At 25.7% G+C, this 58,108-nt stretch overlaps 4 protein-coding genes across 4 annotated transcripts; all 4 read right to left on the bottom strand.

The window, feature by feature from the left end:
- Positions 1 to 12,482: 12,482 nt before the first annotated feature.
- LOC145838462 (porphobilinogen deaminase-like) lies at positions 12,483 to 21,566 on the bottom strand. Its single transcript, XM_082946061.1, has 4 exons — positions 21,307 to 21,566; positions 17,515 to 17,695; positions 14,260 to 14,647; positions 12,483 to 14,077 (listed from the first exon to the last, which is right to left on the bottom strand). Exons 1-4 carry the CDS (start codon positions 21,526 to 21,528, stop codon positions 13,759 to 13,761), a joined length of 1,110 nt encoding a protein of 369 aa, XP_082802187.1. The 5' UTR covers positions 21,529 to 21,566; the 3' UTR covers positions 12,483 to 13,758.
- Positions 21,567 to 22,577: 1,011 nt separating this feature from the next.
- LOC145838464 (serine racemase-like) lies at positions 22,578 to 25,837 on the bottom strand. The gene has a single exon (XM_082946062.1). It carries the CDS (start codon positions 23,785 to 23,787, stop codon positions 22,801 to 22,803), a length of 987 nt encoding a protein of 328 aa, XP_082802188.1. The 5' UTR covers positions 23,788 to 25,837; the 3' UTR covers positions 22,578 to 22,800.
- A 2,492-nt stretch (positions 25,838 to 28,329) lies between these two features.
- On the bottom strand, positions 28,330 to 29,555 carry LOC145838249 (SWI/SNF-related matrix-associated actin-dependent regulator of chromatin subfamily E member 1-like). The gene has a single exon (XM_082945813.1). The coding sequence runs from the start codon at positions 29,528 to 29,530 to the stop codon at positions 28,544 to 28,546; it is 987 nt and encodes a 328-aa protein (XP_082801939.1). The 5' UTR covers positions 29,531 to 29,555; the 3' UTR covers positions 28,330 to 28,543.
- Positions 29,556 to 43,011: 13,456 nt separating this feature from the next.
- On the bottom strand, positions 43,012 to 49,058 carry LOC145839546 (large ribosomal subunit protein eL20-like). Its single transcript, XM_082947146.1, has 5 exons — positions 48,973 to 49,058; positions 46,989 to 47,104; positions 46,534 to 46,683; positions 44,893 to 45,046; positions 43,012 to 43,153 (listed from the first exon to the last, which is right to left on the bottom strand). The coding sequence occupies exons 1-5, from the start codon at positions 48,988 to 48,990 to the stop codon at positions 43,055 to 43,057; spliced, it is 537 nt and encodes a 178-aa protein (XP_082803272.1). The 5' UTR covers positions 48,991 to 49,058; the 3' UTR covers positions 43,012 to 43,054.
- Between the last annotated feature and the right edge of the window lie 9,050 nt (positions 49,059 to 58,108).

The following is a 58,108-nucleotide window of genomic DNA, read 5'->3' as shown; positions in this document are numbered from 1 at the left end:
AAATTTAGAATACGTAAGAAATTAGTTTTGTAAAACAAATGCATATAAGCTATCGTTGCCTCTTATACAACAAGAGAGCTTATTACAAAAAAGGACCGAGCTATTTTTAAGTATCTTTTTTTTATTTCTAAAGAAACGGTTAATAATAAAACTCATAAGCACTTTTAGCAAAATCTTTCTTTTTTTTTATTTTGAGAAAAAGATAAGCAAATAAAAATATTAGTTTTATATAGAACTACAAAATTTTTTTAATGTTATGTAATAAAGCTTAAAAGCTGTTTATTATTGTTTTAGTTTTATACTTTAAACTTTCTGGTTTACTATGTTTTTATTAAAGTTCATTTCTAATACTCTGTTTAAAACTTTTATTAACAAAATAGTTAAAGTAAAGTGGCTAAAAACATTATTTTGATAATATTTGATAATTTTTGATTAAGGACTAACAAAGTATTATTTGTTTATTAAATACCGACATATGGATTGAAGTAGGTCTAATTAAACAAAAGGGTTTTTAAATAAGTAAAGTATTTTTTGGAAGTTTACAATTACTTTGTAAATAATTTTTTAACAAAATTACTTTAAAAATAATAAAGTGTTTTAACCAATTACATCATAAGGTTTTATGTTTTTTAAGTATTCAAATAACGTTATGAAAATAATTAAAACTAAAACTTTGTATCTGACGCAAACAAACTTAAATTAGTTTGAATCAGTTTTGTAGTTAAACTATATTTTGTCGAAATTAGAAGTATACTTGTTTTTTGGAATGTCTTACAATGTTATATAAACCTATTTTAAAGATATTTATAGAACTAATTAGCTTTTTTGATGAATTTTATATAAACTCAAATAATATTTTGATAAGTTCCGAAATATAACTTTTGTATGCTATCTTGTTATATTTATTTAGGTTAAGAAGTCCAACTATTTCGCTATTTTTTGTTTTAAACTAAAATCTTAATGTTTTTGTACTAACTATGAAATAAGGTTTAAAACTACAGAAGTTCTAAAAAATATTTCATAATTCTTAAACGCATTAATAAAAGTCATTATTTAACTATTATAAAAATGATTGATGTATATAACTAAAGCAAAGGTTTACTTCTAGAAAGACTAATAATGTAACTTTTATTTAGCTGTTTTACTATTGTTTGACTTGTATCAAAACTTAAAATTAAAAAAAAAAACTTTTTAGTAAACTTAAATGTAAATAGTATAGTCGAGTTATAAAAAACAAATACATTCGTAATTCAAGTTAAAAAATTATGACTTATAAAACTCTTTGTTTTCCTGAACCAAAATGTTACCATACCAAAACAAGAATTTAGCACAACGATAAAATTTAAATAAAATTTTGATACTTTTGTTACGCTTTAGCACATACCTTACAGCTAATAAAATACATGTTTTTAAATATACTAAAATTAACGTTTCTAACTGTAAGCTAGTATAATAATTGGCTTAGTATAAAAAATACTAAATTTATAACATGGCTTGACTTTTTTTTACTTAATAAAATTAGACAAAAAATGTTTCAAAAGATTTTAAAAAACTTCAATAACATTTTAACTAATTATAATTATTTGAACAAAATTTCGAACTGGTTTAAAGTAAATTATAATATGTAGTATACTTTTAAATAGCTGTAGTTTATGAAGTAAAAGTATTATCCCTTACTGTTTAGCTTCGACTGTAATTTTTCAGTTTAAACTTTTGACTATGATTAGCAAATGCAATATAGATAAAATCAATTACTTAAACGTATATTTATAGTATTTTACATTTTTTAACCTTTATTCATTCCGCTTAAAAAGACTTATCAGAAAATTGTTGTCAGTAAATACAAAAATTTGTATTAACAAAAATTTAAGTAGCTTACGACTCTAAAACGCTTCGATAAATTTGGCTATCTTTTAAAACTATAAAACTTAAATTATCGAAATTTGTTTTATATTCTTTTGAAATTTATGTTTACAACACAAACTTTTGTTTTTGTTCTAAAAATAAAACATTTTTATAAGTTGTCTACATGGAGTTGTATAATTTACACAAAGTAAATAATTTACTTTTTATATGTTTGAAACATAAATTAACTAAAAACAAATAAAGTATAACTTTTTCTTTAAACTAGTGGCCAGAACTTCACTAAAGTTTAAAAAAAACTGTTAAAATCGTCGCCTATCTTTTGTTTGTAATTTTCACTTAATTGAGTATTTTAAATATATAATATGTTATATACTAATATGATATAGTCATAAGACTCTTATTAAGAAAAAAGCTAGCAAAGCTTCAGTTGTGTTTTTTTGTTGTTGTGAACCATCTAACGATTAGTTTTGGTAAAATGTTCTACGAGTTCATAAACAAAATATTTCTATTCTACTAATCAACTTTTTTAAAACAAGTATTTTTGTTTTACTTGAAAAGTTTGTTACTACATTTTTTTTGCTTAATAAAAAAACTAGAAATAACCTTCATAAAAAAAAACATTAATTTTTTAAAGTTAAACAAAATAAAAAAATGTATTTTCTATCGTTTTAAAAGTTGACCAACATAATGTTTTTATGATTTTCAAACTACAGTTGATTTACTTGTTGTGTTTTTCTTTTCATTGTATTTTAAAAATTTTATTGCAAAAGACTGTAATAGTTTTTTATCTAAAAAATTAACATTTTTATACTAATAAAGGTTTTCGGAAGTTTAATTAAAGATATAAAACACTAACAAAAAAGCTATTAACATACTTTTGTATTTTTTACCAGTATATATGCATTATTTTTGTTCAATGTTCTACAATAATAATACTTTTTGAAAAACTACTAAAAAACTCTCAGCTAAAGTATTAAATGACTTTACACATAAAATGTTACAACATGATTTATTAAACATTGAATCTAAGTTTAAAACCAAAAAATAAAATCAATTAGTAATTTATTGAAGTTTAAAAAACAATTTAAAAAATTTGGTTCAAGTACCTAGTGTACGAAAAAACCTTTTGGTTATCAATCCATACACTTCTTGAGTACAGTTTAACATTTTGTCCAGTACAAAACTAAACATATAAAACACAACAGTATATTAGGTACAAACTATTTTTTGAAACGTAGAATACTGAAAAATAATGTTTTATTCAAAAAACTTAAAATTTCAGGGTTTCCTATTTTAAATAAATAAATGAGTATATTCTTTTTTACAGTCTTTAATTCCAAAAAGTTAGAAATCTTATAATAAAATTGATTAGGATTTCTTTAAATATTATTAAGTGTAGGTAAACTTAGCAGACACTTTTTAACATTCATACTGTAACAAAGTCTTAGTATTGCAAGTTGAAAACTTATTGAACTTTAACTTTAAGCACAACACCTACCAAAGGCTCGCATATGTCGTAGGGTCGATGAGTAACATAAACTACCTTATATACAGTAACTTTCATAGTTTACAACTATTTTTAAGCGTTAATTTAACTGCATATTTTTAAATAAAACAAAATTTTAGGTAGTTTAAATGCTTTTCGTCCCCGATTTAGTCGTCATGCGTCACCTCTACCACTTATCAGTAAAAAAACTTACTGAAATAAGAAATAAAACTTTTAAATTGTTTTTAAGAACTAAAACTAACAAGTACATCAATGATTCCCAACTTTATAAATATGTACGCAGCTGACTGCTAAAAAATGTACTGTACCTACTAGATAACATATACTGAACTATTTTTAGAATAAACTAGTCTTATTTAGGCTTACTAAATTTGAAAAACACTAATTATGTTGAAGAAACTAGTCACTGAAATTATATAATACACAAAGCATAACACCTATTTTTTCTACACTGAGTTTTTTTGTACATAGTTTTGGAAATACTAACATAGATTACTCCTATAATAGTACCAATGTACTAGAAACAAAAGTTTTAAATTTAGCCCATTAAGTTGAAATCTCATTATTTTGTTATATATACTTTTTTTAGTAATAATATTATACAATTATTACACTTTTAAAAAGTCTTAAACTGTTTATAATTCAAACATAAGTCCTGGACATGACGTTAAACTTTATCCAAGTGGTGTGCAACTCGATAAACGAAAGGTTGTTTTGTACACTAGGTCCTAGGACCAAGTTTTTTTTTTGTCGCTTAATAAGCAATGATATAAAGCAGTATTTTGTTTTGCTTATTTCTAGGTTTTTTTAAAATGGCTGTTAGAATTTTTAAGCTCAATTATACTTAATTAATTTACTCAAAGTTAATTATTAATATCAACTCAAATGTATTTAAGTAAAATCCTGATATTCAAAAAATTTAAGTACCTGTAAAAACGAAACCAGGGTCTCAGTCTACCAAAAGCTTGTGTTGTGATAATCGAATTGGTATGGTCAAAAACTTACGTAAACTTTAGCTTGTCTCACGGCATAACAGAATCAAGGCTTAGGCTCTGTAGACTTTTGCCGATGTTTTCTTTCAACGTTGATTAACTATCAAAATTTGTACAATTTAATTTCTTTACCTAACGAATTACTCCTAAAAAAGATTAAGTAAAAAGAAAGTACACCTTACTTTTTACTTCTAACTAGATTACATAGTGAACAAAGCAGACAGTAAAGTTATAATCTAAAAAAGGTTGACTTTTTTTAGAGCATGACCTGACAATGTTTAGTTTACTCTCAACAAAATCATAAACAGATTGAAAAACTATTAACATTATAGATTTATTTTTATATACAAATTTAATACTCAGCTCCCTAAAAAGGTAGCTAATATTTTTTAAAAATAACCAAGAAACAAGTATTTTTTTATTCAAAAAAAAAAATCTAGTTAGTAGATATTTGACATCTTTCGAAGGTGTTTCTTAATATGTATAAAAAAGTTTTGACAGTTTAACAAAACAAGAGTAAAAACATTTGAAATATAAAGTTATCAAAGTACTAAAAAATAATATATTAAAGATCTTTTTACTGAGATACAAGTTACCTTTGTAGTCAGTTTGTTAATATTCTAGGTAAAATTAAGACTAGTCTAAATAAATTTAAACAAAACAAATAATCCAAAGATGTCTGTAAAATCTATAAAATACACTTTAAAGATGCTTCTTGAAAGAAACATAAACAGTACAAAAACAAGGAAACGAATAATATTTTTAATAAAATCTGGTAGACATCAAAAAACTAAAGCCAACAACAAAGCAGACGACGTTTCTAGTAATAAATTTCCAATTGAGGAATCTGTTTGCAATTTGACTACTGAACTTTGATATAGTATTAGAAAATTAGTTAATAAAAATAAAGATTGTGTTTCACAGCTAAGTATGTTTAAATTATGTCTAGCTTAATTATTTATTACTTAATATTTGTCAAAATTTTAGAAAAATAGAAGCTGAAAACGACAGAAACCTTGATACTTAATCCTCTTAGACTTCTTAATTTTTTAAAATCTAAATAGAAACAATATAAGATTACATTTTACTTTGGCCTGTAAGGAAAAAATAGACTTTGAAAGAGTTAAACAACAAATGTGCAGTGATTTTTTTTTCAAAAATACAAACCTACTGTAAAAACCTATAACCAGTATCTATAATAAGTCTTTCTTGTTAATTTGTTGCTTAAGGTAGTTTAGAACTTAAATACTTTTTAGTAAACTTTTAATGAAACAGAAGAAGACTAGAATGACCTACAATCAAAAATGACAACTAAATAAAGTCAATTATATGTTTATGGTTTTTGTTTTATAAAACTTTGCAATTTTAAGATTACACAATTTTTTTGCTCAAGAAAAAGTTGTTATACTTACTGTTTATAGGTTTTTACAAAAACGGGAAAACGAAAGATCTAAAGCAAATGAATTTAGTTTAAAAACAGTTAAACACCAGTGTTATCATTTATACTATTTAAATTAAATTAGTTTTTTAGTTAGTTCACTCTTCAAGAATAAATATGCTGGAAAAATTTTTTTAATTAACTAAAAAATTATTTACAAAAGGTAAGATGTAAAAGTTAAAACACTTTTAGAATGTTTGCCTTAGATTTAACTTCGGCAGCATACTTATTTGATCTGGTGTTAGGGTAAAAAAAAACACTTTATTTGCCTATAGGTTTAACAAAATACAAGAAAAAGATAGTAAATTGTAATATTCAAAAATCTTGGGATAACACGGGCTAAATTTAAGCTATCATATATAAATATTCTGTAATTGTTTTACTTTAAACAAACTAATACTTTACCTAAAACTACTATTATAGGAAGGTTTTTGAACGTATTTATATACCATTTGCAACTTAATATGAATAAGTTATTCATTTTGTTTTTTATATTTTATTACACAAAGCTTTTCAAAATCATACAAGATTTCTTTGTCAAGTGATAAATTTTAAATGAAATTTGAAAAAATGTTTGTTAAGTGAGTAGCTTAAAAAATAACTTTAAATTATGACGTATTAATAAATTAAAATAAATACAAAAACTAGAGATTCAGTAATTAAAACTAAAGGTATGCTTATTAATAGATTGTTAATAATTTTGTTTTACCATTTAATGCTACTTGCGTATTTAAGTTAGGTCGCTCTTCCTCAATCAATATTGATTCCAGGCTGTAAAGTTCGCTTTTCTTACATCGTTTTAAAATTTTAAAATTTTGAACAATGTCAGAGTTTTGACAGGATTTGCAATTAAAAAGATGTTCAAATATTGCGCTGTTTTTATCTGTTCCGCAGTGGTCTGTAATTCGTCGGAATATTTGCCGTGATGTTTCTCCAATGTAAGAGATGCTCTGATCTGCAGAGCAGGTATATTTATAAATAACATTTGCGTCAAATACTTCCGAGCATTTACTTTTGTTGCTGAAGTAGTCAGAAACCTTTTTGCTGGTGTAGGCCGGTTTAATACTAATGTTGTGTTTTTGAAATATGGATGCTATTCGTTTTTGGAATCTTATTGAACAACTTCCAACGTAAACTGTTGTAAAATAAGCGTAGTTTTCGGTTTCTGTTTTCTTTTCATTTTTTGTGTTAATATTTTCATTTTGTTTAAATTTTGAATTGTCGATTTTGTGAGCTTCAAGAAATTTGTTGATTTTGGACTCTATAAGGTTTATTGGATATTGATTCTTGAGTAATAAGTTTTTAATTTTTGTAAGTTCATCTTTAAAAGCGGTAAAATTTGAGCATATATTAAGCGCTCTGTTTAGATAAAAGTTTATTAAACCGAGTTTCCAAGATTTAGGACAAATACTAGTATATTGCATAATTAGACCTGTGTCTGTTGGTTTTCTGTACACATTTGTGTGTAGTTGGTTTGATATTTGTTTTACTTCAGTGTCCAGAAAAGGTAGTTTTCCGTCAACGGATCTTTCTAAAGTGAATTCTAAGTTTGGGTGTAGAGTATTCATTTCATGATAGAAGTTTGTTAGTTCAGTTTGGTCTTGTGTGACTACGAATATATCATCTACATACCTTGTGTAGAATAGTGGTTTTGTTTTTGAATTTGTTTGTAATTGGTAATTTTCTTTTGATGCTACAAACCAATTGGCTAGGATTGGGGCTAATGGGCTGCCCATTGCAACACCGTCTATTTGTTTGTAGACTTTTTCACCATAAAGGAAAATACTTTGGGAGCACAACTGTAAAATTTTTCTTAATATATTTTTAGTAATTTTAGTTTCTTTGAAAATTGATTTGATATTTGTGTCATAAATTGTCGTTAATATGTCTTCAATTACTTCTTTTAGCGGAACGTGTGTATATAGGCTTTTGATGTTGTGTTTTTGAAATATGGATGCTATTCGTTTTTGGAATCTTATTGAACAACTTCCAACGTAAACTGTTGTTTGGAATCTTTTTTACCTGAAACTATTTGATGATTATAAGAAATTGCTATGCTATTGTTATGCCTTGTGTAAATAAAGTTGCTAAAACTCTTATCAAACAGACAGTTTCTTTTAAAATAGATAAATCCTAACTTTTAAAGTACACGGACATAGGCTCTAGAAGAATGGTCTTCGACTTTCTCAGAATCTTAGCACAGTAAACTACTGGAAAATAAATTCAGTGCACTAAATTAGGCTTTAAGAAAAACTATTATTAAAAAAACATTTTTTTTTACGATTTTATTGCCTTGATAAGTATCAAAAGTTGTTGATTTATATTATAATAAGCTTTTTCCGATAGTAAAAGATAAAACAATAATCATTTGAAAATATTTTTTTTACCTTACTAAGCTTCTTGTGCATTCTATAGGAATTTCTATGAACACTACTGTGCACAGGTGCACACCGTGAAGACTACAGCTCGAAAAAATAGTATATTGACAACGATACCAGTTTAGTATAAAAAGTTGATTAGGAACAAAGTGTTTAAAATGCATTAAAACACACAGCAAAAATTATCGAGTTTTCTAGGTTAATCTCGGTTTTAAAAACGTCACCTACTGAAAAGTTATTTGTTACCTCTGAAATTTTTATAAATATTAAAAGCATACCTATATGCTATTTTCAAATGCTTTCGAGAAGCTAAAGTATGAACTTTTCTAATTTTTTTTTTAGAATAATATTATGATGAACTAAATGATGTACTTTTTAAGCTTTAAAATAACTTTGAGTTCTTTATATTTGGATAAGAGTTTATCCGATTGGAACTGATCTGTTGGTTATGGATCGGATATTTAATTTAAAAAAACCTGCTTAGAACTTATCTAATTTGAATGAATCGGATTAGAAGGAGTTTTGATGAGCAATTAAACGGAGTTGAATAAACTTAAATTAAAATTAGATTTGATAAAACATTCTGTTCAGTTAGCAAAGTTGTAAAAAAAGACCTTTTAACAAACTTGTTTATGTTTATTTTGTTCATTTTTGTTCATAATTTTTATTAATGTTTATTTTGTTCAAAAATTGCTTTGGTCAAAATAGACTTTATTTGTTCTTTACATCAAAGTATCAATTTGTTTTTTTATCATTTTTATGATAAAAAATAAAACTTCATGGTAAAATATGATAAACTTTTTGTAGATTGCCGACTGCAAGTTTCTTGTATTGCGACGGACCGACCAATTTCAAAAAAGTATGTTAAAAACAAAATCCAGGTCTCAGTCTATTAAAGCTTGCTGTCTTATGATCCTATTGGTTAGATTAAAACCTATGTTAACTTAAGCTTGTCTCATAGCACTAGAAAGTCAAAAATTTGGCTCTGATGAAAACTTGTTATTTAAAGTTTATTTTTTGTTAAAGTTAAAAAATACAATCTTGTAACTAAATTAGAGAAGATTTATAAAACTAAGTATGTTTCAATACAAACTGCAATGTTACAAAGAAAAAAACTATAAGTATACAGGTTAATTTTTTTTTAGTAACATTTAGAATAATTAAAAGTTTTAAAAAAACTAAACTTTATTTTTTACTTTTGAAATTCTAAAACGAAAGCCAAAGTATTAAATTTTCTTTATAAATAAACCTGAATTTATTTTTACGACAAAGGTTGTATTTTACGTATTTAAGTGTACAAATAGTTGATATGATGGACTCTTTTATCATCAAAGTGTGATAAAAGTATAGTTGTGTTATTAATTAAAACTGTAATATCTTTGCATTTGGCTATAATCAATACAAGTCAGAATGTATTATAAAACATATACTTAAATAATTTAAGTTTGGCAAAGTTTTTATCAAATTGTTATGTTTTAAATATAAACAAAAATAAATATTGTCCAAATCAGTAACACTATCAAAAAGTTGTTCATAATTTAAAACATGTTAAATAATAAGATAAAAGTTAGAGTGTTAACTTTATAAAAGTTTTGCATTTAAGTAAGGCGAACAATAGAGCGATATAAATAAAAATATTTATAACTCAATTAAATTTAAAAAATATTTTCCCCGACTATCTTTAATAAAAAACTTAAAAAGTATCTTAAAACTTTTTACAACTTAACAAAGAATTTATTTCAAAAAAATACACAAGACTCAAGTTTTATAACAATATATATTTCGTGTTTAACTCATCAGTTGTTTACAAGCAATAAAAATAAAGTTCCAAGTCTAGCTTATATAGTGAAAATGTAATCAATGTAAAAGTAATAATAATAGAGTAGAGGGTAATTAACCATGAATAAATACTTCTAATCACAATGCAACTAAAAAAACATACGCAACAACTTATAAAACTATTTATTAAAACAAAGAAACAGTATAATCAAAGTATTTATGATTACACAGTTTAGGTTTTCTTATTAAAATACATATAGCCTCAAGTTTAATTAGTCCAAAAATTTTAAAACAATTCCTAGTTATTTTAAATCTTTTCAAGTTATAATTACTTGCACAATCAAGGTTGTTAACTAGGTGTTCTGCAGTAGTAGATCTTTTCGAAGCATTTACTACTCTTAAATATATGTTTTCCTTATTACTCGTTTTACAAAATTCATCAATATTTTTTGGAATACCCTCTTTTATCCTTTTGCCAAATTGCATTGAAGTCATTCTGACATAACTATCCTCACAGAAGCAGTTAAACTGGTAAACTACCATACTTATTTTATGTTCTGATATCGGATTTTTGCCCCAAGTTCGAATCATTGGTCTGGATAAGAAAGTAACTCTCGGTTTTGCTGAGTGAATAAGTTTTACTTATTAATTGGTTGATTTTTCTCTCTATAATTCTTGATTTCTTATTGACATAAGGTAATGATAAAGTAATCGAACATTTCTCCGGCCCTACTGGCTTTATTTTGTGTTTAAACTTTTAAGGTGTAAATTAATTATTTTATTTACAAGTTGTTGTAGATAGCCATTTTTATTTAGTATCAATTTTATCTGATTTATTTCGTCAGCAAATAATTCTCTTGAACAGATTTTATGTGCTCGATGGCAGAGCGTTCTTATCAAGTTTGTCTTTCTCTTCATACTGCAAAATGAATGAAAGTTTAAATAGCTTCCAGTAAAAGTTTTCTTTCTATAAACAGATGTCAAAAATTGGTTCTTGCGTCGTTTAACTAAAACATCAAGAAAAGCCAATTCATCGTTGTTTTCTTTTTCTGGTGTAAATATTATTGATGAATATGTTTGTTCAACACACTAAAGAGTTTATTAATCTCTTTCTCATCTTTTCCTAACACAATTCAATCATCAACATATCTGAAATTCACCTTGTACTTAATTTTGTAAAACGAATAATAAGGTAAACAAATTTATAAGAGTAGTAAATGCCTCGAAAAGATCTACTATTGCAGAACACCTAGTTAACAACCTTGATTGTGCAAGTAATTATAAATTGAAAAGATCTAAAATAATTAGGAATTGTATTAAAATTTTTGAACTAATAAAACATGAGGCTATATGTATCTTAATAAGAAAACCTAAACTGTGTAATCATAAAGACTTTGGTTATACTGTTTCTTTGTTTTCATAAATAGTTTTATAAGTTGTTGCGTATGTTTTTTTTTAATTGCATTGTGATTATAAGTACTTATGTATTGTTAATTACCCTTTGCTCTACTATTATTAGTTTTACATTGATTACATTTTCACTATATAAGCTAGATTTGAAACTTTATTTTTATTGGTTGTAAACATTTGATGAGTAAACCACGAAATATATTTTGTCATGAAATTTGAGTTTTGTGTATTTTTTGAAATAAATTATTGAAGTGTCAATAAATGTTTAATTTTAACAAAGAATATTAAAATCTTAGTTTACCTTTTCCTACTGCTACCTTAATGATTTAAAAGGAAATTGTACTGAAATCAAGCTCGTAATGATTTCATTTTACAAAACCTATAACTGATTATGAATTTAGCGTACAAAAGTGTTAATTGATAAGGTTTTTTAACTAATTTTTTATACTTAAAATGTATATGAAACTGTTCGTTTCTACAAACCTTAAAGTTTATAACTATCTTATCTAGAAACATTTTAAAAACTTAAGTTGCATAAGATGAAACAAATTTGTTATAGTTTTTCTTTACTATATGTATGTTTTTCAATTTATGAATTTTTTATGTAAACTAGGTATAAAAAATTCAACAAGTACAATGCCTGTTTAAGTTTATTAAAAATCACAAAAGAAAAAGTTCGATTAGAAGTTTATATAAAAATTTATAAACATAGAGTAAAAATCAATCTTTAATACTTAACTATTAAAAGCACTTGTACTTAAATTTAAACATTTTATTTGTCTAAAAAATGGTTATAAATAAATTAAGGATAAATACTTTTCTAAATTCAAAAAAAAATTGAAAATATACAGTTTTTATTTTTATATGTAAACAAAAATAAAAAACTTAATTAAAACCATACTTTTATTATCTATTTTAGATATTTTTAATATAGATCAAAAATGTAAAATCAAATTAAAAGAGCACATTTATAAGTAATGAACAAATCAAAATTTCACTAGCAATTAAAATTCTAATGTGCATAGAATTAAAAATAAGACTTGACCAAACTTTAAGTAACAAGGAAATGGCGAAATAAGCCTAAAAATTAAATCTTCTTCATGTTCGTTAAAATTTAAATTTTGATAAATGTATATTTGTACTAGCAAAAAAATTAAGTTGGTGTGTCTAAAATTATTTTTGTTCTTTTAAAGTTGTATATTTAATATGTTAAATCAAAAAATAAATAAATCACTTTATAAATCGTTGAAACAGTTTCATAAACTGTTGATAGTTGTTGAAAATTTTAAGTTTGAATACATTAAAACTTAAAAGTTATTAAAAAATATCATGTTTGTAGTAATAATTATTTCACAAAAAAATGCAATACTTTTGCAAGGTACCATTGTTTAAACACTTATAAAACGAAGCCTTCTTGTTGGTTTAAAATTAATCTGTTCTTTCAATTATAACTTTGAAAAATAATTAGATGATTTCCAAAAACCCAAAAAAGTTATTAGAATAATTTACTAAATTTTCACAACTTAAAAAGTAAAAACAAAGATAATTTTTTGATTTTTGCTTATGTATTCTAAGTAAATATAAAATTAGATAAAATAGTAAACTTTATAATTAATTTAAAACAAAAAAAGTAACAATGTTTAAGTTGTTTTCAATTTTATAAAACAAATCATTCGTCTAAGTCAGAGTTTTCGCTTCAAAAGCTTACAATTAAATAAAAGTTTTGAATTGTTTTCATAAAAAAATTTATCAATAAAGTTTCTTAAAATTATAAGTTGGGGGTACAACCTGTTTTTTTGTATTTTATTATCATTATTTATTTAAGAAACTTAAACAATCTTAAACTTTTTTTCATCTACAGATCTCAAGTTTAAAGAAAAAATGGTCTTTATTAATAGTATGGTTTTAAAATTAACTAATTATCCATTAAAGTTTAAAAAAGTTAATTTCCTAAAATTTCCTTTATTTGATGTTTGCAAAATATTTGTAAAAAACTTAAAAGTAATACAAACTTTAATTAAATATAGTTTGTACTTAAAGTAAGTTGAATGTCTAGTTTCTGATGTAATCGTTGTATTATTTTTAACTAAAAGTTGCTTATAAAAGAAATCCATGTACAACTATTTAGTAGTTTGTAAGTTTTTCAAAGACTTGCTCTTTTAAATAATTCAATAACAATAACAATAACAAACAAATAGTCTGGTAAAATACTGACATCAGGTCAAAATCATAGGTTTAAATAATTACTATATTTGTTAGTTATATTCTCCACGCAAAAACGAAATTGATTTGTTATTTTTCAACTGTAGATACTTAAAGACGTGTCTTAACAACCTGCACTGTAAAATAATCAACAACAAATCGTTTGAGCAGATCTCAACTAGTAAACTAAATTGTGTTGTCGACCGCTTTCTCGTTCACCTTCTTCGCCTCGTGCAAGATTTGCGCGGCTCCTTGCTGCAGCAGCTTGATGGCCACGTCCCTGCCAAGGTGACCGGCAATCATGAGTAGCAACGGGTGCATGAACGAGTGCGATGTGGTGATGGAGGAAGCCTCACAGCACTTCTCTTCCTCGTTGGGCCGCAAGAATTGCGCTTTCAGCGAAATGTTCAGCTCGGCCTTGCACGTCACCACCACCGCCTGGCTGCCGTCGTAGTTGTAAGCTCCACCGGTCAGGCACAGCTGATTCCCGTCCTCCGAAATCCAACTGGTATATGTGTATAGACTTGGTAAAGTGGTGTGGTTAAAAAAAGTGACGTGTTTAAGTAACACTGAAGGAATTTTAAAACCAGAAAAAAAAATTACTAGAAACAAACTGAGTTTAAATTTTAAAAAATAATTCTTTTTGTGCGTAATTTTTTTTTTATTATTCACACTTAGCATGCTAACCTGTGAACACCTTGCGGGACCGAACAGCCTCCCCCGAGTGTTTTCAAAAAGGCGCGTTCGGCCACCGTCCTCAAAACCGTCTTCTTGCAGTGCAAGCTGGAAACGAGCCGTATTGTGACGTCGTCGCTCGCCCTCGTCTCGACGGCAAGAGCTCCCTGGCCGATGGCGTACAAGCAGGTGTCCTGGTCGAGAACCTGAGAGATGCGGTCCTGCATGCCCAGCCTGGTGAGGCCGGCCACGGCCAGCACCATGCAGTCGAAGTTGCTGGCTTCGTCCAGCTTCCTGAAGCGCGTCTGCAGGTTGCCCCTGATGCTCCTGAACTTGAGAGTGGGATAGGCGCGCGTCAGTTGAGCCACCCTCCTCAGCGAGGAAGTTCCCACGACACTGCCTGTAAAATAGTTATATATAGAATTTACATGACTAAATAAAAATCCAAGTAATGTTCAAATGTATAAGTAAATGGATAAAAACACAAAAACAAAAGCACAACATTAAAAAACAACCATCTATGACAGGGGTCCGCAAACTGCAGCCCGCGGGCCAAATGCGGCCCTCAAAGCCAAAATCTGCGGCTCGCGAGGTACTTTTTAGTTATAGATATACTTTTTTTGGCAATAAGAATTAAACGCTATGGAATAAAAATTTCGAATTAGGCTCTTAATTTAATAAATACTCTTTACTAGTATTTTATTATTGCTTATTTCATCATATTTTTAATTTAAAGCAGTATTTTTATGTACTTGATACTTTAAAGATGGCAATCAAAGTTCTAAACTTAAATCAAAGGAGAATGATCAATTATAAATTTTAAATTTTATTAACAATACAATGTTTCACTCGCTTAAAACTAGTCAAACGAGATCTTCAGTTGTTTAAAATCTGTAAAAATTTATATAATAACATGTAGGAAGACATTAGGCTAAACTTGAAATAAAAGAAACTAAAAAAATTAAAACAGAAACTGAATAAAATCTAAGTAAAACTTATAGCTTAATATTACTAACAATGAAAATCATAATGTTATTAGGTTATATTTAGAAAAATGCAAGTTACTTAATAATTATATAATCTTAAAACTTAAACAAATTAAAAAATAATAATAATAAATAAAAATAATTATACTAACATTTAGTAGCCTTATGAAATTTGTAAATAACTAATTAAGAAAACAATTCTTCAACTAAAGCATTATGTTAAATTTACTCATTTAAAAAAGTTTGACTATCGTGTTGTGGCGTAATTATATATTGGTTTAAATAATTGGTTGTGCAAACTAAAATAGTGATTTGCTTATCAAATTGCTCTTAAGTTTTAAAATAAAGCTTTTTAAAATGTACACATGAACATATTAATTCGTTTTTTATTTAAAGAAGTTCCCCCGTCAGCGTTCGCTATTTCCATTTTTTCATAGGTGCAGGTCCTGCAGATTCTCTGCGGTTTCCTTATATGCCCGATGTGGTGTAAAATTTCCAATTTAATGTTGTAGTTAGTATTGATGCTTTATAGCTTCCAAATGTATTGAAACCGCAGAGAATCTGCAGGACCTGCACTTATGAAAAGATGGAAATAGCGAACGCTGACGGGGGAACTTCTTTAAATAAAAGGAACGAATTAATATGTTCGTGTGTACATTTTATAAAGTTTTAAAAAGCTTTATTTTAAAACTTAAGAGCATTTTGACAAGCAAATCACTATTTTAATTTGTACAACCAAATATTTAAACCAATATATAATTACGCCACAATACGATAGTCAAAATTTTTTAAACGAGTAATGCTTTAGTTGAAGGATTGTTTTCTTTATAAGTTATTTACAAATTTCATAAGGCCGCTAAATGTTAGTACATTTTTTTTAAGTTTTAAGATTATATAATTATTAAGTAACTTGCATTTTTCTAAATCTAACCTAATAACATTATGATTTTCATATATTAGTAACTTTAAACTATAAGTTTTACTTAGATTTTATTCAGTTTCTGTTTAATTTTTTTAGTTTCTTTTATTACAAGTTCAGCCTAATGTCTTCCTACATTTTATTATATAAATTTTTACAGATTTTAAACAACTGAAGATCTCGTTTGACTAGTTTCAAGCAAGTTAAACATTGTATTGTTAATAAAATTTATAATTGCAGTATTTTTATAATTATTATTACAACTATTTTGAAATAATTGTGGCCCCCAGAGACTTTTTTATAAATAGTGCAGCCCGCGAGCAATCTTTTATAGAAAAATTAGCCCACTAGTTACAAAAGGCTGCCGACCCCTGATCTATGAGAATGAAAAACTAACGGAAAGACGTATTAAACTATTAAATACTAAAATTTTAACCAAAATAGTACATAAAAATTAATATAAGTTTAGAAATAAATTTATTACATTGTTTGTTCTAATTTTATACAAATCAACAATTAAAATAAATTAAGCAAAGTAGTTTCAATTTGTTTTTGTTTAAACATCTTCTTTTTATTTTAATTTTATACATTTACTTTGTTTTAAATGACCCCAATCAATTTTTTTCGATAAGCCACCTTGATAGATGTATGACACTTAGTTGGAAAAACAGATTTTATATTAGATATTTATTAAAGTTTCAAAAGTAATTTATTGTCAACGTATAAAACGAACTATTATATTGATTTTTTTTTGTAAAAGAAACTCTTAGATAATAACCTATATACAATTTAAACACTAAAAAGCTGTTTCTTATGAACACTTGTTAATCTTACTTAGTGCTACATTTCTTTTCTTCCTTGAGATCATATTTGAGTATGTATAGAGAAAAATAAACTAACTATTTTATCTTGTTATCTAACTAAAACTTTTTGTTATAAAAAAATGCATCAGCTAAATTTGTAATTTTTGTTAGATTAATTACTTTGATACAGGGGTTGCAGAACTGCGGCCAGCGACGTGTTTTTAATTTCAAAGACGACATTCGCAAAACCAATAAGTTAAAGGTTTTTTACTGGAATAACTTTTAAATTTTCTTTTAAGTTTATTTTGGAGTTAATAGTAAGGCTTATTCAAATGAAATTTAAGTACGAATCTGCTTCTAAAGAGTATTCTTTACTCTTCTCTTGTATAAATTTCAAAATAAACGTGGCCCGCAAAGACTTTTTTTTCAATGTGACCCTTATAATATTTTTATTAGTAAATATAGTTTGTCTTTTGTAAAAAGCTGCTGACACATGTTCTTATGTTAAAGTTATATGTTTTATATAATAAAAAATAAAATGTAAAAGTTTATACTTTACCTGGTTTAAGATCGCAAAGTTTTTTTCCAACATTGTCTTTCCTCATGACAACACAGTCATAAGGATTTTCACGTTCAGAAACAGCCGAGATGGTTAGTCCGTCGGGAAGTGTTGACGGCATGTCCTTAAGTGAATTAACAACCATATCTACTCTGCCATCTAACAGTGCATCCTCAAGTTCCTAAGTAAAATAATACTGTCTTTATTGACTTTAACAAGTATGAAAAATATGTACTTAAAAAACATCTATCGAAGAAAAGTAGACACAATTTTTTTTTTTAATTTAAACATTTTATCTTAAAGATCAGTAATATATTTGTTTTCTTTCAAATGTGTTTAACTCAAAAGTTTGAAACATTGAAAAGATATAGTAACTATAATGTTAGAGTACTTGAACCAATTTAAACTAGGTTATGAGTCATGAAAAAATAAAAGTATTTAAAACAAAATCTAAAGTATCATCCACACCTTTATAAAACTTTAATCAAAGTTTAAAGCTTACAAATTTAACAGACATTAAAATAAGCTTACTCAAACTAATGACTTTTTAATACAAAACTGAACTGCTAACATTTTTTTTCTTTTTTAAGTGTTATTTTATTTAAGTACTTGAAAAGAAACAGATTGAATATATACTATATAATAATTATGACGTAAGAGAGGACCTAAGAGGAAAAAAATATTAATAACTTGTAATCATTAGTAGTAAATATTTTGGAAAAAATTTAGTTCTTTTGAGCATTGGGGGATGTTTTTATTATTTACAAACAACTTTTTAATTAAACAATTTTTTTCAAGTTTTTATCGAAAATTATCTACCCTCTTGCAATAAAATACATCATGTGCACATATGTGGTAAATTAATCGACAAAACCATTGTTCAGTAGAAAAAGGAATTTTGCTATTGGCTAATTGTGAAATCATATTTGCAATTTATTTTCTTCAAATTTTCTTTTAATGCATAGTTTATTAATAACAGTTTAAAATTAATCAAAGAACATCTCATGTGTTTTATTTACAATTTCAAAATGAGTTAAGAAAAATTATGGCTTGATTTCTTTTTAAAGCTTGAACTTTTAAATAGATTTAAAACTTTTATAAATGTTTGCTAAATTTTCGTGAAAAATGGTTTTGTTAAAAATTGTAAAGTAAGAAATTAAGAATGAGCTTATCAAACAAAAACAATTAAATATTCAAATTCTGAAGTAAAAAAGTAACTAAACTCTAGGTTATTTTTTTTCATATTGACGAATTTTATTGTATCGAATTAAAATAACATAGTTAAAAAGTTTTTGTACAATTATTTATTAGTATTAATTTTCTGATTCTTGACACTGTCAACGATTATTCAAACTACACTATTTTATAACTTAAACTTTTAACTTAACTTCAAATTTTAAACAATATACAAAAATCACTCAGTACAAAATCTAGATATATTTCACGCTATTTTCATCAGTGGATACATAGCAATAAATAAAGATAATTTTTACTTATATAAGTAACAGTAGTAAACATCATTAACAAAATTATAATTACAGTAACCTCTCGCATCATTACGTACTCGTGACGTTACGCACTCTCGTTTAGTTACGCATTTTAGAATTCTAAAAAATTCAAAAAAATTTTTTTTTAATATTGCACAAGTTAAGTTTATTGTATTTTTACATTGAAATATGTTTTTAAATGCTAAGTCACCTCTCTATATCTTTAGACTTTGTAAATTTATGTTTCTTGATTAATTGATAAACATTTAGTTATACCTCAGTACATCAGAAATTTCGTTAACAATTAGAAATTAAAGTAAAATTCTGAAGGAAATATGACTGTGTCAACTAATGAAAGTATAATAAAATAATAAGAGTTTAAAATACAACTAAATAATACACCAATGTATATAGACATCACACCATTTTTTAATTGTAAACAAATGCTTAATTATAAATTGAATTTGCTAAGTAGAATAGAATATAAATTTTAAGTATTAAATAAGTAACATATAATAAAGATAAAGATAAAATCTACTTATTATTAGAGTTAGTAAAATTAATCTACAAGTATTGTTATTTTATGTAAATTTAAATCCTTTTTTTAATAATGTACAGTTTTATCTTTTGTTTTCATATTTAGAAATAAAGTAAATATTTTTTTAAAAGTGGGAAAGTCCCCAGTCTGCTTTTAACTAGAAGCAATATCAAAAACAGCCATTATAGTAAGTATAATTGGTACCTCTCGTATCTTCACGATCTCTTGTATCTTTACGTACTTTTTCTGTGGACACAATGTGCGTAAATAAGCGAGAGGTTACTGTACTATATAAGTTTACTACTCGTACTACATAAGTTAAAATTATTTTTTATTTATTGCTATGTATACACTGATGAAAATAGCGTGAAACATATCTTGATTTTGTACTGAGTGATTTTTGTATATTGTTTAAAGAAAATTTCGATTTCAAATGTTTGCATTGTTAACTTCAAATGTTTATTTAAGCATTAAGTCACTTACTTAATCTTAGATTATCAAAATACTTTATAATTCAAAAAAATCTTATTATTACAATAACTATTTTGTCTTATTCTAGATTTTTAAGTAAGAAATAAATATTTTTTTAGATAGTATACTATCGTTATTTTAAATTATGTAATAAAAAAATACCACTTTAGTAATTAACAATTTACTTTTGCTTTTAAACTTCAACTTTAATTTTGTATTATATTGTAAAATTGCAGTTATAAAGTTAAAATTTTTTTAAATATAGTTTTGTACAGTTAAAATTCAGCAATACATAACTTAGTCAAAAACGTGATGTTGAAATATCGAGTTTTGTTATGAAACTTTTTTACATACTTTCAATGCCTCACACAAACTTCCTAAAAATTATTTCAACATAAAGGTTGTTTTATAAAATGCTAGTTCCGTATTTATGTATGTTTAATTATTAAAATATTTTTTGTTAAGTCGACAGCTATACTTGTTTTATTACAAAACTAGTTTTAAAATATATATTTAATTTATTTTCAAATTAAGTCAAATTCATTTTTAGACTTGAAATTCAATTATTTCGTTTTATCAGCGTATATGATTTTTTTACAGCTTTAGTCAAGCAGCTTAAACTTCTTATCAACAAAAAAACTTATAAATATTTGTAATGTGTACTATTATGATAAGTATCTAAAAATAAACTAAAACTTAATATTATGAAAAACTATTAAAAAATCAAACTTTTATCTTTATTTTTAAATGAAACTTCAGATGTAAATAATTTATTACACACTATTTTTAATAGTTTAAATTGTCATGGGAACTATTTATGATATATCTTATACTACAACTTCATTTCATTAATGTGAAACTACCATGACGCATATACAGGTTATTTTCGAAAATTTTAACGAATTACAACTAATTACAAACTTTACAAAATAGAATAATTAAGTGTTACAACCAGCCAAAAATTATGCACCCCCATCATAGTAGGGGTAAAAAACACCAAATAACAACTAGTTTACACAAATTGATGACCAGGCTTTTAAACTAATTTATGTTTAAAGAAAAAGTTATGTTAACTTGTAAATTTTATTTTAAGTGTAATAAAAGCTTTTGTCTATAAAAACAATAGTAAAAAAATTTTAGTTATTAGCTATGGTATTTTTTTAAACACGGTAGATTTAAAGCTTAAATCCTATTTATAACTATTATTATTTATTTTCTTTACATCAAGCCATTGAAAATCTACTTATGTCTTAACGAAAAAAAATACTTTTTGTAATTAAAGTATTACTAACAAACCTTTGTAAACAAATTTTTGTCGCCAGTTTTACTGAGAGCTTTATCGAGTATTTTATCACCCTTAGTTTTCATTGAAATAACTTCAACTTGCAGACAAGGATTTTTCTCCTTCAGTTTTGCTTTGACCCAGTTAGTTTGTGTCATAGCTAAAACTGAGTCTCTTGTACCTATTTTAAAGGTTTTATTTCTACATTTAACTTGTTCGCTGTCATTACTGCCCATTTCTTAACGTCAGGATTTTAGACAATTTTGTTTACTTTGATTCTAAATTAATTTTGATGAGTACATACTTTTATATACATAAACTAATTAAGAACAAACAATTAATTTAAAAAAAAAATATTTATTTCTTAAACTATGTTTAAAAAAAATCAACTTAATTTATATATACATATAGGTGTAACTTATTAAAACTTTATTTTTACCCTAAGTAACTTAATTTACAAAACTATTTAGTTATCAAAATACTTAAATTAGCACATAAAAACTATAAGTTTCCCTTCCATAATATGCTTTAGACAAAAATAACAATAAAGAAAACACAAAACCTCTATATAAACTTTGTTTACACACGAATAAATACCGTTAATAAACATGTGACTTTTATAGTTCTAATAAATACTTGAACAGAATTAAACAAATTCATTACTAAGTTCTTTAAATGTAAAAACATTTTATCTACATTTATATCAACTAACGGTTACAAAAATAAACATATTGTAATCAAGCTTACTAAACTAAATGTCAACATATTTTATTTTAAAGGCTAATAAAAATTTATTTATAAAGAAATATTTTTTAATCAACTACAAAACTTGCTAATTTTAAAACAAGAATTACTGTTTTTTTTTTGATAAAAAAGAATAGGAATTCAAAAACTTCCCACAAAAAAAAGGCTAATATAATATTTTATCATTTAATTTGTGCTTTATAAGCAATTTCTTTTTTCGGATATTAAATTTTTCATCATCAATTAGTAAAAAATTAAAAGTTTATTAAAATTGTATTTCTTTTTGAAGTTTAAAGAAGGATTAATTAATTTTTAGCTAAGGATTTTTGTTAACTTTTTTTAATTTACTAACAAACTTTAAACTAGTTGTAAAATTAATCATATCTAGTTAAAACTAAAATTATCTTAAGCATTTCAAAAACTAATATTTCACAATTTGACTAACAAAAAACTATTTTCTAGGATATTTCAAGGCTCATAATAAAAAAGTTAAGAAGATTTTAAAAATAACTTATATGAATAAAAAGCTTAAAACTAAATTTCACTACAAACTAAAAAAAGTATAATGTAAAAATTTTGATTTTACCTTAAATCAACTTCAATAAGATTGCTAGAAACAATTGATTATATAGTAAAAAAAAATTAATATGATACAATGCTATGATTTCGAAAACATTTAATTATAAGTAATTTAATGAATTAAAAAATGTCCAATAAAATATCAAATTAGTTTTAACTTAACTATAAAAACATTAAAATAACCACTAATTAAAAAATGATACAACTGATTCAATATCACAGTTTCCTCCACACAAAATAACAGCAACATTTTTTACAGATGAATCATTTCCCTTTAAATAATTAAAATTGTTTTTCATTACAGCAGCAACTGCAACGCCAGCTGTAGGCTCCACAACCAACTTTGCTTTTTCGTAAACAGCCTTAGTAGCTTCTTTTATTTCATCTTCACTTACTGTTATGACATCGTCAACAAGGTCGCTAATCACTGGCCAGGTATTTTCTCCTATGCTAACTTTTACACCATCAGCTATGGTAACTGGTGTTTTTGGATTGCTTGTCCTTGTTCCACTCTTTACAGAACGAAAACAGCTGCAAGCTTCTTCAGGCTCCGCTGCATAAATTTTTATGTTGGGATTGATTGTCTTTGCTGCCAGAGCAATGCCACTTATTAGCCCTCCTCCTCCAACTGCAACAACAATTGCGTCAATGTTTGGATTGTCTTCTAGTATTTCAAGCCCAACTGTACCCTGACCAGCAATCACATGAGGGTTTTGAGAAGCGTGTACGAACAACCCGCGTTTTTCTTTTTGTACTTTGTCTGCAGTTTCTTCCCTAGACTTTTCAGTGCTGAGACAATCAACTACGTTTCCTCCATAACCGATCACAGCAGACCTTTTTGCTTTCGGTGCAGTGTCAGGCATAACAATAAAGGCTTCTAGTTTACACAACTTGGCTGCCAGAGCAACAGCTTGGCCGTGGTTACCACTACTGTGGGTTACTACACAACCAGGGTTACCACCTTTCTTCAGTGAACATTTTACTGCATTTAAAGCACCTCTTAATTTAAAAGACCCAGTTTTTTGTAAATTTTCACACTTCAAAAATATACTTTTACTACATTTTTCATTTACAAAGCTACATTGCAGTAAGGGAGTTTTGTTTATGTACGGCTTTATAGTTTGATATGCAGACTTTATATCTTGAAACGTGGTACAATATGTTTTAGCCATTTGATCTTTTTTTGCTTTAGAAAATTTCTAAGACTTTAAAATAATCTTTGTTTATTGGCTTTAAGTTTAAATGAAGTTTAAAAATAAGTACAACATTAACATGTTAGAACAAATTAACTTTATTTGGTTTTTCCGAGCTTGTAAAACAAAAAGTACTGATAATCATTTATCAAAATAATGGAAATTTATATGTTTAGTAGCAGATTTAGTATTTTAGTGTTGTAGTGAACTAGTTCTGTACTTTGACATGCGTTGTATAATTATCTTTTAAATTTAAATAAACTTAAGCTTTATAGACTTTTGTTAACTACAAAATCATTTAGGCAAACTTGAATAAATTCTTTATGTAGTCCTGGAGAAAGTTATCAATAATATAGTAAAACCAGTTTTAAGATGTTTTACCATTAAAGAAGTAAACAGTTCTAGAACTTTAATGAGGGAAGTTACAGATGTAACAAAAAAATTAATGTAGATAAAACTTTATTTATAAAAAACACTACCATCAATTTAGTCCTTTAGTAGGTATGTATGAGTATGTTAATTCGTAGTTTTTTAAACAGCTAATTTCGAGATTTCAAAAAATTATTGATAGAGATTGCAAGCCTCAAAATATTTTACTAAAGTTGTGATTTATTAACTTTACTCTAATCAGAAAACTTTAGCTCTAATTATTAATAATTATTAACTTTGCTCTAGTCAAAATAAAAACTTTTTGAGTACAAGGTTGAAGCAAAAAAATGTGCATACAAAACCTTTACTAAGTAATCTTGAGTAGATGACTAAAAATCTTTAGAATATATAACTTACTGCTGCAGTAACTTTGATTTTTTACAATTACAGTAGTACTTCTCTTAAGTTCACACTTAAAACAAAACCAAAAATGATCACAACAGTAGTTTCATTGAAGATTAAATTCTAGCACAAGCAAACCCCTTTTTTCAACAACAGCAGGCATTGCAAAAAGAAGATATTTCATTGATGAATATGAAGCAATGGATGTTAATACTATCAATAAAGTTAATCTAATAAAACTATTAATGACTTACTTACTAAGTCTTTGGTTTTGGAAGGAAAAGTACATTCAGCAGAAATAAAACGGTTAGGATTATGAAAAGTTACATTTAGCTATTGATAATCATTAAAAAAAAAATTTAAACTATTTATTAAAATAAAAAATATCTGACAGACCTAAAATGCTAGCTTCTATTAAATACATTTTTTCCAAAGCATTTACTTCAATTCAAACTCCACTGTTTTCTAAACTTTAATTTTAATTGCTATAATTTATTTTAAAACAATGCCTTCTTAATAACTCTTATAATTATATTTCAATTATACATAATGCTAAAGTAAATTACACTATTCCTTTTTCCAAGTGTAAATTTTATTTAAGGCTTTTGATAACTTTTTTATTTGTATTTAATAATGAGACTTTTACAAGAAAACTGAACTATCCTTAATTTACTTCTTTGTTTTTATCGATTTTCTGCAATTTTGAATGCTTTCTTTTTGTTTTTCTTTTGATTTCATTAAAAACTTTAAATATTTGTTTTTTTACTACTAAAACTTAGTTAGCAGTAGTATTTTTAAAGTTTTATTTTAAAATACAAATTTGTTCTTTCAACACAAAATTTTTAGGTAAAAAGTGCAAACTCAATGGGAAATGCGAACTTAATAAGTGCAAACTCAAGAGAAATTCTATTGTTCTTACTATGTTGTTAACACAATTGTTAAAGAGTTTTTGACTGGTTTAGAAACAAGATTAGATCTAATCTGAACTCAAAGTTTTTAATTGGCCTGGATTATTCACAATTTTTCAAACGAGTTGCCTACATAGCTTAAGAATGAACACTGGATTAAAGTTGATACTTTACTTAGACTCAAATTTATTACAGTTTTTCAAAGTTAAAACTTCTCTTATTTTATAAAATGCTATTTGTAATGATATATAAATAATACTGTTTATTTTTTGAAAAAATTAGTTCGTTAATATGTAGCTATACTATATAAAATAAATAAACTTAAATTTTTTTAAATAAGTAGATTTTGCTTTGAAATTTATAAGCAACTTCCATGATCTTCATGTTAAGAATAGCTGTGTCCTTAATTATTAGTTATATAACCTGAAAAAAATTGTACATTTATCTAACTATCAAAAACTAACACGTACACAAATTCACAAATTCTACATTAAGTCACAAACACAAAGAATAAAACATAAAACAAAACAAAAATGTTAATAAACCTATGCATTAGTCTTTTGATACTAGTTTTATATTTTTATATACAAATTATAATAGTAAAAACCAAGGCATGGAGTGGCGCATTGGAGCAGATGCTCCACCTAAAAAATTATTAAAAAAAAATTATAAAATTAATTATTAAAAAGTTAAAATTATAGATTTTAAGTTATCATTTGTTTACAAACGATTTGTTGTAATTGTGGTATTTTTATTTTAATAAGTTAGTTTAAAAATACCAGTTAACAGGTTTCTCTAATATTTCTAATTTTCTACACTGCCTAACAAAAATGCAATGCATTGCCACAAAAAAAAAATCATATTATGTTACTAAACATTGTTTATTTTTTTTAAACTAAGTACTAAACATTAATAGAATACTTTATTAAGTAAGTTTTTGTAACAAGATACTTACTTTAACAATAAAATTTAAAGAGTTCTAGAATATAAAAATTGCGAAAATTATAAATTTACAATTGTACAAATCAGCAAAATAAAAATTTACAAGCTAGTTTCCTGAAATTTTAAATTTATAAGTTAGTTAAAAAAATCCTTTTTATTATTAAAATGAAAATAAACAGTTTTATATTCAAGTCTAACTAACTTTTTTTTATATAGATATGAGTATTTAAATACTTAAACTCGAAAATACTAATTAAAACAAGCAATTATATACTTTTATTAGTAAATATTTTATAACTTGAGGACTTTAAAAACCTTATAAAAACTGTGCAACCTTGAAAATATAAAAGTAAATGTGCACACTGAGACCTTTTTAAGTAGTACAAATAAAAAATTAATATTTTTCAAATTTTATATTCAGTTTGTATTGAATTATTTGAAAAGTTTTCGGAAAAATTTTTTAAAGTTTATATTAACTTCTATTTTTAACACATTTAAGTTTATTTCATTATAAGCGAAATCGAATACACAAACCATGAACAAAATATTTTACATACAAGTTTTTCGCTTTTAACAAATACATACTTGAAAAATCTGATTATTAAGGCCATAGGGGGGGTCCAACATTTTTTTTTACTAAAATTAACTTTGGCTTTTACATGAAAGCTTAAAGTACAAACTATAAGCCAGTTTTTATAGAATTCAAAAATATCATTTATCTTTTGAGATATTTAATTTTTTGTAAAAATTTTCCAATATAAACGTATGGACCGCAAATTTTTTGGGGTCAATTTTCTCAGAAATTTTAAAATTCACTAAAAACCTATCTCCTCCTTCATTTTTTGACCTAGAGACTTCAAATTTTCAGGAAATGTTCCTTTTAATATTTTGAAGAATCTGAATGTTGGAATTTTTGAAATTTTGAAAAATAAAAATTTTATCCACAAAAAACTAAAAAAAGGGTAGTTTTTTGACAATAATTTTTTTTTTACTCAAAATTAAAAAATTTTTTACAATAAATCTCTTTAAAGTTTAATGATACACATTCTGTAAAAATTTGAGAAAGATTACTCAAAAAATGAGGGAGGAGATAGATTTTTAGTGAAACAGTCTTTTTTCGCATTTTTAGTTTTTGCCTTCCATAAGGAACCTATTGAACGCCCTTTGTTTGATCGCTTATATCTCAAAAGTTACTTTGAGTTTATTTAAGCGGTTAAAAGTGTTTGATAGCTCAGATTAAATTCTACAAAATAAGATCAAGTTGTAAAAAACAAAGTGGACCCCCCCTATGGACTTAAATTAATCACATACACACACACTAAAGCAAAACAAACTTAACATAGTTTTTTAAATGATTGTCTTAAACAAAAAGAAGCTTGTTTTGATCGACTTGAAAAATTTTTAACTTATTTAATTTTTTATAAATTAAAAACTTATTTATTCTCTATCGATTTTGTAACTAAAGCAAAGAAATATATATAATTGATACTTATCAAACACATAAAAAGCTAGTTAAAAGTAAACTATTCACTTTTAAGTTAAAGACATTAATTAGTTATCTATAGATACAATATAATAGGATTTATTTACAGACAAACTTTTAAAATTCATACAATTTAATAAATTAAAGATTAAAAATTAAATCAAGTATGTATATTTTTGTTATAATATCTAACAGAAATATAACTGTATATCTAACAGTAAAAACATCTAATTTGCCGCTTTTCACTTAAAATATTAAATTTAACTAAAATATAATATTTTCTAACAATGTAAAACATCATAATTGTAGTTTTAGTACTTTTAAAAAAATAACATAATTAAATAAAAGTTAAGATAAAAAAGAAAACTTAGACATTTAGACTAAAACTTAATAATTTATTCTTAAGTATCATAAATTTCATCCAAACTATCAATATCTTTCAAGTTAAAATTATATAAAAACACACTTGTCTAAGATTTAAAATTAAATTTAAACAAGTTATAGTTCGTATATTAATAACATTACAGACAAAACATAAATGTAGTTTTTAATCATTAAAGTATATCTTGTAATTTTATTCAAGCAACTTGTGAATAGATTTCATTTTTACAATAGTCTCAAAAATTTTGATTTAAGGATCTGTATCAATGCCATTTTGCACAGTAGCAGGTTGTGAAGATATTAGATCAGCTTCATGCTTTTTTTCAACAGGCAATTTTTCTTTTTCTAATTCATCTACATCATTTGCTGATAGCTTCACTTTTTTTGCCTTTAAGCTTTCTGAATATTCTTCTATGGTCATGTTTTTCCATTGATCAAGTGATTTACAAAAAAAGTCAGTTTGCTCAATCCATTTTCTTTTAGTCATGTCATGCTTTTTTTCTAGTTCTATTAACTCTTTCTTCAATTTCAAATGGTGATGATTTAAAGATTCTACTTGCTGACTTAAAGTTTTGTGGCGCTTTTTTGTAACAATATTTTTTCCAGTTTGTACAACATTGGAATCCATTAAGACTTCTTGCATTAACCTATGATTTCTATAATACCTAGCAGCAGAACAGTGCTTCACTGAAATGTGATCTTCATCATTAGTTTTTTCCTCTATCTCAAAGGATTCAAATGCTTCATCATGTTCCATTTTGTTTTCAACTGATTCACAACTTTCAGCCATTTCTTTAGCTTGCACATAGTTCTTGTAAGCATGTGAATTTCGATAAATTTTCATTGCCTCTTCCCAACTAGCCTTTTCAGATTCATATTCTTTTTGAATAACTTGTTTATCAGCTGCTGGTAGTTCACGCCACATTTTTCCAATAATTTTTCCAACTTCCCATAACTTAAGATCAGACTTTTCAGACTTTACTTTATCCCACATTTTGCGACTATACCTCATGTATGGTTGTAAAGGTTTTTCAGGTGCTTTTGGAGGTTTTGAAATAACATCATTGTTATATCCTCCTGTGCTTGATCCTAATACAAGCTTGTTAAATGCAGGGTGTTCAAACTGAGAACTGAAGTAAAAATTAGGATTATGAGTGCTTGTAGATATACTACTTCCTGTATAACTAGACATAGTCTGGTTGTCCGCTTGATTAAACCTTGTTGAACGGCGAGACATTGTATAAATTAATATAAAATAGTATACTTCTAAAAAAAATTTTCAAGTTTATGACATATTCAGTATCATTTATTTTGCTTATCTCTACTTATCATAGTTAAGGAGATAGAAAGTATAACATTTCTATTCAAATTGGTTCAACTTTGCACATCTTAACAGGGAAACTTTTCAAAAACCTTGAATAAAATTTAAAACAATTAATTAAACTTGTTTAAAACAATAGAAATCAAGTTTTAAAACAAAATTGGTTATAAAATATCACAATATTTGAACTTAAACAACTAAATCTCATTCAAAATCTAGAAAAAAATAGACTGAGATTATAAAAAACTTTTAAAACTGTCCTGAGTTTTATATAAAAAACTAAACTGGATGGAGTCATCTTGAGCTTTTTTTTTAAATTTTGTTTGCCGCACACTACAAAGAGTATATCAAGTACTTTAAGACCTAAGTAGTAGATGGCAAACCTAATGAACAACACCATAAAAATGTGTCTACAAGTTTAATACAATTGAATGTTTCTGGTTGTTTTAAAATATGCATATTTATCAAATTTACTGTGGGAAGGAAGTTAAATACTATAAAAATACTACATAGTTTTGTTTAGTCAATGTTTTACATATTTAATTTTTTTATACTCACTTGTTATTTTAAATTAAATTTCAACCAAATTTGTAGTTAATATGCAAAACACAGTACACAGTTTTTAAAAATATTTATATCATTAAAAGGGTATGGTAGTACCTCAACAGAAAAAAAATTTGATTGAAAATACACAAAATTTTAAAGAAAAACTTGTGAAAAAATATAAAAATATTTTAAAACTAAGTTTGTTTTAAAACCTGAACTTGTTAAAAACAAATAAACTAATTATAAATTGAAAAACTAGTTTATTGTTTCAATACAGAGATCTTTGTAATTTGTAGTAATTCTTTTAGGTTGATTATAAAGAGGAAGATAAACACAAAAGTTAGATAATTGCGAAAAGAGTGGCTCAATTGTGTAAAGTCCTAATGGCAGGGTGGCTACTGGTTTTTAAAAAAATTTCCTAGGTTTTCTGATTTCATTGAAGATTTGTAAAAGTATAAGTTTTCCTATCTTTTTTATTAAAAATATCAGTTGAGGTCAAAATTTGTATTTTTGAGTATAATATTACTAAAAAGAAACTGTAATGCTAATTTTAAATGTGTTCTATAGTAATTTTTTCAGCATAATAGTTGTTAATTATTTTGTAAAATTTTCATTATTTTAAATGTAAAATTATTATAAATTCCAGGAAATTTTTGCCTAAATTTGTAATTTTTGGGATAGTCCTGGTTTTTCTAAGATGCCATGCCACCTTGTGCTGGTCCATCAAAAACACTGCGTCAAAGCTTTTAGAAGTTAAACTAGAAAGGTTAAATCTGGCTTGTCTGTACATTATGTTTGAATAAGGCTTTAATAAAAATAAAAAAAAATTAATTTAAATGGCTGAAAAAGTGAACTGTTCTACTTTGAAAAAAAATATTGAGAGGTTGGAGAAAACTTTAAAGGCTTCAAATGATAAACTTGATATGCTCCATAGTGAAATCAAGGGATTGCATGAAAAGCTAGCAAGTCAAGCGGAAGTCAACAATGAATTGAAACGTTTTCTGATCTACATGGGTCAAGAACTTGAAAATATAAAAAATGAAAACATATTAATTAATGAAGAAAGAGTTGAAAGCTGTCAACTTCAGTAATGAGAAGTTAACAAAAAAGGTTATGGAAATTGAGGTGAAAGAAAAAGCTCATCACTTTGAAGTAAACAAGATACAAAACTGGTTACAAGGAAGTAACATTGAACTTCATGGGATATCTGTTGTAGATACTAATGAAAAAGCTGTAAATATTGCAATGAGTGAGCTCAAAAAATTGATCCAAAGGTAGATGGAGGACAAATTGGCACTATTAGAAGAATGAAGCCAGTCAAAGCGGAAACTAACTAAGAGAAGGAGGATGGTAAGAGGATGTTTAATCCTACCTTGATAGCATTTAAATCTAGGGACATAAAGGGTAAGATCATGAAGGAAAAAAGAAAGTTGGTTAATGTCTCATTTAGGAACAACTTGAATGCCAGTATGGTTTTTGTCAACAAGAATCTAGTAGGATTCTCCTTGGTCATGCTAGGGGATTCCGAAAATAAAACTGTTGGAAGTATGCTTGGGTAAAAAATGGAATTATTAGAATTGAAAAACCTGATGATTCACCAGCTATTATATTAGAATGTACAGAAGACCTTAACAAAGTTTTAAAATAAATAGCTGTTTATTATCTTTACAAATAAGTGAATATATACATTTTTGTTTTATTTAGATGAGTTGTTTAAAATATGTTATAAAAATGTATATATTTGTTTAGTGTGTAAACAAAGTGTAAAAAATAATTGTATATATTGTGAAATATGTGGCCAATGGTCACATTTTAAGTGTAGTAAAATTTCTAGTTACCAATTTGTTTCTTTAAGTTTATCTAATGACTTTTTTTTTATAATTGTTTAATACTGTAAATACCTTTTAGTTTAATTAGTAATTGTGAATTTAAAAATCTTTACTTATGCCATATATAAAACGTAAAATACCCTTGTAGAGTATGTGGTAATGTATGTAAAAATTCTCAAAATAGTGTGACTTGTATAATGTAAAGACTCATTTTAAATGTTCATCTTTAACTCTTAAACAATTTGAATGTCATGTTGTCAATAAGGATGAAAATTTTTTATGTAAAACTTGTTATAATAGTGTTTTTCCATTTTTTAATATCAGTAACACCGAATTAATTCTTTTAAACTATTTTCTCACTAATGAGAAAAATATTTTTAACATTGATGCTAAGCCTACTGCTGCTTGTTCACAGTACACCTCTGCAGATACCCCAAAAAACAAAAGTTTTAATAATGAACTTAGCTTTTTACATGTGAGTATAAGAAACTTATCAAAAAACATATTTCTGTTAGAAGAATTAATGACTTCCAACAGCATTTTACCTGACATAATAGGGGTATGTGAGACCAAATTAATTTCAACAATATTGTTGATTTGATAATGTTAAACAAATACACATTCCACTATACAAATTCTTTTTCAAATGCAGGAGTTGGAATATATATTAACAACTTTATGACATATACCTTAAGAAGTGATCTCATTTTCCATAATGCTAATTACAAATGAATTTGAGTAGAATTATCAGTAGGAGTAAAAAAAATATTAGTAGGGTTAACTTATCGCCATCTAGGGACCTCAGTTACAGAATTTACCAAACAATTTTCAGAATTTTTAACAAAGACAGACTTAATGACCTGGGATGAACATTGATTGATAATTTTTATTACTCCAACCAACAAAAAATCTTATACTTAAATTTTAAACTCAATTATTACGTAGGTCGCACATCTCAACGTTTCCACGTCAGGCAAGAGCAGCATGTCACAAAAAAGCTAAAAAGGTTTATTTTTAATGACGACATTAAGCCGAAAGGTGAACAGTCATCTATCCAAGAGCACCTCCTCAACAACCCTGTTTGTGCTGAGAACTACCTGGATAGTAGGTTAAAAATTCTATATAGAGCAAGAAACACTTACTATCTCTCAGTTCTAGAACCTTTGTTTATAAGAACTTGTGAGCCAAAAATTTGCAAACAAAGAGATTTTTACAATTTAAAACTTTGTAAATAGTGTGTTTTATTATTATTGTTTTCGTTTATTGTAGTAATTTTGTAATCTTCTTTTTATTTAATTTAGTTTCAGGTAAAATTTCTACTATATTAATTGTTTTTGTTTTAACAGTTTTGTTTTACAAACAACTTCAAGTCAGCTAAGTATAATTCAACTATAATTTAAACATTTTAAACATACTTTTATGCTTTATGACGTAACAATTTTTAGCTATGTATTTCAAAATTAATGTTTATAACTAAATTTGCTTTATATTAGTATCAGTTTTTAGCAAAGTTATTCTGATGAAGAGCTAAACAAAATTAATTAAAAAACTTTTTTTTAAATGAGTGACCTATGTTTAAACTTTTTAGTTAAACCCAGTACCAAAACCAAACTATTCAAAACCTCAAACGTACTGTTATCAGATATTTCTGATCATTTCCTACTCTATGTAAAATTAAAATATTATAACCAACATTAGACTAATATAAATTCTAAAATTCATTTTACCCAGACTTTTCTAAAATTAGCATTCAAAAACTAATGATTGATACTTCCAAAATTTTCAATAAAATTTAAATATATTTAATTATCAATTCTAAAGACACAATATATTCAAAGTTTGAATGCTTAATAGATAAAATCAAAGAGATAAATGATTAAAATATTTCTATGAAAAAGCTTTCAAAATCTTAACTAAAACTTAAGTCAAAACAAATTACAAATGGTATTCTTAAATCTGTTAGGCATAAAAACAACCTTTACAAAATACTTTGTATAAATAACTTAAGTAACATACACCAAGTAAAAGAATAATATTACAGAACAAGTTAACAAAAATTTAAACAATTTCAAAAAAAAGTATTTTGAAAAAAAACTTCAAAGTTGTAATAAAGATTCAGCAGAGACTTAAAAGATAACTTATATTACAAACAGACAGAAAAAAAAACAAATTTTTCCTTATAAACTTGAAAAAAATGAAAAATATTTTGTTAATCCAGATGAAATTGTAAATAACTTGAACATTCATTTTGCCAATATTGGAAAACAAACATATTTAAAACAAAAATTTATCGTAACTCCTCTATTAATAGCCCAAAAAACCACTATAACAGTTTTTTCTGGTTTGATGTTTATGAAAATGAAATAATTAGTATCATAAAAAGTTAAGTTCAGATAAAACTAGAGGTGTAGACAATATTTCTACTAAAATCTTAAAGAAAATAAACTATCACATAGCTCCAGTTATTAGTGAATAGGAAGGTAATTACCCAAATTGTTAAAAATCAGCTTAAGTTATACCTATATTTAAAGCAGGTTCAAAAACACTTCCAGGAAACTATTGACCAATTTTATTTATATAAAATATTAACAAAATTATAGAAAAAGCCATATATAGTTGTTTATAAAAGTTTTTACTCAGTTCAATACTTTGAATTCTTCTAAGTTTGGATTTAGGGAGGGACACTCTACTACCTTAGCTCTGTCAGAGTTATGGAAAGTACATTGACCTCCTTTGATTAGGGAAATGCAGTTTGTGCTGTTTTATTAGATCTGAGCAAGGCCTTTGACTGTGTGGATAGAAAGATTTGTAAAACAAATTAGAATATATTGGAATAAATGGAAAAATGCATAAGTTAATAAAATCATATTTAACTGAAAGAAAGCAATTTGTTAATTTTGGAGGGCATGAATCAGATTGGGAGGGTGTAGAAGTAGGAGTGCCACCAGGTTCTGTGTTGGGAGCACTATTGTTTTTGGTAAATATAAATAATCTACAAAACAACACCAGTCTAAATGTATTAAATTTTGCAAACAATACATTATTTTATACTACATTTAAAAAAGACAATTACAAAACAGACACTACATACCTTAATTCAGAACTAGATAATATATCAAAATGGTTAAAGGATAATAGGCTTAAGGGCATAGGGGGGTAAACACCCTTTTTTGGTTTTTGATCTTATTTTAAATAGTTTTTATTAAGCTACAAGATGCTTTTTACAGATTTTAAAAATTCAAAATAATTTTTGAGATATAGCCGGTCAAAGTCGGAGGCAACAATGGGATCCTTATGGGAGGCAAAAACTAAAACGGCAAATAACTAGAAGGAATTTTAATAAAAATAAAAAAAAATAAATTTATATAAAAAATAAACAAAAAAAGAGTTTTTTTTTTGTTTTTTTATTATAAAATTTTTATTTTTTAATTTTTTTAAATTCTGTTCTGACAGAATTTTCTAAATACTGCAAGGAACACTTCCTGAAAATTTGAGGTAGTTATCTCAAAAAACATAGGAGGAGATAGATTTTTAGTGAAATAGTCTATTTTTGCCGTTTTAGTTTGCGCCTCCCATAAGGAACCTATTGTTGGCTCCAACTTTGACCGGTTATATCTAAAAAATTATTTTGAAATTTTAAAAACTGTAAAAAGTATCTTGTAGCTTAGATGAAACTAAATAAAGTAAGATCAAAAACCAAAAAAGGGTGTTTACCCCCCCTATGCCCTTAACTAAATACTGATAAAACAAGGTACATGCTCTTTCACTCTGGTAAAACAGTAGTATGGAAAAACACAAGTTTAGATATAAAAATAGGTAATTCATCTATATTAAAGGTAGAAAATTATAAGTATCTCAGTGTTACAATTGATAGTAACCTCAATTGGTCTGACCATATTGAAGCAGTAAAAACTAAGTTAACTAAACACACAATAGGTATTTTATACAAAACAAGGTACTTTTTAAGTTGAAATTCCTTGTACTATATCTTTAATTTTATTCTGATGAGTCATGTAAAATATGGTTTATTGTGTTGGGGTAGGGCGAGTAAATCTAAAACTACTAAGATTGATAAACTTATAAAAAGAGGTTAAGGTGCATTCATGTAAAGGTTGGAATGAAAGTGCTAACAGTACAAAGATAGAAAAGAAAAATATCAAGCTTAATCTTTACATACTTTTAGTTAAACTTATATCTTTGTATTGGTGTTTGTACTTTTTTTTTTAAATCATTGGATGTCATAATTACAGCTTTCAAACCTCTTCAAAATTAAATTTGCAAAATAAAATTTCAGTGTTCTCCAGCACATTTATACAAGAAGAGAATATCATCTTTATTCATAAGCTTTTTTTTTTAAAGTTGTTCACAAGTTGTGAACAAAAAATTATAATTTTTATCAGTTATAATGGGAGATTTTAGTGTTAAAATTTTCTCATTTTCATTTTCAGATTCTTTTTACATGTAAGTAAAATGTTTCTTTGTTTTTTTTGGTGTACTTTTCTAGAAAAAACTTTTAAATTTTAGAAGTTTTAAAACTTACCAATTAATGCATAAAAATTATTTTCATCTGTGAAATTAAAAATAAAAAACTAATTCATTTAATAAACGAACCTATTAATATTTAAAACCATTAAAACATACATGTGAAACATTCGCCCTTTATGACGTCAAAATTAACATTAGTAAAAAGATTTATTTGCTTTGTTTATAATTAAACTATGTTTATTCGACTTTTAAATCAACAAAATAAATTAATTGAGCTGCAGATAAATTTTAAGATCAAGACTAATAAAAAGTATAGAATAAAAAACTTTGTGTTGAACAAATGAAATAACTTAAATCTTTTGAAAAAAAAACTTAAGATCAAGACTAATAAAAAGTATAGAATAAAAAACTTTGTTTTGAACAAATGAGTTAACTTAAAACTTTTGAATTAACTTTTGAAAACGTATTTTTAAATGTTGTTTTTATAAACACCATTTATATTTGATTTGCACAAGTTTTTATTGTTTACATCAGTGCTGACTGCTGACTCAGCACTATAACAATACTGCTCAGCTCTATAATTCGCGCTTGCAGGCAGACGTCCTTTCTACAAGTTGCTGGACGACCTTAGTTGCGTCTACCAAAGAAAAATTTGGAGTTATCTCCTTGCCGATCCTCAGAACATGATACAACCATCGAAAACTGAGCTGTCTAAGGGTAGAGTACATTATGGTGAGCATCATACGTCTTAAACTATTATCGTTAGTGGTCTTTTGTACCATCCAATTCTAAAGATATAACGAAGGCATCATAGCAGGAAAGTGTTGACTTTCTTTTATTACTTTCAACTATGTTCACGTTTTGCTACCGTTTTGCAAAGTACTGTATAACAAATGCAATAAGCGTAAAGTTTTGTGCGAACATGTACTTAATTTTTAGTTACTCAGAGTCCAGTCCAGACTCTTGCAGTTAGACAAGCAAATGTGCCTGACGCCTTACCAACACGACCGTTAATTTTTTATATCTAATAATGCGTTTGTAAAACATTTGAGCTAGGGTACTTTTGTGTTTGAATTTTCAAGATCCTAGCCAATATTTTTAATTGATGATAGAATATATGTTCCTTAGCTTAGAACTTTAGCATTTTAAGGCTATTGGTAAGGTCGAAATCTGAGCATGCTGACAAAAGCTGACTCAACACGTAGTGTTTAATAAAAATATTGGGATAAAAAGGATACGTCTGAACTGTGCAGTATTATCACTTATCAGCAAAGATAAGACACGTAACGTATTTAGAAGTTTTGTACCTTTCGCTATGCTCTCAGATGTACAAGAAAAAAAAGGCGACTACCAGTTTTCGTAGAGAGTAAATAAAATATAATAGTGCTTATCTGAAAATAACTTATGAAACAAAACAAATACATTAATTTACAAACTTTATAAACCTCAAAGAATGGTAATGATCATATAATTCTATAACATTTGTTAATAGTTATTTGTTCTTTATTTTGGATTTTTTTTTAATAATTAATAATTTTTAATAACTAATAATAAAGTACAAATTATAAAACTTCGTTAAATCTGGCTGTTTTTAAAATACTACTTTTTAACCTTTATTCGTCAAGACTAGACGCTTGGTTTAATAGGCTTTAGCACTTACATTGCATTTTAAACTTACTTATGTTTAAGCAATACTAGAATTCTTGCAGGTTTGGTTATGGTTTTATTTTTTTTCTTTTGAAAACAAGCTTATATTAAATCTTATCAAAAGTCTTACAAAATAAACACAATTAGATTTATTTAATGATAAATAACTTAAAAATCAGACTTATTTTAAAACTAGCTTTCTTTTGTTTTTCATAATTTTTAAAACATTTAAAAAAAATTGTTTTATTTTTAAAATACTTGTATTGTAAGATTTTTAAATAAACAATTATATCATTAGTTGTTAACGCAGATTATCTATTTTTCTAAACATTAATCATCGAAAGAGCTTTTTTTTTCTAAATTAAATTGAGCATACAATGGACACTGTCTTGTGAAAGTTATTTAATTAAAGGTAATATAGACTAAATAAACCTTTGAGTACCTTTAGTTCTTTTTATTAACAATTTTTTTTTTATAAAATGTGTGTTGATGTTTTTGTTGAGTATGTATTTAAAAATGTTTAGTTTGCTTTTAGTTAGTTAGATAAGAACACTCATTTTAAATATATTTTAATGAGTAAGACAGACAAAAATGCAGCACGTTTGTTGGTTTGTAATAACTCTGCGACAATATCTTTATTAAGTATCGTAAAACTCTTTGTTTTTTTAACATCTTATAAAGTCTACACTCGCTATTTTCTATTTACTTTGAAATAAAATTAAATAAAAACGTGTTAATTAATTGAGCTTAGAACTATAACCCCATTTTTGTGGCTTTATTCTTATTAAAACTAAATATTTTTTCTGTAAACTACATTTACAATTGTTATAACTTACATATTTAACTTTATAAGTTTAATTTAATGTTTATATCAGAGACTATAGATATTTCTCTATATTTGAATTATTACTCAGTTTACTAAAATGTAAAGGGCTCATTATAATGATAATAGTTTGCACTAGTATTATTATTGTTTTTTTAGACAAAAATTATTTTAAATTCTACAATAAATTTAGATTTTGTTGAAAAAGAAAAATGACAAAGAAATTTAAATGATGTTATAATTTTTTTAGAACGTTTTTAATTAATTACTTATGAAAAGCTACTTATTAAAAATCATATCCAAAATAAAGCTACTTCTAAAAATAAGTTTTAGCCTTGAATGAATAGGTAGAATTTTTTGAATGTTTTGGATCGTAGAAAGATTAATTTGTATACATACAATTGTACTGATGCGATTAAGTGATTTCCAAAGTACTTAAAAAAAGACTAATTCAAACTTTATATTCTACTTTTTTTACCCTTGTTTTAATTAAAAGTTTTCATACTAAAGCGTATTGATATAAAACTTCATTTGTATAAAACAATCTCCCACAAACTTTACTCTCTATTCTTAATAGCGAGAATATCCCAAACACTCATAAACGTTTGTGCACAATTAGTTACTGAATTATTTAAAATCAAAGGTTTTCAGTATTGTCTAAATCGTAAACTTTGATTTTTTTCTTAAAGAAAACTTATTTCAGAATCAGTCTGGTCTTAAAATTGATGAAAAATACGATTAAACATAAAGTATCAATAATTTGTACTATGCAAAATACAGTCTTTTTATTACTTAATTTTTGATTAATCACAAATATATCGTCTAGTGTTTAGTATAGTAGTTATGCAATAATAATTGTTTACAAAACACCAAACTACTTTAAAAAGAATCGTTTATAAACATAAAATTCAAAAATTTAATGTTTTTTATTGATATTTTTCTGTGAGTCTACATGTCTAAAAAGTAAATAATGAATTGAAATACTGTAATAAGAATAAAACTGCAAGAGTAAAATCATATTTGTCTTAAAAATTGAAACTAAGTTTGCAAAATGATTTCAATTAACATTTAAAAACTAGATTTTGAAATTTTTGATCAACCGGATCCTAATTAATTTCATTTACTAAAAAAGAGCAATTTTTATTAAACAAAACTACTGTATTTTCAAAAACAAACCACTAAACTTGTAAAGGGTTTTTTAAACAGAAACCATAAACAATGATCAAATATTAAACTTAAAAATCTTAAACGCCGGTTTATATAAATGAAGTTTTTTAAAAGGATACGCTGAAGTGAGTTTGTTTATCTTTAAATCCTATATTTTTAACCCTTACCGAAACGCGTACTCTAACCCTAGTAAATAGTCTAATCCTAACAATTTTACTAAAAAAACTGTATGTAATAAAACATTAATTTGTTTTTCCTCTACTAAAGCTAAAAACTCTGCTAACATTTTAAATCCACTTATCTAATATTCAGTATTTGAGACTTTTAGAAATTATAATTAGTGTTTGTTTTACAAACATATTTTAAAACATTTTATTGCTAATGTTAAACTTTTAAGAATGTTTAATGAAAAATATTTATTTAACTTTATATTTTCACTTTATTGGCATATATTTTTCTAAACTTGACTAATAAAAACATGTTGGTTATCAAACAGCAATTACGCTTCCTTGTTCTCAAGACACATCAACATTTTTTGTTTTATTTTTTTGTTTTTTTAATATTCACTTTCTTTAATGCTCTGTAAGAGAGTCGGGCAAGTTTTTTTAGTTGGTGGGCTAGATGTGAGTCTTTAACTTCATTTGGTCAGATTAGTTTTATATGTACTTTTGGAAGCGGCCTTTTAAATATTTGTTTAAACACTTTCCTAATTTGTCATGACTTAAAATTTAGTCGTGAGCCAGATCCTATCCAAGAGCTGTATGTTGACTAATCTATAACCTCATCTAATTTAGTTATTAGCTAAAGGATATTTAGCTATCATCAAGATATAAAACTTGATGATAATAGGTCATTGATGTAAAAAGTACTGTTTAAAGTGTATAACTGAAGCGCGCGACGTATCAATTTAGAAATTGAGATTTTTTTAATGTGTGTTATCTTGTTTTTCATACACAGTAATGCTAATTAATTTAATTTCTTTATATGATTAAAAATATATATACAAAAATTTAAGTTAATCATTAAGTTTCTTTTTATCAAATTTGTCCGCAGAGGACTCTTTTAAAGATATCTGTCGACAAATAGATAATTAGCTAACTTTCGTTAACAACTCTGTGGAAATGTATAGTATGTACGTAGTTTATTCTTTACATTAAAATGCGCATGGAAATTTTCTTTTTAAAACAACTCCTTTAAAGATAGTGGGCAGCTTTTAATGTTTGTTGGACTGCTTTATACAAATTCAATTTTTAACCGATTGTAGCATTCTTAACCCTAACCTTGTTTATTTAAATTAAAGTGTATTTTTAAAACATCTGCTTGTATATAAATCAGTCCTACAATTTTAGTCTTTTTGCAGTCGCCCATTCAAAACTTAAATATTAATCAATAGGACATAATCCCAAGTCAGTAATATTCTTTATTATTGTATTAAAGTGTATGATTTTTTTTTATTAGTAGTGTTATTTTAGATCCTTCCAACAGTATAATCTATAAGGTTTCAGTTTGAAAACAAGTTCATATCGATTTCCTCGTAAAAAGTTTGTACGGTTCCACTTAATCCCAGAAAAAAGATCTTGCAATACAGATTACTACAAGATCAGGATCCAACTTAAATTTAGGTCCAACAGAAACCATACAGAGTGGTTTAGACCTAAAACAGTTTCTTTTTCAAATTAAATTTTATCTTGATTCAGCCATGGATTCAGATCCAGAATTTTTTCTCAGAAAAACATTAATTATCAGTACGGTTGTAAGTAGAAAACCACTTTAAAGTAACAAGGAAGTTTAGTCATTAAACAAATAATCATCTTAATTTATTACGCAAACAGTCCTGATAACTGCCAACTATTGGGGTAGCTGTCAAATTTGCATCATTGTACATAACTATACAAGAATACTTTAACACGAGCAGAAAACTTTGCACGATGACATTACTTTGATAGTTACCCCTAATCTTCGGTTGGTAGCTTTTTTAAGTTTAATAGTTCGTAATTAGTCTTTATTATCACTGTCAGCCCCAACCCTCGTTCAGTAAGTTTTTTATTTACTAATTTATATTCAATGTTTTATTTACTTGTGCAAAAATGACCCTGTTCTTAAATTGTATTTAAGCAATTTCGATTTTTTCTTATTAAATATAGTTTCATCCCACAAATAAACCTTAAGAACTGTGTGTAACTTCCTATATAATGTAGATATTTTCTGGAATTTCTTTTATCTATTAAACGGAAAGCTTTAATTTAAATTCATAAATGATTACGTTTTCTACTGTCTGTGTAAAAATATTTACAATTACTTTTTATCAAGATATGTGTGATGAGTTGTTATCTGTTTGCTTTTCTATTTGGAACACTTGTTAATGGTTTAACTAAAAAAATCAATGGAATTTTATATTATAGTAATTACCTTGTACAGGTGTTGGTAAACTGCACACAGATATCATCTTTCTCAAAAAATTAATTTTTATTTTGTTGGGTTCTCAAGGATTACTTGCACAAGTGTTAGGTTTTAAATAATTAGTAAAATTTGTTCCTTTTTTGACCTGTAGACTTTTGATCAAGTGGATAGCAAGCAGCTTGTCATGATAGTGATAATGAAAAAATAGAGACGTTTCCAGAAGAATAATAAGACAGAATAATAACAGACGAAAACTCAAATGTAAGGACTAAGAGACAGTTTTTTGTAAAAAAATGCATACGTTTTGTAGTTAAGTTTTATATTCCTTAATAGCATTACTTCATATTTAATAAAATTAACTATGTACTTATAAAATAACTAAATGTTTAGGTAGTAGAAACTTTTATGAAAACCATAGTAAATTTTGTATAAAAATAGTTTTAATCTCTTTTAATGAAACTGTATTTTTTGCAATAATCGGTATTATAAAAAACACATGCTTTTAAAGTACTAAGTTTTATTCACTAATTATTTTATTTTAATCTAATAAAACAATCTGGGTTTGACAGTTGTGAATCTTGGAGCATTCTGGCGAGATTTGCTCATAGTCTTGCGAGGAAGAGGGAATTTGATTTGGGAATCCTGCAAAAGATATAAATTTGAATTGTAATGAAAACAGTTTTTTAAGAAATTGATAAAAAATATTACTTTAAATTTGCTCTATCAAGCCAAATAGCAAAACCAATTTGATATTTTTAAATATTTTTTTTTAATTTACGTTTAATTAAGGGGGGGTAAACCATGTTTTTTACAAGTTTATTTAAAGAGTTTTTTTAAGCTTTAAGATGCTTTTTATCGTTTAAAAAAAAATCAAATAATTTTTTGAGATATGACCAGTCAAAGTCGGGCCGCATAATAGGTTCCCTATGGGAAGGGAAAACTAAAACAGCGAAAAAAGACTATTTGATTTAAAATCTGTCTCCTACATTTTTCAAGCAATGTTCTTCAAACTTTCACAGTCTAATCTTTATACAATAACAAAAAAAAAGTTACTTTGGAATTGAAAAAAAAATTGTAAAAATTTTTTTTTGAAAAAAAATACTTTTTTAAAAATTTTTGTGATAAAATTTTTATACTTTTATATTATTAAAATTCTAAAGTAACGTTTTTTCCGTTATTATAAGGAATGTTTCCTGAAAATTTGAAGAAGATTGCCTGAAAAATGAAGGAGGAGATAGATTTATAGTGAATTTTAATATTTCCGAGAAAATTGACCCTGAAAAATTTGTGGTCCATACGTTTATATTGGAAAATTTTTATAAAAAAATAAATATCTCAAAAGTTAAATGATATTTTTGAATTCTATACAAACTAGCTTGTAGTTTGTACTTAAAGCATTCATGAGCCAATGTTAATTTTTGTAAAAAAAAATGTTGGACCCCCTATGGCCTTAACTTGCAGGGAAGACTAAATATTAAAAGTATATCAAAACAAAAAGAAAATATCAAAAGTTGTTGCAATCTTAATCAAAAGCTTTTAATGAAAATGTTACTTTTGTAGAATTATTTTAGCTAAGTAGTCTCAAATTTAAACATTATAAGACACAATACAATAAAGTAAAAGATTGTTTTATATATTTAAATATATTATATCATTTTCTTAACAGCTAGACAATGTTATAACTATAAAAAGTATAGACTAAAACTTGTCTTTAAATACTTTCAATAACAACTTAGCCAATAAAAAACTTATTGCACTACAATTTGGCTAATTAAACAACAGCAGTTTAAAATTTGCTTCACACTTAAGTATAAAACTAAGACACCATCAGAATGGCGTTTATTATATTTATACTAAATTTTGAAATAATTGAAATCTATTGATCTTTTTAACATTAAATATAATTAACTATAATTTGACTAAGTATTTAGCACTGTAAACTAGATTAAATTAAACAAAATAATATATATTTAAAGTTTGTTGTTGATTTTTTACTCAAGAAAAAAAATTATAATGCTAAAGCGCCATAATATTAAAAGTGGTTGATTAACTTATAAATTGAAATATAAATTTCATTAATTTTATTTTTTAAATTGCAAAGCGGAAAAGAGATCAAAAACATTGGTTATGAAAGCATCTTATATTTAAATGTCTTTATTTACTGAAGTATAAGAGATGATTGACAATTGTAGCTTGAAAAGTATAAATTTTTAAGGTAACATAACATGTTTGTGATAGAACTAAAGCTATCGGATGTTTTATTTTACTTATTAGAAAATATATTTTGTTAAAACTAACACAATCAGTTAAGTTCTTAAGTAGTTTAAGTATATATCTAAAACAACAATTGAGCTTATTAAAAAAATTAACATGTAACTTACATGCAATTGTTGTACGTGCTTCCTCTTGCAGTCTTTGGCAGCAACTTCTTCAACTTTCATGATCTGGATAGACCCGGGTCTGGCACGATGTCTAGCAGCCATATCACGGTAGCATGAGGTTACTGCACGGGCTACTTTAGTGTCCCGGTATTCCCTGTTGAAAATCAAAACTTGATTATTATTTAATGTCTAAGTATTTAAACACAAAATATGATCAAAATAATTAATTCTTAATATGATCAAATTATTTTTTTTTAGTTTTAAAAAGAGAGTATTATCACTTCCTTAGGTTAAGCATTAGAACAGAATACTTATTAATTAAAATAAAAGTTTGGACTATCACAGCATTTGTACAAAAAAAAGATCTTAAGATATATAATCTATTTTAAACCGTATACAGGGTTGCCACTTGTTTTTTAAATTTTTCTGAGAATTTCCAAATTTTGTCAAGGTTTTTAAAAGTACATGTCTTAGGGTCTAATTTTAGTTTTAATTTTATTTTAAGGTAAGAAACTGTTTTCAAATCGTATAGAATCATCGAAAAGACACTGTAAAACTACTTAGAATATGTTTTTTAATAAAAAAATGTTGGTGATGACCATTATATATATATGTATATATATGATAGATAGACTTTTTGTTTACTTAAAATGTGAAAATGTTAAAATTCCAGGTTTTTCTAGTGATTTTTGTACAAAATTCCAGTATTTTTTAGTGATTTTTTTCAAAATATAACAAATTCCAGGTTTTTCTAGCATTTTTTTCCTAAATTGTCAAATTCCAGGTCTTAAGGTCAAGTGGTAACCCTGTATGTAAGTTAATAATTCATACAATTTTAGAATCATTAACTGTTAGCATGATTTATCAAACTTGGAAATAACTATATAACAACTTATATATTTATAATTATATAAATATATATATATATATATATAAATTTCTAAACACAGAAACAGCTGTACTAAGCAAAAGTTTATTTTGTGTATGTTATTTCTATATACATATATATATATATATATATATATATAAAGTTGTTATATAAAACCCTATATTTTCAATGATATTACAATCAATTAAACATATAATTTAGGGTATAATTTATTTTAATTACTTTAAAAAACAATGTTTTATGATAAATTTAATGGTATTAAGCTTTGAAAGTAAAAACTTATGATGCTGCAATATGTCTAATTATAACATTGAAGAAACCTTCCCAGAAATTATAAGAGATTTTGTTTTAATTTTAAATATTTACACTTATTATTGTTGTTATATAAAACCCTATATTTTCAATGATATTACAATCAATTAAACATATAATTTAGGGTATAATTTATTTTAATTACTTTAAAAAACAATGTTTTATGATAAATTTAATGGTATTAAGCTTTGAAAGTAAAAACTTATGATGCTGCAATATGTCTAATTATAACATTGAAGAAACCTTCCCAGAAATTATAAGAGATTTTGTTTTAATTTTAAATATTTACACTTAAAACAAAATCTCTTATAATTTCTGGGAATTTTAAATATTTACACTTGAAAACTTTCTTTGACTGTTGATCTTACCACAAGTTTTTTACATGTTGAGAAAAAAATTACTTACCCCTATAGCAAAACATTCATAAAAACAACACTGACCTGTACATGTTGTGAGTTCCACTTCTGGAGTCATAACGAAGCCATACTCCAAAGTTCTTCACAACTCCTGGAGTGGATTCTTGGACTACTTGGCATTGAAGGATTTCTCCAGCATTTTTCTTAACCTTTTTGTAGTAGGACACAAAGTACCTGATTTAATATTTTAACTTATATACAAAGCTTCATTACATCTTAAGAAATTATATATTAATAAATGGATTTAAAAACTTCAGTTTTAAAAATCAAAACTTCAGAACCTTTTTAAAATTGTTTGTGACTGAGAAATTAATATTATACCACAAGTTGTAAATATGTTTATTCCAATAAATAAATTGATATCCAACAAAAATAATAAAATTTATTTTCCCCAAATGTAAAAATTTAGTACTTAATAATTTTTTTAATCTCTATTAATTTTCAACTGAAGTTTAAACAAAATACAATAATTTACTTACCAGAACCTAGATTTAGCAGCTACATGGTTGGGTGCAAAAATTCTGCATTTGTAGAGTGGTGGTTCAGGGACAGCTTCTGAGGGAAGCTTCCTTCCAACAATTGAATATTCTCTAAGCTGAAAATTGTTTCAGAAACTTATCATTTATATTTTTATAGCTTATTTCAAGAAACTTATGAACTATGCTTAATTAATAAAGTTTCAGCAGTTTATTCAGGTTAGAACCATGAGTAACCCGGTCAATAAATAGGATAATGGCTCTATAGAACATCAAATATTGTGGGGTCAATTATTTTCTAAGGTGGGTTGTATTTTCCACAAAAAAACTTTCTGTTAAACTTTTAGCATTTTAACAACATTCAAAGAGAATAATAAGCAGTCCAAAACTAAGTTTAAAAGTTTTTTAAAGGTGCAAGCTAAAAATGAAAAATTCACTATCTCAATACAATTAAAACTCCTCTTTCAGTTTTTGAGCAATTATTTGAAAAACTATTTTGTATAACTTTTTTTTACTAGTAGGAAACAACACTATTAATAATCAATAAAATTTGGTAATTAACTTAATAATTTGGTATTGCAAAAATCATATTCCTTGACTATTTATAATATTGAAAAGATTGCTTTATAGAATTTATAACTATTTAATGAAAATTTATTAATATATATTGTGTGATCTCATCATAACATTCTAAAACAAATTTGATTTGATTTAATTTTTTACTCTATTCTAAACAATTATTTTTTCACAGCTGTTAATAAATTAAAATATTTGTTATATATAAATCATCTTGTGGTCTATACACTAGGCTTACAAAAAAAAACAATGTTTATCTTGGTAAAATAAAAGATACTTTAAAGTTTTTTAAAATGTCTTTAGAGCAGAGCGTAGCAACTTGTTTTAGTTATTTTTGTTAACAACTAAGTTTTTTTCACCCTTAGAAGCCTTACTATTTTATTTTTTTAAGCAGATAAATCTTCAAATTGTTCTATAATTTTATAGGTATAAAAATCACTTAAAACTTAGCTAAACTCTGCAAATTTAAAGTTATTTTTCTCTAAAAATACTATAAATTTTTTGGTTACATAATTAGGGTTGTCACTTATTTTTACAAAAAAAAACAATGGTTTCCAGTTTTTTTTAATTTTGTTAATTTTTTTAATGTTCACATATTTTCTGTTTATAGTTTAAAACTAACTTTAGTTTAAAAATCTGTCTTAAATAGTATAAAAACATTGAAAAGATAATGTAAAGCTACTTAAAATATGTTTTTTAATAAAAACAAAAATTTAATGATGACAACTTTTATTATGTATAAGATAGATATTTCGTGTCAGATTAAAATTTTACTACTGAACATGAGAAAATTGTTAAAATTCCAGGTTTTAATCACCTTAATGTAAAATTCCAGGTTTTTCAAGGTTTTTCCAGGCAAAGTGGCAACCCTATGATAATTGGGCTTCTGTAGTTATTATATATCTCTATCAGAAATATACATACTAATGACAATTGAAAAGACTTTTCAACTTTTTCAAGATCACCACAAACTTTTTATTTGTTAATATTTAGTTGTCAATTTTTAAATTGGTTTTTTTGTACAGTATAAAAGTAACATGATGTTAAATCTATAGCTAATTAACAGAAAATGGAATAACTGTAAATAAACTGTAAGTTAAGATATTTTGAATACTAGGGTTTTTTCAAAGAATGTATCAACAATTTAATGATTATACTATAAGGTATATAAAATTGATGAATTAATCCAAATAAAGGGTTTTAACAGTTAGTTATTAATTTTTTAATTATATAGTAAGTATATGTATTTACATCTTCAATAAAGACACAACACTACTGCAAGAAAATTAAAATTTAACATCTGCTAAAAAGCCTTTAAAACTATCTTTATATAACATTTATAACTTAAAAATAATCTAGTCTTTAAACTAAAACTTGACTAAATAGGTTTTACAACTGTAATTTTACCCACCTCTCCGTCACACTTCATCTCGCCTTGTACAGTTAGAAAGAACTAGGATGCACAATTGATATGAAAGTTATTTATTTCAAAAAAAAATGGGTTTTTTTCTCATAGAAGCATTAGGTTTATTATTGACATAGAACTGTTAAAATTAAAAACTATCAGGAAGTGTTTTTTTTATAAATTTTAGGTTACATTTATAACAACTTTCAAAAAACTATTATTTTGTTTTAAAACCTAAAAAAATAAACATATAAAAGTTTAGAAATAAAAACTTTCTGCACTTAACAATATTTCACTTTTAAACTGACGATATATATATTTACTTTTCACGTAGCTCGACAGGACTCTTATATTGTCAGTATACTTTTGGCTAAATCAGTCTTGCCACTAAAAACTACTTTTAATGTATTATAAATTTTTGCTTAATTGTTTTAATAAATCAGAAAACTACATATCTTAGAAATAAACTGTCAAATGAAATATAAACTTATATATACTATTTACTTACAAATCTTTCATCATTTATTTGACATTATCGATGTATTAAACGGCTTTATCAATAAATTTATTCTGACATCGGATGTACAGCTTACTTAAATTTATAATTATTTTAAGAAAACTAAAACTTTTTTAAATTTGAGTTTTTAAAAGAGATAGTTAATTGAACAGCTACATTTACTAGGGAAATAGTAATAGCAAGTATGATCTAATTAAGGGATTGAAAAAAATTTAAAAGTTTTATGTTTGAGTAGTTTTTGTTATTTAATCTTAGCTCGGTTTAAAGTTGCTAATGTTTTTGTTAGTTGACATGATAAACAATAGCACTCTATTCTAAATGATTTATGTTCTTCAAATGAAGTAACAAGTCACTAAACAAAGAACGGGTCATTTTTGACAAGCATCACTGTTGCACGAAGCGTCACTTTTGCACAAGTAAACAGTTTTGCACGGTGAATCTTTTGCGCTAACGTCATTTTAGCACGCGGGGTTACAAATGCACTTAGAGATTATTTTGCACGTAGGGACACTTTTGCACAGCGACTCTTTTGCACTCATTGTGTTTTGTGCGCGGTGTCAGTTATGCACGGCATTACATTATTATATTTGAAGGGCAACATTTACTTATCTTAATTTAACTTATATATATTTACTTTTTATTAAGGTTAATAGTTTTATCAAAGTGATTTGTATGACCTTTTTATAGTGTTCTAGATAAAACTTCAAATAAAAACACAAATTTTACCTAAGGATTTCTTTAAAAAAATCACATTTTATTCAAAATTAATTTGCTTTAAAATGCGAATTTTATTTAACTTGATCAAAGTAAAATGTTTTATTTTTATAAAGTAAAAGCATGCGAAAGAGACGCTTGTGCAAAAAGAAGCCGTGCAAAAGTTAAGCTCTGTTAGAAATTTACTTTTTGTTTAAAAGTGTCGCCGTGCATAAATATTTCCGTGCAAAAGTGACGCTCGTGCAAAAGAGTCACCGAAAAAAACTGTCCATTCATGCAAATGTGACGCTTCATGCAAAAGTGTACCCTCTTGCAAACGTGTCCTCGTGCAAAAGCGACCCTTCGTTTTAAAGTGATACCCATCTAGTAACGTAGCTTTTAAATATATATACATAAACTTTTTTGTTATAATAAGACTATAGTGTGTATTTAAGTATTTATACTTTTAAAGCGTTGTCAGATACAAAAAATATTTTTTGATTATGACGAGCTTGTTGGACATTTATGTGAAATTATACTTATTTCACTTCAATTGTCCATATATCAATGCATGCATTAGTTAAATTTAAAAACTTTTTTAATCAAAAATTATTTTTAAAAGATAAATTTAAAATAAATAATAACAACAGTTCTCTAATTTGTATTTTAAATTCTACTCGATATTTTTTGATTGACAAAGGCAAAATAAGTACAATTTTGTATTCATTAATTGCCGTGTGCAAAACCAGGTGAGTATGTAAGCTGGCTATTTAAACCGTGCCGAGACACCTGCAGATTCCAACATGCATATACCAACATGCCGAAACACTTGCAGCTTCCAACATGCAACGAGACACCTGCAATTGTCAACATGTCAAGCCACCTGCAACTGTTAACAAGTCAAGCCACCTGCAACTGTCAACATGTCAAGCCACCTGCAAAAGAGAGAGTAAAAATGTATATAAACGATGAAGCACATCTACAAACAGGTTACTATACCTCAACTACCCTACGGAGCGGACCTAGGCTGCTTCAACGGGGCAACTCTTCCTTCGTGGAAGTAGTTGCAGCTTTTCACGTGAGACTTCGAGGCCGGAGACGTGAATGGCAGTACGATACAAAATAGTTGGCTTGGGACTGCGCGGCCGCAGAGGTTAACGCGAGAACGATATAAAACAGCTTACTTGAGACTTCGAGACTGAAGACGTAAGCTGTGGTACGATATGAAACAATTTTGATAGGATTTCTACGTTCATAAATGTCGTCTTTTCCACCTTTATCGATATTAAAGTTCGTATAAGATTAATGTGTAGAAAACTGAAGCGTCGCGCACCATTTTGGATCGTATGTTTGTGTAGGCAATAAATTGTACATAGTTTTTGTTGTTTATTTTATAGCTAAATTAAGTTGCTATACCTATTTATACCCGTTAAAGATAGAGATATCTTAATATCACTTTATTTACCAATAAATAAATATGGTATACAGTAAGCTGAAACACCTGAATTAAGTTATATTCTTTATCTGATTTTAAAGTCCTTTTGTTTAAAATCTTAGCTTTTTTTCATCATGTATTTAATAATTTTAAAGCTGATTTAATTTTGTATTGTATAATTTTTTAGCAGATACAATAGATTTTTTCTTTAAGTTTTAATTTATTTGCAGTTTAAGTATATTATAAAAACATTTTTACACCATTAATAGGTTTACTAACATTTTAATCTCGATCATATTATGGAGGATGGCGCGACAAAAAAGTTTGATAAATGTTATACAAATTTTTTTTATTGTTTTTGTTTTGAAATGTATATTTAACATGGATGCCGCGAAACATCTTAGTTTTGTTTATGACGGCCAGAATAAATACTGATTAGAAAGTTTAAATGAATTTTTAACATACATGTTCTTTAAATTCTGCTAATCAGCATTAAAACATTAAAATTACTTCCAAAAAAATACTGTGCAAGTCTGAGTTAATAAAACAAACAATGTATACATATAATAACTCGACTATAAGGACCTGGTGTACGACTCGTAACCGAAAGAGTCCTTAGACCAAACTCTTTAAGCGCTTTTTTGTCGTTCAATAAAAAAAATTTTAAGTGTAACTTTTTTTTGTTAATTTTTTTGATTATGTTGTGTTCAGTATAAAAGTTTTTAACTATATTATTTTGTTTATATTTTTTAAAAATTTACATAACAAATATTGAACTATACCACAGGACCAACAACAACAGAAAATGCCTGCTTGATGATTTCTAAGAAGGATGAAGCAGGTCGTAGGTTGTCTTGGATGTTATTGTTGTTGGTCGTGCAGCGAATTTTATTTTTTATTATTGATGTCGGAAACATCCAAGCTTTGTCGATGATGGTCGATATAAATACTCGTTAGTGTTTTAAAAAATGAAAAATAAGTAAGTTTTATAATAACATGATTTGTCATTTTTAAATTTGTTGTTTTGTAAGCTATTTTGTAACATATTATACTTTCTTAATTTTAATAAAGTCACAACAGATTTATCCTAATTAAACTAACTTTTCTATCAAATAATTCATGTAGTTAATTCAATAAAAACATTATATTATTGTAGGGTTTCAAAAATTTAATTAACATAGTTTAAATATAAAACAATTTTTTCCCTCTATGGATCTTAAGTTGTAAATTGAAAGTATAAAAAATTGAAAGTATATTAATTTGGTAAAAATAAAAAAAAACTTCGGAAGGCTTAAAATGTTATGGGTTAAAACTAATCACACGATATTGTTACTTAGTTTATATACGCCGGCCTGGCGGTTACTGACTTAACGCGCTATTAAAACAATAACATAGATAGTTTTTTAAGAAACGGGTCTAAATTGCACAAAGAAAAAGCTACACGAGGAGACTAAATTGCACGAGAACAAAATTGCACAAAGCCAAGCTTGCACGAGGGCACAAAATTGCATGAAGCGATTTTTCACCAAGGGTCAATTTTTCACGAGTTACATTTTTACACAAGAGTAAAAAAATACAAAAAAAAATAAAGAAAAGAAAAACTAAAGGATAATTAAAAAAAAAAAAGAATAAAAAAAAAGTTACTGACCGAGGGTAAGGGTTAGGGGTAACAGTGATATAAGAAAAAGTAAAAAAAGAAAAAAATTTAAGCCGTGCAAAGTTGTCTGCTCGTTCAAAAGTGTCCTAGTGCAAAAGTATCTTCGTGAAATTTTTTGCACTCGTGTATTTCTGTCCCTTCGTGCAAATTTGTACGCTCGTGCAAATTTGACAGCTACCCAGTTTATTAAGCTAATATTTAGATTGACTTAGCTAATTAATAAACTCGATTTACAAAATGTAAACTGAACTTATGCTATTATGCTAATAGGTTATAAGAGTTGATTGAACCTAAGCTGCTGTTTATTGAAATAGGTTTACGAGCAGCTAGATTATTTAAACTATAATTTATTGAAGTTGTAAGATTGTTAGAAAGCTTAAACTACTTGTATAATGAAATTGAGTCTAAAGTAAGAAAATGTATTTAAATGAATTAAAATACGAAAAAATACAACAAATGTACTTTAAACTGATACGAAATAAATACTTTGATTTTAAAGCCAAGATTAAAAACAGTCGCCATCGTTATGCTATTTATAATTTTTTACTTAACTCGAAATAAAAAGTAAAAAATAAAATAGCTTTTTTTCTTTTAATATTCATATTTATTAGCAAATAAATTTTATATAACACTTTTTTTTCCAACTGTTAATATTTTGTACTATTTAGATTTATTCTAAAATTCCTAATTCCGGAATAAGGCCAAACAGTACGAAATATGAGTTTTGTTATCGATTTTTACTTAGCTCGAATTAAAAACAAACAAAATAAGTTAATTTAAATCCTTTTTTTTATATTTAAATGTGAATAATGTTAAACAATTTTTTTTCTTTAGTTGTTAATATTTTGTTTCATTTGGCCTTATTTCGCGTCATAATCGGCTGTTTAAGATGAAAATGTTAAATAACCATTAATTATCGTACTCTTTTTAAAATATTTCTATTTTTACTGATAGTATCCTTGTAATATTTCGTACAGCCAATCTAATAAACTTTTTTTTTTTGGATTATAAGTTTCTTAAAATAAAAACAATTATTGACGTCATAATCGGCTGTTTAAGATGAAAATGTTGTATAACCATTATTTATCGTACTCTATTTGAAATATTTCTATTTTTACTGATAGTATCCTTGTAATATTTCGTACAGCCAATCTAATAAACCTTAAATCTTTGGATTATAAGTTTCAAAAAATAAAAACAATTATTGACGTCATAATCGGCTGTTTAAGATGAAAATGTTGTATAACCATTATTTATCGTACTCTATTTGAAATATTTCTATTTTTACTGATAGTATCCTTGTAATATTTCGTAAAGCTAATCTAATAATCTTTTTTTCTTTGGATTGCAAGTTTCAAAAAAAAAAAACAATTATTGACGTCATAATCGGCTGTTTAAGATTAAAATGTTGTATAACCATTATTTATCGTACTCTATTTCGTTTTTTTCCTTTTATCAATTTTTTATCTAGGAAACGGCCAAGGCAAATGATAGTGTAATATACATCATTTTGTTTTGGGGCCAAACCGTAAAAGATATTAACATTAGTTATAAAATAACTATTTAAGAGTTTAAATAACATGCAAACTAAGGGAAATCAAAAAAAAATATTTAAAAAAAAAAATTATTTTTGGTTATAATGCAATTTGAATGAAAAAAAAGAAAAAAAACCCTTTATTTTTGGAGGGACCCCATGAAATAATTCAAACCCTAAACCAAATTTTTTTTTTCTTAAATTAAAGACAAAGGTGCGTTCTCTAAGATAAAAAAAAATTTTTCAGATAGCTTTTAAGATAAGGAAAATAATTGACATTAAAGTTTTATGTTTTTTGAAAAATTTATAAATTTGTCTATAAAATTAACTTTATGCTCGTTATTTGAAATATTTCTATTTTTACTGATAGTATCCTTGTAATATTCGTACAGCTAATCTAATAAACCTTAAATCTTTGGATTATAAGTTTCAAAAAATAAAAACAATTATTGACGTCATAATCGGCTGTTTAAGATGAAAATGTTGTATAACCATTATTTATCGTACTCTATTTGAAATATTTCTATTTTTACTGATAGTATCCTTTTAATATTTCGTACAGCTAATTTAATAAATCTTTTCTCTTTGGATTATAAGTTTCAAAAAATAAAAACAATTATTGACGTCATAATCAGCTGTTTAAGATGAAAATGTTGTATAACCATCATTTATCGTACTCTATTTGAAATATTTCTATTTTTACTAATAGTATCCTTGTAATATTTTGTACAGCTAATCTAATAAACTTTTTCTCTTTGGATTATAAGTTTCAAAAAATAAAAACAATTTCTGACGTCATAATCGGCTATTTAAGATGAAAATGTTGTATAACCATTATTTATCGTACTCTATTTGAAATATTTCTATTTTTACTGATAATATCCTTGTAATATTTCGTACAGCCAATCTAATAAACCTTAAATCTTTGGATTATAAGTTTCAAAAAATAAAAACAATTATTGACGTCATAATTGGCTGTTTAAGATGAAAATGTTGTATAACCATTATTTATCGTACTCTATTTGAAATATTTCTATTTTTACTGATAGTATCCTTGTAATATTTCGTAAAGCTAATCTAATAATCTTTTTTTCTTTGGATTGTAAGTTTCAAAAAAAAAAAACAATTATTGACGTCATAATCGGCTGTTTAAGATTAAAATGTTGTATAACCATTATTTATCGTACTCTATTTGAAATATTTCTATTTTTACTGATAGTATCCTTGTAATATTCGTACAGCCAATCTAATAAACTTTTTTTCTTTGGATTATAAGTTTCAAAAAATAAAAACAATTATTGACGTCATAATCGGCTGTTTAAGATGAAAATGTTGTATAACCATTATTTATCGTACTCTATTTGAAATATTTCTATTTTTACTGATAGTATCCTTTTAATATTTCGTACAGCTAATTAAATAAATCTTTTCTCTTTGGATTATAAGTTTCAAAAATTAAAAACAATTATTGACGTCATAATCAGCTGTTTAAGATGAAAATGTTGTAAAACCATCATTTATCGTACTCTATTTGAAATATTTCTATTTTTACTGATAGTATCCTTGTAATATTTTGTACAGCTAATCTAATAAACTTTTTCTCTTTGGATTATAAGTTTCAAAAAATAAAAACAATTATTGACGTCATAATCGGCTGTTTAAGATGAAAATGTTGTATATCAATTATTTATCGTACTCTATTTGAAATATTTCTATTTTTACTGATAGTATCCTTATAATATTTCGTACAGCCAATCTAATAAACCTTAAATCTTTGGATTATAAGTTTCAAAAAATAAAAACAATTATTGACGTCATAACCAGCTGTTTAAGATGAAAATGTTGTATAACCATCATTTATCGTACTCTATTTGAAATATTTCTATTTTTACTGATAGTATCCTTGTAATATTTCGTACAGCTAATCTAATAAACCTTAAATCTTTGGATTATAAGTTTCAAAAAATAAAAACAATTTCTGACGTCATAATCGGCTATTTAAGATGAAAATGTTGTATAACCATTATTTATCGTACTCTATTTGAAATATTTCTATTTTTACTGATAATATCCTTGTAATATTTCGTACAGCTAATCTAATAAACCTTAAATCTTTGGATTATAAGTTTCAAAAAATAAAAACAATTATTGACGTCATAATAGGATATTTAAGATGTAAATGTTGTATAACCATCATTTATCGTACTCTGTTTGAAATATTTCTATTTTTACTGATAGTATCCTTGTAATATTTCGTACAGCCAATCTAAAAAACTTTTTTTTTTTGATTATAAGTTACAAAAAATTAAAACAAATATTGACGTCATAATCGGCTGTTTAAGATGAAAATGTTGTATAACCATTATTTATCGTACTCTATTTGAAATATTTCTATTTTTACTGATAGTATCCTTGTAATATTTTGTACAGCTAATCTAATAAAACTTAAATCTTTGGATTATAAGTTTCAAAAAATAAAAACAATTATTGACGTCATAATCGGCTGTTTAAGATGAAAATGTTGTATAACCATTATTTATCTTACTCTATTTGAAATATTTCTATTTTTACTGATAGTATCCTTGTAATATTTTGTACAGCTAATCTAATAAATCTTTTCTCTTTGGATTATAAGTTTCAAAAAATAAAAACAATTATTGACCTCATAATCGGCTGTTTAAGATGAAAATATTGTATAACCATTATTTATCGTACTCTATTTGAAATATTTCTATTTTTACTGATAGTATCCTTGTAATATTTCGTACAGCTAATCTAATAAACTTTTTTTTTTTGGATTATAAGTTTCATAAAATAAAAACAATTATTGACGTCATAATCGGCTGCTTAAGATGAAATTGTTGTATAACCATTATTTATCGTACTCTATTTGAAATATTTCTATTTTTACTGATAGTATCCTTGTAATATTTCGTACAGCCAATCTAATAAACCTTAAATCTTTGGATTATAAGTTTCAAAAAATAAAAACAATTATTGACGTCATAATCGGCTGTTTAAGATGAAAATGTTGTATAACCATTATTTATCGTACTCTATTAGAAATATTTCTATTTTTACTGATAGTATCCTTGTAATATTTCGTAAAGCTAATCTAATAATCTTTTTTTTTTTGTTTTGTAAGTTTCAAAAAATAAAAAACAATTATTGACGTCATAATCGGCTGTTTAAGATTAAAATGTTGTATAACCATTATTTATCGTACTCTATTTGAAATATTTCTATTTTTACTGATAGTATCCTTGTAATATTCGTACAGCCAATCTAATAAACTTTTTTTCTTTG

The sequence above is a fragment of the Thalia democratica genome, chromosome 6 (assembly GCF_965202585.1).
Source record: "Thalia democratica chromosome 6, ktThaDemo2.hap1.1, whole genome shotgun sequence".
Taxonomy (NCBI): domain Eukaryota; kingdom Metazoa; phylum Chordata; class Thaliacea; order Salpida; family Salpidae; genus Thalia; species Thalia democratica.
Note: the sequence above shows the minus strand (reverse complement) of the source record. Positions and strands in the feature narration are given on the sequence as shown.

Bases quoted from the DNA above. Each gene is read 5' to 3' on its own strand.
- LOC145838462 (XM_082946061.1), bottom strand. From the start codon at position 21,528: ATGGGCAGTAATGACAGCGAACAAGTTAAATGTAGAAATAAAACCTTT. The intron at 17,696-21,306 runs GTTTGTTAGTAA...TATTTTACTTAG, and splicing joins ACAAAAATTTGTTTACAAAG to GAACTTGAGGATGCACTGTT. The intron at 14,648-17,514 runs GTAAAGTATAAA...ACTATTTTACAG, and splicing joins ACTTTGCGATCTTAAACCAG to GCAGTGTCGTGGGAACTTCC.
- LOC145838464 (XM_082946062.1), bottom strand. From the start codon at position 23,787: ATGGCTAAAACATATTGTACCACGTTTCAAGATATAAAGTCTGCATAT.
- LOC145838249 (XM_082945813.1), bottom strand. From the start codon at position 29,530: ATGTCTCGCCGTTCAACAAGGTTTAATCAAGCGGACAACCAGACTATG.
- LOC145839546 (XM_082947146.1), bottom strand. The intron at 45,047-46,533 runs GTCAGTGTTGTT...GATTTTCAACAG, and splicing joins GGAACTCACAACATGTACAG to GGAATACCGGGACACTAAAG. The intron at 43,154-44,892 runs GTAAGTTACATG...TATCTTTTGCAG, and splicing joins AGCACGTACAACAATTGCAT to GATTCCCAAATCAAATTCCC.